This window comes from Paroedura picta, chromosome 17, assembly GCF_049243985.1.
Source record: "Paroedura picta isolate Pp20150507F chromosome 17, Ppicta_v3.0, whole genome shotgun sequence".
NCBI classification, from domain to species: Eukaryota; Metazoa; Chordata; class Lepidosauria; order Squamata; family Gekkonidae; genus Paroedura; species Paroedura picta.
Genome location: NC_135385.1, coordinates 579,048 through 648,959, shown reverse-complemented (window position 1 = coordinate 648,959; position 69,912 = coordinate 579,048). Strand labels below are relative to the sequence as shown.

The 69,912-nt window shown below is 47.8% G+C and overlaps 1 protein-coding gene across 4 annotated transcripts; it reads left to right on the top strand.

The window, feature by feature from the left end:
- The first annotated feature begins 44,970 nt into the window (after positions 1-44,970).
- LOC143827238 (uncharacterized) lies at positions 44,971-67,558 on the top strand. 4 transcript variants are annotated; one of them, XR_013227225.1, is made up of 5 exons: positions 44,971-45,143; positions 51,260-51,397; positions 51,703-51,729; positions 64,161-64,615; positions 67,498-67,558. XR_013227225.1 is itself a non-coding variant. In XM_077316639.1 (4 exons), the coding sequence occupies exons 1-4, from the start codon at positions 44,971-44,973 to the stop codon at positions 64,384-64,386; spliced, it is 564 nt and encodes a 187-aa protein (XP_077172754.1). In that variant the 3' UTR covers positions 64,387-65,024. The 4 variants fall into 4 exon arrangements, 3 of the variants coding, with proteins under 3 accessions (XP_077172754.1, XP_077172757.1, XP_077172756.1); XM_077316639.1 differs by lacking the exon at positions 67,498-67,558 and having other exon boundaries at positions 64,161-65,024; XM_077316642.1 differs by lacking the exons at positions 64,161-64,615; positions 67,498-67,558 and adding an exon at positions 56,109-60,368.
- Positions 67,559-69,912: the final 2,354 nt, after the last annotated feature.

The following is a 69,912-nucleotide window of genomic DNA, read 5'->3' as shown; positions in this document are numbered from 1 at the left end:
TTTTTCTCAATTAAACACAGATGAGGTCTTTGTGATGTCATGTCAGTAGGCATCCTGAGTCCCTGGCCCTTTTCTGACTCCTAGACTGTTTAAGGATCGCTTCAAAAGACAGTAAGAGGGTTTTTTTCTCAATTAAACACAGATGAGGTCTTTGTGATGTCATGTCAGTAGGCATCCTGTGTCTCTGGCCCTTTTCTGACTCCTAGACTGTTTAAGGATCGCTTCAAAAGACAGTAAGAGGTTTTTTTTCTCAATTAAACACAGATGAGGTCTTTGTGATGTCATGTCAGTAGGCCTCCAGTGTCTCTGGCCCTTTTCTGACTCCTAGGCTGTTTAAAGATCGCCCCAAAAGGCAGTAAGAGGTTTTTTTCTTCTCAATTAAACACAGGGGAGGTCTTTGTGATATCATGTCAGTAGGCATCCAGTGTCTCTGGCCCTTTTCTAACTTTTAGACTGTTTAAAGATGGCCCCAAAAGGCAGTAAGAAGTTTTTTTCTTCTCAATTAAACACAGGGGAGGTCTTTGTGATATCATGTCAGTAGGTATCCTGTGTCTCTGGCCCTTTTCTAACTTTTAGTCTGTTTAAAGATCGCCCCAAAAGGCAGTAAAAGGTTTTTTTCTTCTCAATTAAACACAAATGAGGTCTTTGTGATGTCATGTCAGTAAGCATCCAGTGTCTCTGGCCCTTTTCTGACTCCTAGACTGTTTAAGGATCGCTTCAAAAGACAGTAAGAGGTTTTTTTTCTCAATTAAACACAGATGAGGTCTTTGTGATGTCATGTCAGTAGGCATCCTGAGTCCCTGGCCCTTTTCTGACTCCTAGACTGTTTAAGGATCGCTTCAAAAGACAGTAAGAGGTTTTTTTTTCTCAATTAAACACAGATGAGGTCTTTGTGATGTCATGTCAGTAGGCATCCAGTGTCTCTGGCCCTTTTCTGACTCCTAGACTGTTTAAGGATGGCTTCAAAAGACAGTAAGAGGTTTTTTTTCTCAATTAAACACAGATGAGGTCTTTGTGATGTCATGTCAGTAGGCCTCCAGTGTCTCTGGCCCTTTTCTGACTCCTAGACTGTTTAAGGATGGCTTCAAAAGACAGTAAGAGGTTTTTTTTCTCAATTAAACACAGATGAGGTCTTTGTGATGTCATGTCAGTAGGCATCCTGTGTCTCTGGCCCTTTTCTGTCTCCTAGACTGTTTAAGGATCGCTTCAAAAGACAGTAAGAGGTTTTTTTTCTCAATTAAACACAGATGAGGTCTTTGTGATGTCATGTCAGTAGGCCTCCAGTGTCTCTGGCCCTTTTCTGACTCCTAGACTGTTTAAGGATCGCTTCAAAAGACAGTAAGAGGTTTTTTTTCTCAATTAAACACAGATGAGGTCTTTGTGATGTCATGTCAGTAGGCTTCCAGTGTCTCTGGCCCTTTTCTGACTCCTAGACTGTTTAAGGATCGCTTCAAAAGACATTAAGAGGTTTTTTTCTTCTCAATTAAACACAGGTGAGGTGTTTGTGATGTCAGGTCAGTAGGTATCCAGTGTCTCTGACCCTTTTCTGACTTTTAGTCTGTTTAAAGATCGCCCCAAAAGGCAGTAAGAGGTTTTTTTTTCTCAATTAAACACAGATGAGGTCTTTGTGATGTCATGACAGTAGGCCTCCAGTGTCTCTGGCCCTTTTCTGACTCCTAGACTGTTTAAGGATCGCTTCAAAAGACTGTAAGAGGTTTTTTTTTCTCAATTAAACACAGATGAGGTCTTTGTGATGTCATGTCAGTAGGCATCCAGTGTCTCTGGCCCTTTTCTGACTCCTAGACTGTTTAAGGATGGCTTCAAAAGACAGTAAGAGGTTTTTTTTCTCAATTAAACACAGATGAGGTCTTTGTGATGTCATGTCAGTAGGCATCCTGTGTCTCTGGCCCTTTTCTGTCTCCTAGACTGTTTAAGGATCGCTTCAAAAGACAGTAAGAGGTTTTTTTTCTCAATTAAACACAGATGAGGTCTTTGTGATGTCATGTCAGTAGGCCTCCAGTGTCTCTGGCCCTTTTCTGACTCCTAGACTGTTTAAGGATCGCTTCAAAAGACAGTAAGAGGTTTTTTTTCTCAATTAAACACAGATGAGGTCTTTGTGATGTCATGTCAGTAGGCTTCCAGTGTCTCTGGCCCTTTTCTGACTCCTAGACTGTTTAAGGATCGCTTCAAAAGACATTAAGAGGTTTTTTTCTTCTCAATTAAACACAGGTGAGGTGTTTGTGATGTCAGGTCAGTAGGTATCCAGTGTCTCTGACCCTTTTCTGACTTTTAGTCTGTTTAAAGATCGCCCCAAAAGGCAGTAAGAGGTTTTTTTTTCTCAATTAAACACAGATGAGGTCTTTGTGATGTCATGACAGTAGGCCTCCAGTGTCTCTGGCCGTTTTCTGACTCCTAGACTGTTTAAGGATCGCTTCAAAAGACTGTAAGAGGTTTTTTTTTCTCAATTAAACACAGATGAGGTCTTTGTGATGTCATGTCAGTAGGCATCCAGTGTCTCTGGCCCTTTTCTGACTCCTAGACTGTTTAAGGATGGCTTCAAAAGACAGTAAGAGGTTTTTTTTCTCAATTAAACACAGATGAGGTCTTTGTGATGTCATGTCAGTAGGCATCCTGTGTCTCTGGCCCTTTTCTGTCTCCTAGACTGTTTAAGGATCGCTTCAAAAGACAGTAAGAGGTTTTTTTTCTCAATTAAACACAGATGAGGTCTTTGTGATGTCATGTCAGTAAGCATCCAGTGTCTCTGGCCCTTTTCTGACTCCTAGACTGTTTAAGGATCGCTTCAAAAGACAGTAAGAGGGTTTTTTTCTCAATTAAACACAGATGAGGTCTTTGTGATGTCATGTCAGTTAGCATCCAGTGTCTCTGGCCCTTTTCTGACTCCTAGACTGTTTAAGGATCGCTTCAAAAGACAGTAAGAGGGTTTTTTTCTCAATTAAACACAGATGAGGTCTTTGTGATGTCATGTCAGTTAGCATCCAGTGTCTCTGGCCCTTTTCTGACTCCTAGACTGTTTAAGGATCGCTTCAAAAGACAGTAAGAGGGTTTTTTTCTCAATTAAACACAGATGAGGTCTTTGTGATGTCATGTCAGTTAGCATCCAGTGTCTCTGGCCCTTTTCTGACTCCTAGACTGTTTAAGGATCGCTTCAAAAGACAGTAAGAGGTTTTTTTTCTCAATTAAACACAGATGAAGTCTTTGTGATGTCATGTCAGTAGGCCTCCAGTGTCTCTGGCCCTTTTCTGACTCCTAGACTGTTTAAAGATCGCCCCAAAAGGCAGTAAGATGTTTTTTTTTCTCAATTAAACACAGATGAGGTCTTTGTGATGTCATGTCAGTAGGCATCCAGTGTCTCTGGCCCTTTTCTGACTCCTAGACTGTTTATGGATCACTTCAAAAGACAGTAAGAGGTTTTTTTTTCTCAATTAAACACAGATGAGGTCTTTGTGATGTCATGTCAGTAGGCATCCTGAGTCCCTGGCCCTTTTCTGACTCCTAGACTGTTTAAGGATCGCTTCAAAAGACAGTAAGAGGGTTTTTTCTCAATTAAACACTTTGTGATGTCATGTCAGTAGGCATCCTGTGTCTCTGGCCATTTTCTGACTCCTACATTGTTTAAGGATGGCTTCAAAAGACAGTAAGAGGTTTTTTTCTCAATTAAACACAGATGAGGTCTTTGTGATGTCATGTCAGTAGGCATCCAGTGTCTCTGGCCATTTTCTGACTCCTACATTGTTTAAGGATGGCTTCAAAAGACAGTAAGAGGTTTTTATCCCCAATTAAACACAGATGAGGTCTTTGTGATGTCATGTCAGTAGGCCTCCTGTGTCCCTGGCCCTTTTCTGACTCCTAGACTGTTTAAGGATCGCTTCAAAATACAGTAAGAGGTTTTTTTTCTCAATTAAACACAGATGAGGTCTTTGTGATGTCATGTCAGTAGGCCTCCAGTGTCTCTGGCCCTTTTCTGACTCCTAGACTGTTTAAGGATGGCTTCAAAAGACAGTAAGAGGTTTTTTTTCTCAATTAAACACAGATGAGGTCTTTGTGATGTCATGTCAGTAGGCATCCTGTGTCTCTGGCCCTTTTCTGTCTCCTAGACTGTTTAAGGATCGCTTCAAAAGACAGTAAGAGGTTTTTTTTCTCAATTAAACACAGATGAGGTCTTTGTGATGTCATGTCAGTAGGCCTCCAGTGTCTCTGGCCCTTTTTTGACTCCTAGACTGTTTAAGGATCGCTTCAAAAGACAGTAAGAGGGTTTTTTTCTCAATTAAACACAGATGAGGTCTTTGTGATGTCATGTCAGTAAGCATCCAGTGTCTCTGGCCCTTTTCTGACTCCTAGACTGTTTAAGGATCGCTTCAAAAGACAGTAAGAGGTTTTTTTTCTCAATTAAACACAGATGAGGTCTTTGTGATGTCATGTCAGTAGGCCTCCAGTGTCTCTGGCCCTTTTCTGACTCCTAGACTGTTTAAAGATCGCCCCAAAAGGCAGTAAGATGTTTTTTTTTCTCAATTAAACACAGATGAGGTCTTTGTGATGTCATGTCAGTAGGCATCCAGTGTCTCTGGCCCTTTTCTGACTCCTAGACTGTTTATGGATCACTTCAAAAGACAGTAAGAGGTTTTTTTTCTCAATTAAACACAGATGAGGTCTTTGTGATGTCATGTCAGTAGGCATCCTGAGTCCCTGGCCCTTTTCTGACTCCTAGACTGTTTAAGGATCGCTTCAAAAGACAGTAAGAGGGTTTTTTTCTCAATTAAACACTTTGTGATGTCATGTCAGTAGGCCTCCAGTATCTCTGGCCCTTTTCTGACTCCTAGGCTGTTTAAAGATCGCCCCAAAAGGCAGTAAGAGGTTTTTTTCTTCTCAATTAAACACAGGGGAGGTCTTTGTGATATCATGTCAGTAGGCCTCCAGTGTCTCTGGCCCTTTTCTAACTTTTAGACTGTTTAAAGATGGCCCCAAAAGGCAGTAAGAAGTTTTTTTCTTCTCTATTAAACACAGGGGAGGTCTTTGTGATGTCATGTCAGTAAGCATCCAGTGTCTCTGGCCCTTTTCTGACTCCTAGACTGTTTAAGGATCGCTTCAAAAGACAGTAAGAGGTTTTTTTTCTCAATTAAACACAGATGAGGTCTTTGTGATGTCATGTCAGTAGGCATCCTGAGTCCCTGGCCCTTTTCTGACTCCTAGACTGTTTAAGGATCGCTTCAAAAGACAGTAAGAGGTTTTTTTTTTTCTCAATTAAACACAGATGAGGTCTTTGTGATGTCATGTCAGTAGGCATCCAGTGTCTCTGGCCCTTTTCTGACTCCTAGACTGTTTAAGGATCGCTTCAAAAGACAGTAAGAGGTTTTTTTTCTCAATTAAACACAGATGAGGTCTTTGTGATGTCATGTCAGTAGGCATCCAGTGTCTCTGGCCCTTTTCTGACTCCTAGACTGTTTAAGGATCGCTTCAAAAGACAGTAAGAGGTTTTTTTTCTCAATTAAACACAGATGAGGTCTTTGTGATGTCATGTCAGTAGGCATCCAGTGTCTCTGGCCCTTTTCTGACTCCTAGACTGTTTAAGGATCGCTTCAAAAGACAGTAAGAGGTTTTTTTTCTCAATTAAACACAGATGAGGTCTTTGTTATGTCATGTCAGTAGGCCTCCAGTGTCTCTTGCCCTTTTCTGACTCCTAGACTGTTTAAGGATCGCTTCAAAAGACAGTAAGAGGTTTTTTTTCTCAATTAAACACAGATGAGGTCTTTGTGATGTCATGTCAGTAGGCCTCCAGTGTCTCTGGCCCTTTTCTGACTCCTAGACTGTTTAAGGATCGCTTCAAAAGACATTAAGAGGTTTTTTTCTTCTCAATTAAACACAGGTGAGGTGTTTGTGATGTCAGGTCAGTAGGTATCCAGTGTCTCTGACCCTTTTCTGACTTTTAGTCTCTTTAAAGATCGCCCCAAAAGGCAGTAAGAGGTTTTTTTTTCTCAATTAAACACAGATGAGGTCTTTGTGATGTCATGTCAGTAGGCCTCCAGTGTCTCTGGCCCTTTTCTGACTCCTAGACTGTTTAAGGATCGCTTCAAAAGACTGTAAGAGGTTTTTTTTTCTCAATTAAACACAGATGAGGTCTTTGTGATGTCATGTCAGTAGGCATCCAGTGTCTCTGGCCCTTTTCTGTCTCCTAGACTGTTTAAGGATCGCTTCAAAAGACAGTAAGAGGTTTTTTTTCTCAATTAAACACAGATGAGGTCTTTGTGATGTCATGTCAGTAGGCCTCCAGTGTCTCTGGCCCTTTTCTGACTCCTAGACTGTTTAAGGATGGCTTCAAAAGACAGTAAGAGGTTTTTTTTCTCAATTAAACACAGATGAGGTCTTTGTGATGTCATGTCAGTAGGCATCCAGTGTCTCTGGCCCTTTTCTGTCTCCTAGACTGTTTAAGGATCGCTTCAAAAGACAGTAAGAGGTTTTTTTTCTCAATTAAACACAGATGAGGTCTTTGTGATGTCATGTCAGTAGGCCTCCAGTGTCTCTGGCCCTTTTCTGACTCCTAGACTGTTTAAGGATCGCTTCAAAAGACATTAAGAGGTTTTTTTCTTCTCAATTAAACACAGGTGAGGTGTTTGTGATGTCAGGTCAGTAGGTATCCAGTGTCTCTGACCCTTTTCTGACTTTTAGTCTCTTTAAAGATCGCCCCAAAAGGCAGTAAGAGGTGTTTTTTTCTCAATTAAACACAGATGAGGTCTTTGTGATGTCATGTCAGTAGGCCTCCAGTGTCTCTGGCCCTTTTCTGACTCCTAGACTGTTTAAGGATCGCTTCAAAAGACTGTAAGAGGTTTTTTTTTCTCAATTAAACACAGATGAGGTCTTTGTGATGTCATGTCAGTAGGCATCCAGTGTCTCTGGCCCTTTTCTGTCTCCTAGACTGTTTAAGGATCGCTTCAAAAGACAGTAAGAGGTTTTTTTTTCTCAATTAAACACAGATGAGGTCTTTGTGATGTCATGTCAGTAGGCCTCCAGTGTCTCTGGCCCTTTTCTGACTCCTAGACTGTTTAAGGATGGCTTCAAAAGACAGTAAGAGGTTTTTTTTCTCAATTAAACACAGATGAGGTCTTTGTGATGTCATGTCAGTAGGCATCCAGTGTCTCTGGCCCTTTTCTGTCTCCTAGACTGTTTAAGGATCGCTTCAAAAGACAGTAAGAGGTTTTTTTTCTCAATTAAACACAGATGAGGTCTTTGTGATGTCATGTCAGTAGGCCTCCAGTGTCTCTGGCCCTTTTCTGACTCCTAGACTGTTTAAGGATCGCTTCAAAAGACAGTAAGAGGGTTTTTTTCTCAATTAAACACAGATGAGGTCTTTGTGATGTCATGTCAGTAAGCATCCAGTGTCTCTGGCCCTTTTCTGACTCCTAGACTGTTTAAGGATCACTTCAAAAGACAGTAAGAGGTTTTTTTTCTCAATTAAACACAGATGAGGTCTTTGTGATGTCATGTCAGTAGGCATCCAGTGTCTCTGGCCCTTTTCTGACTCCTAGGCTGTTTAAAGATCGCCCCAAAAGGCAGTAAGAGGTTTTATTCTTCTCAATTAAACACAGGTGAGGTGTTTTTGATGTCAGGTCAGTAGGTATCCAGTGTCTCTGACCCTTTTCTGACTTTTAGTCTGTTTAAAGATCGCCCCAAAAGGCAGTAAGAGGTTTTTTTTCTCAATTAAACACAGATGAGGTCTTTGTGATGTCATGTCAGTAGGCCTCCAGTGTCTCTGGCCCTTTTCTGACTCCTAGATTGTTTAAGGATCGCTTCAAAAGACTGTAAGAGGTTTTTTTTTCTCAATTAAACACAGATGAGGTCTTTGTGATGTCATGTCAGTAGGCATCCAGTGTCTCTGGCCCTTTTCTGACTCCTAGACTGTTTAAGGATGGCTTCAAAAGACAGTAAGAGGTTTCTTTTCTCAATTAAACACAGATGAGGTCTTTGTGATGTCATGTCAGTAGGCATCCTGTGTCTCTGGCCCTTTTCTGTCTCCTAGACTGTTTAAGGATCGCTTCAAAAGACAGTAAGAGGTTTTTTTTCTCAATTAAACACAGATGAGGTCTTTGTGATGTCATGTCAGTAGGCCTCCAGTGTCTCTGGCCCTTTTCTGACTCCTAGACTGTTTAAGGATCGCTTCAAAAGACAGTAAGAGGGTTTTTTTCTCAATTAAACACAGATGAGGTCTTTGTGATGTCATGTCAGTAAGCATCCAGTGTCTCTGGCCCTTTTCTGACTCCTAGACTGTTTAAGGATGGCTTCAAAAGACAGTAAGAGGTTTTTTTTCTCAATTAAACAAAGGTGAGGTCTTTGTGATATCATGTCAGTAGGTATCCAGTGTCTCTGGCCCTTTTCTAACTTTTAGTCTGTTTAAAGATCGCCCCAAAAGGCAGTAAAAGGTTTTTTTCTTCTCAATTAAACACAAATGAGGTCTTTGTGATGTCATGTCAGTAAGCATCCAGTGTCTCTGGCCCTTTTCTGACTCCTAGACTGTTTAAGGATCGCTTCAAAAGACAGTAAGAGGTTTTTTTTCTCAATTAAACACAGATGAGGTCTTTGTGATGTCATGTCAGTAGGCATCCTGAGTCCCTGGCCCTTTTCTGACTCCTAGTTTAAGGATCGCTTCAAAAGACAGTAAGAGGGTTTTTTTCTCAATTAAACACAGATGAGGTCTTTGTGATGTCATGTCAGTAGGCCTCCAGTGTCTCTGGCCCTTTTCTGACTCCTAGACTGTTTAAGGATCGCTTCAAAAGACAGTAGGAGGTTTTTTTTCTCAATTAAACACAGATGAGGTCTTTGTGATGTCATGTCAGTAGGCATCCAGTGTCTCTGGCCCTTTTCTGACTCCTAGACTGTTTAAGGATCGCTTCAAAAGACAGTAAGAGGTTTTTTTTTCTCAATTAAACACAGATGAGGTCTTTGTGATGTCATGACAGTATGTCTCCAATGTCTCTGGCCCTTTTCTGACTCCTAGACTGTTTAAGGATCGCTTCAAAAGACAGTAAGAGGTTTTTTTTTCTCAATTAAACACAGATGAGGTCTTTGTGATGTCATGTCAGTAGGCATCCAGTGTCTCTGGCCCTTTTCTGACTCCTAGACTGTTTAAGGATGGCTTCAAAAGACAGTAAGAGGTTTTTTTTCTCAATTAAACACAGATGAGGTCTTTGTGATGTCATGTCAGTAGGCATCCTGTGTCTCTGGCCCTTTTCTGTCTCCTAGACTGTTTAAGGATCGCTTCAAAAGACAGTAAGAGGTTTTCTTTCTCAATTAAACACAGATGAGGTCTTTGTGATGTCATGTCAGTAGGCCTCCAGTGTCTCTTGCCCTTTTCTGACTCCTAGACTGTTTAAGGATCGCTTCAAAAGACAGTAAGAGGTTTTTTTTCTCAATTAAACACAGATGAGGTCTTTGTGATGTCATGTCATTAGGCATCCTGTGTCTCTGGCCCTTTTCTGACTCCTAGACTGTTTAAGGATCGCTTCAAAAGACAGTAGGAGGGTTTTTTTCTCAATTAAACACAGATGAGGTCTTTGTGATGTCATGTCATTAGGCATCCTGTGTCTCTGGCCCTTTTCTGACTCCTAGACTGTTTAAGGATCGCTTCAAAAGACAGTAAGAGGTTTTTTTTTTCTCAATTAAACACAGATGAGGTCTTTGTGATGTGATGTCAGTAGGCCTCCAGTGTCTCTGGCCCTTTTCTGACTCCTAGACTGTTTAAGGATCGCTTCAAAAGACAGTAAGAGGTTTTTTTTTCTCAATTAAACACAGATGAGGTCTTTGTGATGTCATGTCAGTAGGCATCCTGAGTCCCTGGCCCTTTTCTGACTCCTAGTTTAAGGATCGCTTCAAAAGACAGTAAGAGGGTTTTTTTCTCAATTAAACACAGATGAGGTCTTTGTGATGTCATGTCAGTAGGCCTCCAGTGTCTCTGGCCCTTTTCTGACTCCTAGACTGTTTAAGGATCGCTTCAAAAGACAGTAGGAGGTTTTTTTTCTCAATTAAACACAGATGAGGTCTTTGTGATGTCATGTCAGTAGGCATCCAGTGTCTCTGGCCCTTTTCTGACTCCTAGACTGTTTAAGGATCGCTTCAAAAGACAGTAAGAGGTTTTTTTTTCTCAATTAAACACAGATGAGGTCTTTGTGATGTCATGACAGTAGGCCTCCAGTGTCTCTGGCCCTTTTCTGACTCCTAGACTGTTTAAGGATCGCTTCAAAAGACTTTAAGAGGTTTTTTTTCTCAATTAAACACAGATGAGGTCTTTGTGATGTCATGTCAGTAGGCATCCAGTGTCTCTGGCCCTTTTCTGACTCCTAGACTGTTTAAGGATGGCTTCAAAAGACAGTAAGAGGTTTTTTTTCTCAATTAAACACAGATGAGGTCTTTGTGATGTCATGTCAGTAGGCATCCTGTGTCTCTGGCCCTTTTCTGTCTCCTAGACTGTTTAAGGATCGCTTCAAAAGACAGTAAGAGGTTTTTTTTCTCAATTAAACACAGATGAGGTCTTTGTGATGTCATGTCAGTAGGCCTCCAGTGTCTCTGGCCCTTTTTTGACTCCTAGACTGTTTAAGGATCGCTTCAAAAGACAGTAAGAGGGTTTTTTTCTCAATTAAACACAGATGAGGTCTTTGTGATGTCATGTCAGTAAGCATCCAGTGTCTCTGGCCCTTTTCTGACTCCTAGACTGTTTAAGGATCGCTTCAAAAGACAGTAAGAGGTTTTTTTTCTCAATTAAACACAGATGAGGTCTTTGTGATGTCATGTCAGTAGGCCTCCAGTGTCTCTGGCCCTTTTCTGACTCCTAGACTGTTTAAAGATCGCCCCAAAAGGCAGTAAGATGTTTTTTTTTCTCAATTAAACACAGATGAGGTCTTTGTGATGTCATGTCAGTAGGCATCCAGTGTCTCTGGCCCTTTTCTGACTCCTAGACTGTTTATGGATCACTTCAAAAGACAGTAAGAGGTTTTTTTTCTCAATTAAACACAGATGAGGTCTTTGTGATGTCATGTCAGTAGGCATCCTGAGTCCCTGGCCCTTTTCTGACTCCTAGACTGTTTAAGGATCGCTTCAAAAGACAGTAAGAGGGTTTTTTTCTCAATTAAACACTTTGTGATGTCATGTCAGTAGGCCTCCAGTATCTCTGGCCCTTTTCTGACTCCTAGGCTGTTTAAAGATCGCCCCAAAAGGCAGTAAGAGGTTTTTTTCTTCTCAATTAAACACAGGGGAGGTCTTTGTGATATCATGTCAGTAGGCCTCCAGTGTCTCTGGCCCTTTTCTAACTTTTAGACTGTTTAAAGATGGCCCCAAAAGGCAGTAAGAAGTTTTTTTCTTCTCTATTAAACACAGGGGAGGTCTTTGTGATGTCATGTCAGTAAGCATCCAGTGTCTCTGGCCCTTTTCTGACTCCTAGACTGTTTAAGGATCGCTTCAAAAGACAGTAAGAGGTTTTTTTTCTCAATTAAACACAGATGAGGTCTTTGTGATGTCATGTCAGTAGGCATCCTGAGTCCCTGGCCCTTTTCTGACTCCTAGACTGTTTAAGGATCGCTTCAAAAGACAGTAAGAGGTTTTTTTTTTTCTCAATTAAACACAGATGAGGTCTTTGTGATGTCATGTCAGTAGGCATCCAGTGTCTCTGGCCCTTTTCTGACTCCTAGACTGTTTAAGGATCGCTTCAAAAGACAGTAAGAGGTTTTTTTTCTCAATTAAACACAGATGAGGTCTTTGTGATGTCATGTCAGTAGGCATCCAGTGTCTCTGGCCCTTTTCTGACTCCTAGACTGTTTAAGGATCGCTTCAAAAGACAGTAAGAGGTTTTTTTTCTCAATTAAACACAGATGAGGTCTTTGTGATGTCATGTCAGTAGGCATCCAGTGTCTCTGGCCCTTTTCTGACTCCTAGACTGTTTAAGGATCGCTTCAAAAGACAGTAAGAGGTTTTTTTTCTCAATTAAACACAGATGAGGTCTTTGTTATGTCATGTCAGTAGGCCTCCAGTGTCTCTTGCCCTTTTCTGACTCCTAGACTGTTTAAGGATCGCTTCAAAAGACAGTAAGAGGTTTTTTTTCTCAATTAAACACAGATGAGGTCTTTGTGATGTCATGTCAGTAGGCCTCCAGTGTCTCTGGCCCTTTTCTGACTCCTAGACTGTTTAAGGATCGCTTCAAAAGACATTAAGAGGTTTTTTTCTTCTCAATTAAACACAGGTGAGGTGTTTGTGATGTCAGGTCAGTAGGTATCCAGTGTCTCTGACCCTTTTCTGACTTTTAGTCTCTTTAAAGATCGCCCCAAAAGGCAGTAAGAGGTTTTTTTTTCTCAATTAAACACAGATGAGGTCTTTGTGATGTCATGTCAGTAGGCCTCCAGTGTCTCTGGCCCTTTTCTGACTCCTAGACTGTTTAAGGATCGCTTCAAAAGACTGTAAGAGGTTTTTTTTTCTCAATTAAACACAGATGAGGTCTTTGTGATGTCATGTCAGTAGGCATCCAGTGTCTCTGGCCCTTTTCTGTCTCCTAGACTGTTTAAGGATCGCTTCAAAAGACAGTAAGAGGTTTTTTTTCTCAATTAAACACAGATGAGGTCTTTGTGATGTCATGTCAGTAGGCCTCCAGTGTCTCTGGCCCTTTTCTGACTCCTAGACTGTTTAAGGATGGCTTCAAAAGACAGTAAGAGGTTTTTTTTCTCAATTAAACACAGATGAGGTCTTTGTGATGTCATGTCAGTAGGCATCCAGTGTCTCTGGCCCTTTTCTGTCTCCTAGACTGTTTAAGGATCGCTTCAAAAGACAGTAAGAGGTTTTTTTTCTCAATTAAACACAGATGAGGTCTTTGTGATGTCATGTCAGTAGGCCTCCAGTGTCTCTGGCCCTTTTCTGACTCCTAGACTGTTTAAGGATCGCTTCAAAAGACAGTAAGAGGTTTTTTTTCTCAATTAAACACAGATGAGGTCTTTGTGATGTCATGTCAGTAGGCCTCCAGTGTCTCTGGCCCTTTTCTGACTCCTAGACTGTTTAAGGATCGCTTCAAAAGACATTAAGAGGTTTTTTTCTTCTCAATTAAACACAGGTGAGGTGTTTGTGATGTCAGGTCAGTAGGTATCCAGTGTCTCTGACCCTTTTCTGACTTTTAGTCTCTTTAAAGATCGCCCCAAAAGGCAGTAAGAGGTGTTTTTTTCTCAATTAAACACAGATGAGGTCTTTGTGATGTCATGTCAGTAGGCCTCCAGTGTCTCTGGCCCTTTTCTGACTCCTAGACTGTTTAAGGATCGCTTCAAAAGACTGTAAGAGGTTTTTTTTTCTCAATTAAACACAGATGAGGTCTTTGTGATGTCATGTCAGTAGGCATCCAGTGTCTCTGGCCCTTTTCTGTCTCCTAGACTGTTTAAGGATCGCTTCAAAAGACAGTAAGAGGTTTTTTTTTCTCAATTAAACACAGATGAGGTCTTTGTGATGTCATGTCAGTAGGCCTCCAGTGTCTCTGGCCCTTTTCTGACTCCTAGACTGTTTAAGGATGGCTTCAAAAGACAGTAAGAGGTTTTTTTTCTCAATTAAACACAGATGAGGTCTTTGTGATGTCATGTCAGTAGGCATCCAGTGTCTCTGGCCCTTTTCTGTCTCCTAGACTGTTTAAGGATCGCTTCAAAAGACAGTAAGAGGTTTTTTTTCTCAATTAAACACAGATGAGGTCTTTGTGATGTCATGTCAGTAGGCCTCCAGTGTCTCTGGCCCTTTTCTGACTCCTAGACTGTTTAAGGATCGCTTCAAAAGACAGTAAGAGGGTTTTTTTCTCAATTAAACACAGATGAGGTCTTTGTGATGTCATGTCAGTAAGCATCCAGTGTCTCTGGCCCTTTTCTGACTCCTAGACTGTTTAAGGATCACTTCAAAAGACAGTAAGAGGTTTTTTTTCTCAATTAAACACAGATGAGGTCTTTGTGATGTCATGTCAGTAGGCATCCAGTGTCTCTGGCCCTTTTCTGACTCCTAGGCTGTTTAAAGATCGCCCCAAAAGGCAGTAAGAGGTTTTATTCTTCTCAATTAAACACAGGTGAGGTGTTTTTGATGTCAGGTCAGTAGGTATCCAGTGTCTCTGACCCTTTTCTGACTTTTAGTCTGTTTAAAGATCGCCCCAAAAGGCAGTAAGAGGTTTTTTTTCTCAATTAAACACAGATGAGGTCTTTGTGATGTCATGTCAGTAGGCCTCCAGTGTCTCTGGCCCTTTTCTGACTCCTAGATTGTTTAAGGATCGCTTCAAAAGACTGTAAGAGGTTTTTTTTTCTCAATTAAACACAGATGAGGTCTTTGTGATGTCATGTCAGTAGGCATCCAGTGTCTCTGGCCCTTTTCTGACTCCTAGACTGTTTAAGGATGGCTTCAAAAGACAGTAAGAGGTTTCTTTTCTCAATTAAACACAGATGAGGTCTTTGTGATGTCATGTCAGTAGGCATCCTGTGTCTCTGGCCCTTTTCTGTCTCCTAGACTGTTTAAGGATCGCTTCAAAAGACAGTAAGAGGTTTTTTTTCTCAATTAAACACAGATGAGGTCTTTGTGATGTCATGTCAGTAGGCCTCCAGTGTCTCTGGCCCTTTTCTGACTCCTAGACTGTTTAAGGATCGCTTCAAAAGACAGTAAGAGGGTTTTTTTCTCAATTAAACACAGATGAGGTCTTTGTGATGTCATGTCAGTAAGCATCCAGTGTCTCTGGCCCTTTTCTGACTCCTAGACTGTTTAAGGATGGCTTCAAAAGACAGTAAGAGGTTTTTTTTCTCAATTAAACAAAGGTGAGGTCTTTGTGATATCATGTCAGTAGGTATCCAGTGTCTCTGGCCCTTTTCTAACTTTTAGTCTGTTTAAAGATCGCCCCAAAAGGCAGTAAAAGGTTTTTTTCTTCTCAATTAAACACAAATGAGGTCTTTGTGATGTCATGTCAGTAAGCATCCTGTGTCTCTGGCCCTTTTCTGACTCCTAGACTGTTTAAGGATCGCTTCAAAAGACAGTAAGAGGTTTTTTTTCTCAATTAAACACAGATGAGGTCTTTGTGATGTCATGTCAGTAGGCCTCCAGTGTCTCTGGCCCTTTTCTGACCCCTAGGCTGTTTAAAGATCGCCCCAAAAGGCAGTAAGAGGTTTTTTTCTTCTCAATTAAACAAAGGTGAGGTCTTTGTGATATCATGTCAGTAGGTATCCAGTGTCTCTGGCCCTTTTCTAACTTTTAGTCTGTTTAAAGATCGCCCCAAAAGGCAGTAAAAGGTTTTTTTCTTCTCAATTAAACACAAATGAGGTCTTTGTGATGTCATGTCAGTAAGCATCCAGTGTCTCTGGCCCTTTTCTGACTCCTAGACTGTTTAAGGATCGCTTCAAAAGACAGTAAGAGGTTTTTTTTCTCAATTAAACACAGATGAGGTCTTTGTGATGTCATGTCAGTAGGCCTCCAGTGTCTCTGGCCCTTTTCTGACTCCTAGACTGTTTAAGGATCGCTTCAAAAGACAGTAAGAGGTTTTTTTTCTCAATTAAACACAGATGAGGTCTTTGTGATGTCATGTCAGTAGGCCTCCAGTGTCTCTTGCCCTTTTCTGACTCCTAGACTGTTTAAGGATCGCTTCAAAAGACAGTAAGAGGTTTTTTTTCTCAATTAAACACAGATGAGGTCTTTGTGATGTCATGTCAGTAGGCCTCCAGTGTCTCTGGCCCTTTTCTGACTCCTAGACTGTTTAAGGATCGCTTCAAAAGACATTAAGAGGTTTTTTTCTTCTCAATTAAACACAGGTGAGGTGTTTGTGATGTCAGGTCAGTAGGTATCCAGTGTCTCTGACCCTTTTCTGACTTTTAGTCTGTTTAAAGATCGCCCCAAAAGGCAGTAAGAGGTTTTTTTTTCTTAATTAAACACAGATGAGGTCTTTGTGATGTCATGTCAGTAGGCCTCCAGTGTCTCTGGCCCTTTTCTGACTCCTAGACTGTTTAAGGATCGCTTCAAAAGACTGTAAGAGGTTTTTTTTTCTCAATTAAACACAGATGAGGTCTTTGTGATGTCATGTCAGTAGGCATCCAGTGTCTCTGGCCCTTTTATGACTCCTAGACTGTTTAAGGATGGCTTCAAAAGACAGTAAGAGGTTTTTTTTCTCAATTAAACACAGATGAGGTCTTTGTGATGTCATGTCAGTAGGCCTCCAGTGTCTCTGGCCCTTTTCTGACTCCTAGACTGTTTAAGGATCGCTTCAAAAGACAGTAAGAGGGTTTTTTTCTCAATTAAACACAGATGAGGTCTTTGTGATGTCATGTCAGTAAGCATCCAGTGTCTCTGGCCCTTTTCTGACTCCTAGACTGTTTAAGGATGGCTTCAAAAGACAGTAAGAGGTTTTTTTTCTCAATTAAACAAAGGTGAGGTCTTTGTGATATCATGTCAGTAGGTATCCAGTGTCTCTGGCCCTTTTCTAACTTTTAGTCTGTTTAAAGATCGCCCCAAAAGGCAGTAAAAGGTTTTTTTCTTCTCAATTAAACACAAATGAGGTCTTTGTGATGTCATGTCAGTAAGCATCCAGTGTCTCTGGCCCTTTTCTGACTCCTAGACTGTTTAAGGATCGCTTCAAAAGACAGTAAGAGGTTTTTTTTCTCAATTAAACACAGATGAGGTCTTTGTGATGTCAGGTCAGTAGGCCTCCAGTGTCTCTGGCCCTTTTCTGACTCCTAGACTGTTTAAGGATCGCTTCAAAAGACAGTAGGAGGTTTTTTTTCTCAATTAAACACAGATGAGGTCTTTGTGATGTCATGTCAGTAGGCCTCCAGTGTCTCTGGCCCTTTTCTGACTCCTAGACTGTTTAAGGATCGCTTCAAAAGACAGTAGGAGGTTTTTTTTCTCAATTAAACACAGATGAGGTCTTTGTGATGTCAGGTCAGTAGGCCTCCAGTGTCTCTGGCCCTTTTCTGACTCCTAGACTGTTTAAGGATCGCTTCAAAAGACAGTAAGAGGTTTTTTTTTCTCAATTAAACACAGGTGAGGACTTTGTGATGTCAGGTCAGTAGGCCTCCAATGTCTCTGGCCCTTTTCTGACTCCTAGACTGTTTAAGCGTCGCCTCGAAAGACAGTAAGAGGTTTATTTCCTGTCAACGCAACTCAGGTGAGCTCTTTGTGATGTCATGTCAGTAGGTATCCAGAGTCTCTGGCCATATTATGAATTTTAGACTGTTTAAAGAACGCTGGCAAAGACAGTAAGAGTTTTTTTTCTTCTCAATTAAACACAGGTAATCTCCTTGTGATGTTATATCTGTAGACACCCTGTGTCTCTGGCCTTTTTATGACTTTTAGACTGTATAAAGATCGCCCCAAAAGGCAGTAAGAGGTTCTTTTCTTCTCAATTAAACACAGATGAGGTCTTTGTGATGTCATGTCAGGAGATCCCTAGTGTCTCTCTGGAGTTTGGTCCCGTTTCTGACTCCTAGACTGTTTAATGATCGCCCCCTAAAGCCTGTAAGAGGTTTTTTTCTTCTCAAATAAACACAGATGAGGTCTTTGTGATGTCATGTCAGTAGGCATTCAGTGTCTCTGGCCCTTTTCTGACTCCTAGACTGTTTAAGGATCGCTTCAAAAGACATTAAGAGGTTTTTTTCTTCTCAATTAAACACAGGTGAGGTGTTTGTGATGTCAGGTCAGTAGGTATCCAGTGTCTCTGACCCTTTTCTGACTTTTAGTCTGTTTAAAGATCGCCCCAAAAGGCAGTAAGAGGTTTTTTTCTTCTCAATTAAACACAGGGGAGGTCTTTGTGATATCATGTCAGTAGGCATCCAGTGTCTCTGGCCCTTTTCTAACTTTTAGACTATTTAAAGATGGCCCCAAAAGGCAGTAAGAAGTTTTTTTCTTCTCAATTAAACACAGGGGAGGTCTTTGTGATGTCATGTCAGTAAGCATCCAGTGTCTCTGGCCCTTTTCTGACTCCTAGACTGTTTAAGGATCGCTTCAAAAGACAGTAAGAGGTTTTTTTTCTCAATTAAACACAGATGAGGTCTTTGTGATGTCATGTCAGTAGGCATCCTGAGTCCCTGGCCCTTTTCTGACTCCTAGACTGTTTAAGGATCGCTTCAAAAGACAGTAAGAGGTTTTTTTTTTCTCAATTAAACACAGATGAGGTCTTTGTGATGTCATGTCAGTAGGCATCCAGTGTCTCTGGCCCTTTTCTGACTCCTAGACTGTTTAAGGATGGCTTCAAAAGACAGTAAGAGGTTTTTTTTCTCAATTAAACACAGATGAGGTCTTTGTGATGTCATGTCAGTAGGCATCCTGTGTCTCTGGCCCTTTTCTGTCTCCTAGACTGTTTAAGGATCGCTTCAAAAGACAGTAAGAGGTTTTCTTTCTCAATTAAACACAGATGAGGTCTTTGTGATGTCATGTCAGTAGGCCTCCAGTGTCTCTTGCCCTTTTCTGACTCCTAGACTGTTTAAGGATCGCTTCAAAAGACAGTAAGAGGTTTTTTTTCTCAATTAAACACAGATGAGGTCTTTGTGATGTCATGTCAGTAGGCCTCCAGTGTCTCTGGCCCTTTTCTGACTCCTAGACTGTTTAAGGATCGCTTCAAAAGACATTAAGAGGTTTTTTTCTTCTCAATTAAACACAGGTGAGGTGTTTGTGATGTCAGGTCAGTAGGTATCCAGTGTCTCTGACCCTTTTCTGACTTTTAGTCTGTTTAAAGATCGCCCCAAAAGGCAGTAAGAGGTTTTTTTTTCTCAATTAAACACAGATGAGGTCTTTGTGATGTCATGTCAGTAGGCCTCCAGTGTCTCTGGCCCTTTTCTGACTCCTAGACTGTTTAAGGATCGCTTCAAAAGACTGTAAGAGGTTTTTTTTTCTCAATTAAACACAGATGAGGTCTTTGTGATGTCATGTCAGTAGGCATCCAGTGTCTCTGGCCCTTTTCTGACTCCTAGACTGTTTAAGGATGGCTTCAAAAGACAGTAAGAGGTTTTTTTTCTCAATTAAACACAGATGAGGTCTTTGTGATGTCATGTCAGTAGGCATCCTGTGTCTCTGGCCCTTTTCTGTCTCCTAGACTGTTTAAGGATCGCTTCAAAAGACAGTAAGAGGTTTTTTTTCTCAATTAAACACAGATGAGGTCTTTGTGATGTCATGTCAGTAGGCCTCCAGTGTCTCTGGCCCTTTTCTGACTCCTAGACTGTTTAAGGATCGCTTCAAAAGACAGTAAGAGGGTTTTTTTCTCAATTAAACACAGATGAGGTCTTTGTGATGTCATGTCAGTAAGCATCCAGTGTCTCTGGCCCTTTTCTGACTCCTAGACTGTTTAAGGATCGCTTCAAAAGACAGTAAGAGGTTTTTTTTCTCAATTAAACACAGATGAGGTCTTTGTGATGTCATGTCAGTAGGCCTCCAGTGTCTCTGGCCCTTTTCTGACCCCTAGGCTGTTTAAAGATCGCCCCAAAAGGCAGTAAGAGGTTTTTTTCTTCTCAATTAAACAAAGGTGAGGTCTTTGTGATATCATGTCAGTAGGTATCCAGTGTCTCTGGCCCTTTTCTAACTTTTAGTCTGTTTAAAGATCGCCCCAAAAGGCAGTAAAAGGTTTTTTTCTTCTCAATTAAACACAAATGAGGTCTTTGTGATGTCATGTCAGTAAGCATCCAGTGTCTCTGACCCTTTTCTGACTTTTAGTCTGTTTAAAGATCGCCCCAAAAGGCAGTAAGAGGTTTTTTTTTCTCAATTAAACACAGATGAGGTCTTTGTGATGTCATGTCAGTAGGCCTCCAGTGTCTCTGGCCCTTTTCTGACTCCTAGACTGTTTAAGGATCGCTTCAAAAGACTGTAAGAGGTTTTTTTTTCTCAATTAAACACAGATGAGGTCTTTGTGATGTCATGTCAGTAGGCATCCAGTGTCTCTGGCCCTTTTCTGACTCCTAGACTGTTTAAGGATGGCTTCAAAAGACAGTAAGAGGTTTTTTTTCTCAATTAAACACAGATGAGGTCTTTGTGATGTCATGTCAGTAGGCATCCTGTGTCTCTGGCCCTTTTCTGTCTCCTAGACTGTTTAAGGATCGCTTCAAAAGACAGTAAGAGGTTTTTTTTCTCAATTAAACACAGATGAGGTCTTTGTGATGTCATGTCAGTAGGCCTCCAGTGTCTCTGGCCCTTTTCTGACTCCTAGACTGTTTAAGGATCGCTTCAAAAGACAGTAAGAGGGTTTTTTTCTCAATTAAACACAGATGAGGTCTTTGTGATGTCATGTCAGTAAGCATCCAGTGTCTCTGGCCCTTTTCTGACTCCTAGACTGTTTAAGGATCGCTTCAAAAGACAGTAAGAGGTTTTTTTTCTCAATTAAACACAGATGAGGTCTTTGTGATGTCATGTCAGTAGGCCTCCAGTGTCTCTGGCCCTTTTCTGACCCCTAGGCTGTTTAAAGATCGCCCCAAAAGGCAGTAAGAGGTTTTTTTCTTCTCAATTAAACAAAGGTGAGGTCTTTGTGATATCATGTCAGTAGGTATCCAGTGTCTCTGGCCCTTTTCTAACTTTTAGTCTGTTTAAAGATCGCCCCAAAAGGCAGTAAAAGGTTTTTTTCTTCTCAATTAAACACAAATGAGGTCTTTGTGATGTCATGTCAGTAAGCATCCAGTGTCTCTGGCCCTTTTCTGACTCCTAGACTGTTTAAGGATCGCTTCAAAAGACAGTAAGAGGTTTTTTTTCTCAATTAAACACAGATGAGGTCTTTGTGATGTCATGTCAGTAGGCATCCTGAGTTCCTGGCCCTTTTCTGACTCCTAGACTGTTTAAGGATCGCTTCAAAAGACAGTAAGAGGGTTTTTTTCTCAATTAAACACAGATGAGGTCTTTGTGATGTCATGTCAGTAGGCCTCCAGTGTCTCTGGCCCTTTTCTGACTCCTAGACTGTTTAAGGATCGCTTCAAAAGACAGTAGGAGGTTTTTTTTCTCAATTAAACACAGATGAGGTCTTTGTGATGTCATGTCAGTAGGTATCCAGAGTCTCTGGCCATATTATGAATTTTAGACTGTTTAAAGAACGCTGGCAAAGACAGTAAGAGTTTTTTTTCTTCTCAATTAAACACAGGTAATCTCCTTGTGATGTTATATCTGTAGACACCCTGTGTCTCTGGCCTTTTTATGACTTTTAGACTGTATAAAGATCGCCCCAAAAGGCAGTAAGAGGTTCTTTTCTTCTCAATTAAACACAGATGAGGTCTTTGTGATGTCATGTCAGGAGATCCCTAGTGTCTCTCTGGAGTTTGGTCCCGTTTCTGACTCCTAGACTGTTTAATGATCGCCCCCTAAAGCCTGTAAGAGGTTTTTTTCTTCTCAAATAAACACAGATGAGGTCTTTGTGATGTCATGTCAGTAGGTATCCAGTGTCTCTGGCCCTTTTCTGACTTTTAGTCTGTTTAAAGATCGCCCCAAAAGCCAGTAAGAGGTTTTTTTCCTGTCAAGGCAACTCAGGTGAGCTCTTTTTGATGTCATTTCAGAATGTCTCCAGTGTCTCTCTGTAGTTTGGCCCCTTTTCTGACTCCAAGACTGTTTAAGGATCGTCTCAAAAGCCAGTAAGTGGTTTTTTTCTTCTCAATTAAACACAGGTGAGGACTTTGTGATGTCATGTCAGTAGGTATCCAGTATCTTTGGTCCTTTTCTGACTTTTAGTCTGTTTAACGATCGCCTCAAAAGACAGTAAGAGGTTTTTTTCTTCTCAATTAAACACAGGTGAGCTCTTTGTGATGTCATCTCAGTATGTATCCAGTGTCCCTCTGTAGTTTGGCCCCTTTTCTGACTCCTAAACTGTTTAAGGATCGCCCCGTAAAGACAGTAAGAGGTTTTTTTCTTCTCAATTAAACATAGGTCAGGTCTTTGTGATGCCATGTCAGTAGGTATCTACTGTCTCTGGCCCTTTTATGAATTATAGACTTTTTAAAGATCGCCCCAAAAGACAGTAAGAGGCTTTTTTCCTGTCAAGGCAACTCAGGTGAGCTCTTTGTGATGTCATGTCAGTATTTCTCCAGTGTCTCTCTGTAGTTTGGCCGATTTTCTAACTCCTAGGCTGTTTAAGGATCGCCTCAAAAAACAGTAAGAGGTTTTTGTCTTCTCAATTAAACACAGGTGAGGTCTTTGTGATGTCATGTCAGCAGGTCTCTAGTGTCTCTCTGTAGTTTGGTCCCTTTTCTGACTCCTAGACTGTTTAAAGATCGCCCCAAAAGCCAGTAAGAGGTTTTTTTCCTGTCAAGGCAACTCAGGTCAGCTCTTTGTGATGTCATGTCAGTAGGTCTTCTGTGTCTTTCTGGAGTTTGGCCCCTTTTCTGAATCCTAGGCTGTTTAAGGATCACCTCAAAAGCCAGTAAGAGGTTTTTTTCTTCTCAATTAAACACAGGTGAGGTCTTTGTGATGCCATGTCAGTAGGTATCCACTGTCTCTGGCCCTTTTATGAATTATAGACTTTTTAAAGATCGCCCCAAAAGCCAGTAAGAGGTTTTTTTCCTGTCAAGGCAACTCAGGTGAGCTCTTTGTGATGTCATCTCAGTATGTCTCCAGTGTCTCTGTGTCTTTTGGCCCCTTTTCTGACCCCTAGACTGTTTAAGGATCGCCCCCAAAGCCAGTAAGAGGTTTTTTCTTCTCAACTAAACACAGGTGAGGTTTTTGTGATGTTATGTCAGTAGGTATCCAGTGTCTCTGGCCCTTTTCTGACTTTTAATCTGTTTAAAGATCACCCCAAAAGGCAGTAAGAGGTTTTTTTCATGTCAAGGCAACTCAGGTGAACTCTTTGTGATGTCATCTCAGTATTTCTCCAGTGTATCTCTGTAGTTTGGCCCCTTTTCTAACTCCTAGGCTGTTTAAGGATCGCCTCAAAAGACAGTAAGAGGTTTTTTTCTTCTCAATTAAACACAGGTGAGCTCTTTGTGATGTCATGTCAGTAGGTCTCTAGTGTCTCTCTGTATTTTGGTCCCTTTTCTGACTCCTAGACTGTTTAAAGATCGCCCCAAAAGCCAGTAAGAGGTTTTTTTCCTGTCAATGCAACTCAGGTGAGCTCTTTGTGATGTCATGTCAGGAGGTCTCCAATGTCTCTTTGGAGTTTGGCCCTTTTTCTGTCTTCTAGTCTGTTTCTGACTCCAAGCCCTCTGAGCAGAGAGCAGCTGGAGGACAGTTCCTTCGAGGAAGGGATGGGAAGGGGAAGCAGCAGAGGATTGCATATCTTAAGGCAAGACTGTTCAGAGGGAAAGAGGGAGGAGGAAGGTGGGGAGAAAAGGGGGAAAAACGGCGGCGTGAGGGGAGGAAAGGAGAAAAGGCCACTATAGAAACACCACCCCCGGCTTATATGTGAGTCAGTAAGTTTTCCAGCATTTTGGGGGGAGATTCGGTGTCTCAGGTTATATGCACGTCGGCTTATATGCGAGTATCTACGGTGCTTGCCTCCTCATCCCCGCCCCCAGGGCTTTTGGGTGGCTGGGTGCAAGCCCCACCCGTTCCTCCGTTCAAACCTGCCCTAGGTTCTGAGAGAGGCTGAAGGGGATTTGCCCCATTTGTACCAAAATCTAAGGACCTTTCAAGGGGGGCCCTCTGGTTTGTGTTGGTGGTGAGATGGTCTCTGAAGGCCAGTCCCCACATTCCTCTCGCCTCCTCCTCGAAGGGCTGGGTGATGATTCCTCTGGGAATCGTTAAGGTCCATTTTACGCAGCTGAAAATAGGCCTGAGATAAAGATGGTCAAATAAGCAGGTTTTGCCCCCACCCCCACCCCAAGATCCTTGCGGAAGGGGCCCTGTTGGTACCTTGCCTGGTTCTGATGCCCCGGTTTGTTAAGGGCACTTTTGGGCACTGCCTGATGGGCACTGCCTGATGGATACTGAATCTGAAGGCGTTAACAGTTTTCCCTTTAAAGATGGGGTTTTACTTTGAATGCCTTTATTGATTTTTATTTCTTAATTGAACTTCTGTGCCGCCCTCCCAGCAAGCTCGCTCAGGGAGATGGACACCAATATTCCATAGCATATAATAAGTTAAAACAATTAATTAAAATTAAAAGTTAAAAATGAAAAGCAATTAAGACAAAATGAGCAAGAATACCTGCAACCAGCCGTCCCTGTCATAGAGGGCATTTAGTTTTTCTGTAGCTAGAATACAGTCTGGGGTGTCTTACAACCCTATGAAGATAGGTTGAGGGACTTGGGAATGTTCAGCCTGGAGAAAAGGAGGTTGAGAGGGGACATGACAGCCCTCTTTAAGTATTTGAAAGGTTGTCACTTGGAGGAGGGCAGGAGGCTGTTTCTGTTGGCTGCAGAGGAGAGGACACGCAGTAATGGGTTTAAACTTCAAGTACAACGATATAGGCTAGATATCAGGGGAACAATGTTCACAGTCAGAGTAGTTCAGCTGTGGAATAGGCTGCCTAAGGAGGTGGTGAGCTCCTCCTCACTGGCAGTCTTCAAGCAAAGGTTGGATACACACTTTTCTTGGATGCTTTAGGATGCTTTGGGCTGATCCTGCGTTGAGCAGGGGGTTGGACTAGATGGCCTCTATGGCCCCTTCCAACTCTATGATTCTATGATTCTATGATACAAATACGGAAGGACCCCATGGGTGGTCATGATTTCACTGGTCCCAACCAAAAGCCTGGCGGAAGAGTTCCCGTTTTCAGGCCCCCGAGGAACTGTTTTGGCTCTGCCAGGGCCAGGATCTGTTCTGGGGGCTCCTTCCACCATTTTGAACAGCTCAGACCGTGGCTATGTCAGGCCTTGGCAGGGCTGCCTAGGGCGACGCAGGGAGGTACAGGATCCCTGCCAGCTTCCCCCCCCCCAAAAAGGCCCTTTGGGGAGCCACGGGGAGGGGGGGCTCAGCTGTCCTGCTCAGGGTGGGGAAGGGGGGCTAGTGCCCCCTGCATTCCTGGCTGCATCAGGCGTTGCCCCTAGTTTGTTAATATTAGTGACCAGGAACAAAGCATTCAGTGTTGTTTGATTTTTATTCATTTATTTCACCCTGTTTTGTTATTTCTGTTGCCTATTTTATTATTCTGTTACTTATTATTTTATCCTTTTAAATTCAAAATTCAAGTAACACATTTCTGTACCAGCTGCCATTTGATTTTGAAGTGGTTGTCGTCAATACGGTATTCAGCATTCAATTTATTGAACGGCCATAGCCCATTTCAATCCAAGGTAAAATGCACCCAATCAAGATTTGAAGATGAAACACAGGGAATCATAAGGAGGAAAGAGGTGTAAGCATTGTCTAATACATTCCGACATGGGCCAATACTGTGTTTAATCCAATGTGAAACATCTCCTCTTTGTGGTAAGAAGTAATCTTTGCTGAGGAAATTTAGCTGAATCTGAGGATTCCAGGGCAATTTCCGCACATCAGCAAAAATAGCGTTAGGCCAGCTGAATGGCAAAGTGCTAAATTTTATCATGCCTCCCAGCCCCTCCTCAACTGTCTCACACTTGTCTGCCTTCTTTTCACATGTCTTACCCTCCGCATCTGCAAATGGCGGAAGAGAGCAATGTGCCTTATATGCGTCACGCTTCCGCCTGTCAATTAATCCAGGCAACGAAACACCTTTCTCTATTTTTTAAAGGTCCTGCGATGCCTGCTAATTTTTTTAAAATCATACTTCTCCGTTGCAATGCCTGTGCAAAGAATCATAGATGCACAATGCTTTCTGAACGCCAACTCTTATGGGATCATGAGTCCTTTGATACTTTTAAAAATTAATCTTGTTTCTGATTGGGGGAGGATTTTGGAGAGGCATGCTTTGTGTTACAACTTCGGGGAAATCTTCTTTTATTTCTGGCATCACCTACACACTTGTCCACTTGTTAGTTGCTCCAGGTAGTTAGCCATTTTAAAAAATAAATTTCTGTCCCCAGGAACAAGGGAGAGGAAGGTGGGGTGAGGCTGGGGTGAAGCAGGCGGCTTTAGCATGATTGAGCCTCCGTGCCTTCCCTCTGCTGGTTGCCTGCTGGTGGCTCTCCGGTGATGATGATGATGATGTTATCCGTTCAGTCGTGTCCAACCTATAGGAAAGTTTTTGCCATACATTTCTGTCTCTTGACTGCTTCTTTTAGTTGCTTCATGGTCTTCCCTGTATCGGCTTTGATCGTGTCGAGCCAGCTGATCCTTTGGCGACCACGTTTCCTTTTGCCGCTGGCCATGCCGAGCATTAAGGATTTTTCTAAGGAGTCTGATCGCACGATGTGTCCAAAGTAAGTGAGCTTTAGCCGTAGTATCTTGCCTTCTGATGACAAAGTTGTTTTGCTCCTCTCTAAAACTATCTTCTTGGTAACTTTGGCTGTCCATCACTTTAGGTGATTCCCAAATTCGCACTTTAAAATAGAGGATGGAGTGAGCCGGTCTCTGCCCAGATGCTGGGTGTGGGTGACGTCACATGAAGGGGCCAGAATATCGGGACTTTTGTTCGCAAACATGACACTCCATTCAATGGGTGTGGAAATGTCCTAGTTAGTCTATTTAATTGGCGTTAGGATTTTCTCAGTTTCCCCCTATGCCTTTAGATGGCACTACTGGCCAAAGCATTTCAGGTGAGTCGCTGTATTAGTCTGTAGCAGCTGCACAACATCTGGGTGCTGTGGCTTTGAACATGAAAGCTTATGGGTGGCTCTTTATTGTGCTGCTGCACTTGAATGTTGTTCTTATGGACATAATTGTTACCCAGGTTGCCTGAATAAGACTGGGTGTAGGATATGGGGGCAGCAGGGCTCAGCCCTCAAAATCGGACACCCGCCAAACAGTGTTAGTCTTGGAGGTTCTCCAGGACTTGCATCCAGCTTTTTTCCTGCAGGCCGGTAGGACTGCGCTCTGAAACCATCTGGTGTAACTAATGGACCAAGAGAATTATGGGTTGTTTTCACTGATGGGATCCTAATATTTGTATTTTCACCTTGTCCTGGGCTGGTAACCCTGCCTTAGAGAAAGAAAGGTTTATGGTTGAGGCCGGGGCCGATAATATAGATCTAGGCCCCCCCCCCAGGGACTCGGGATTCGGACCCGAAGTAAACATCATCAGGACCTCCTCTCCACCCGCTAGTAGTGGGAGGGGGGGAAGCTGAGTTGCCGTTCTCTGCCATGCCGGTAATATTGGTAATGCTATTATTGTTTTAATGGGGTTTTAATGGGGATTCTGGGACGCTGTGACCCACTGTGACCCGCCACGAGCCGTAAGGGAGTGGTGGGAAATAAATCTAATAACAACAGCAACAACAGCAACAACAACAACAACAATAATAATAATAATAATAATAATAATAAAAAGGTCCTGCCAGTGTGACTTCTAATCTGGCAAGCCGGGTTTGATTCACTGCTCCTCCATGTGCAGTCAGCTGAGTGATCTTGGGCTAGTCACAGTTCTCTTAGAGTTGATCTTGAGGAGCAGTTCTCTCAGAGTTCTCTCAGCCCCACCTCACAGAATGTCTGTTGTGGGGAGAGGAAGGGAAGGCAATTGTAAGCTTCTTTGAGACTTCAGTGAAAAGTGGAGTATAAAAAACGACTCTTAGCTTTGTGGGTGAGGGAGTATTATGAAGGACCCCCCTCCTGCTCAGGTGTGCCCTGCCTGCTCCTGGCTGCATTTGCCTTGGCTGCTGTGTCAGGAGCCTTGCTTTGGAGAGAGGGTGGTCACTCTCCCTCCAGGCTATGCCCCTAAGTGGCCAAAACCTTGGTTAGGGGACAGATTTGCTGATGGGACATAGGCCTGCCTACACCTGGCCACGGGGGTTTGCAGAACCAGCCACCAACCAGCTTTCCCCTTTTCTTTGTTCTTTTTTTTTAAGTTTGGGGAGACCCAGGTTCAAATCCCCACGTAGCCGTATTGTGATGTGGGCAGTCACCTCTCCCCCGCAGACTGGCACACCTGAGCCAAGTCTAGGGTTGTGCGATTCAGCCGCCAAAGCAGCCAGCACCGGGGGGGGGGGGCGAGGCGCAGGATCCGGCATGCAGGTTGACACACACACACACACAGGCGCACTGCAAGCGGGTTGGGGAAGCCTAGCTCCAAGTCCTGCTTGAGAGCAAGAAGTGGGTTTTAGTGGCTCTCCCATGATGCTTGGCGGGGATCTTCTCTCTGGGGCCAGGGTCTGTGCTGGAGTGTCAGCACACCTGGGCCTTGATCGAATGTGCTGCCTGCGACGGCCCTTCCTTTCCCGGGAGGACGCCTGAGGGCAAGATACTACAGGGCAAGGACAGGCACGTCTGCCCCTTCTCTGCCCTGCCTGCCCAGCCCCTTCCTGTCCCCCGGCTGGGCTCTCTTTGAAACAGGGCCTCGGTCTGGAGACGGTCCATGCCCAAAAGGAAGGTGTGATTTCATTCGTGAGTGAGCGAGATCTGTCGGGAAGTGATTTCTGCTCAACATGGAAGCCTGGAAAAGGCCGGTTGGGGTCCTTTCCAGAGTCAGCAGCTGGACAGCCCCCGACTTCTGTTCTGCCGACACCAGAGCAAACCCCCCCCCCCCCACGAGGGACGGATTCTCCACCAGAGGAAAGATCCAGAGCGCATCTGAATTCTGGCTCAGAACGGGGCTTTCCCTTGGGAGCCCAGGGCCAACCCGCCACTTGATGCCAGAGCTCTGGCCAAGCAGACAGCAACGGAGGGAGGACTGGGAAGATGGTCCTCGATTCCCTTTCTAACATTGGGAAGACTGTGGGGGGGGGGGAGAGGAGGATAGAAAGGGGGCAAAAAGGGGGGGGAATGTCAGTGATAAGGAAAGCCCTGCTGGATCAGGCCACGCCTGTGTCTCCTACAGTGTCCTTCCCCCAGCAGTGGCTCTCCAGCCTGGAGGCTTCTGGGAGTCTGAGGCCACAGTCCTCCTTCTCACTTTGTCCCAGCCATCTTGAACACAAGACTGGTATTCATCCAGCCCTTCCCAAAGTACATGAGAGGGACCCCGCTGGATTGGACCCCGAAGGCCCATCTAGCTCAGCTACCTGGTTCGAAAAGAGACCAGCCGGTTCACAGTCTCAGTAGTTCAGCAGTGGAATAGGCTGCCTAAGGAGGTGGTGAGCTCCCCCTCACTGGTAGTCTTCAAGCAAAGGTTGGAGACACACTTTTCTTGGATGCTTTAGGATGCTTAGGGCTGATGCTGCGTTGAGCAGGGGGTTGGACTAGATGGCCTCTATGGCCCCTTCCAACGCTATGATTCTGGGATTCTAAGAGCAGGCAGGCAGGGCAGGGAAAGGGCAACCATGTAGGACCTTCCTCTGTCACAGCTTGCCCTCAGGGGAAGGAAGGAAGGAAGGAAGGAAGGGAAGGAAGGAAGGAAGGAAGGAAGGAAGGAAGGAAGGAAGGAAGGAAGGAAGGAAGGAAGGAAGGAAGGAAGGAAGGAAGGAAGGAAGGGCTGTCAGAGGCATCACAATGGTCCAAAGCCCAGGTGCCCAACCGCTGGGCTGGGAAGGATCTGAAGAGTTGGGGGCTGGAGACCATGGGGGGAAGGGTTTCCAAGGGAAGGGACCTCCGGATTCCCCCTGACTCTACCGCTGTTTTCCCCAGGGGAACTGTCCTCTGCCCTCCAGGGCCCAGTCGTCCTTCCCGGAGATCTCTCAGAGTGTCCCTTGCCTGGTTTAGGTCCCCCAGCTCCTCCCAGAACTCCCAGGTAGACTGCTTCTGAACATGGAAGTGCCATTCCTGTTGTGACGCAGGGCCTTTGTTTGAATGGCTCACATCTCAGAGATGACGCCCAGGGGGAGGAAGAGAGAAAACATTAACCAATCCCCATTTCCCCCTGCTGGTTTTAGAGGACTTCAAAGAGGACAGCTGGAGCACAGTAAAATTTCCATGCGTTGTATGTTGGGCCGATCCCCAGAGGCACAGTGAGGTGAACGGGCCAGAGGGATGGAGGGAAGACTGCAAGGAACAGGCCCTCCGGGGCTTGCTGAGAACTGAGAACTGAGCCAAAACAGAGGTGGCCGAGGACAATGTGGAAGACCACCCAGGAACACGGCGTTCCTTTTCCGAGGAAGTGGAGGTCCTCGGAACAAATGTCACAGGGAATCCTTGCGGAAGAGCAGGGGCAGATCATCCCAAGCGCAGGACGGCCGAAAGAGCAAACTGGCTGCCAGGAGGAGCCCCCATAGACCTCTGCCCCATGCGCTGTCAGAGTGCGCAATCCTGTAGTCTCCTCTCCTCTGGCTGGCAGCAGCTTGCTGGGGTCTGGGTCCGAGGGTCTTTTGGGGGAGGTCACCTGAACGGAAGCTTCTGTGCCCCACCAGTGAATGAGGGGACCTCCCCGAAATCCATTGTGCTTTTTAGAGTCATGTGCCTGGCCTGACTCTTAGCTTTAGCTGAGCATCATGTCAATTGGCTGTAGCTGTCCCCTTTTTCCTTTCTTTCCTTGAGGCGGAGATTGAGCTGGGGGTTTTTGGCATGCAAGTCACACCCGACTGGCCACCAAAGACCCACTGCAGTCAGGCCAGTTCCTGCCATTGGTTCTCCTGGGTCACTGAAAGAGAAACGTTTCTCCCAAGAACAGAGATCCTTGAAAGCAGAGAGGCCGGGGACGGAATCGGGGACCTTCTGCATAGCCTCCTGGTGCTGAACCCAGCCCAGCCCTCAGACACCCCTCCTGTCAGTGGCCACAAGGAGGCCGAGAGGGTCAGGAATCCACCCCCCAGCTTCATTTCCTCCCTTTAGCCCTCCAGAAGCTCGGCCGTCCACCAAGTCCTCCAACCCCCAGGCCACGTGATGGCCAAGTCTCCCAGGGATCCCCCTGCACTGGAAAGAGACACAAGATCCAAAGGGATCCGAAACCCGCAGCAACCGCTTCCCCTCGCTCCCCGAAGATCCTGCTGCTCCAAGGAGCGTATTCATTAGCCCTCGAGGGAATCCCGCCCCTTTCCCAGCTGGCTGTGCAAATGCTGATTGGCTGGCCTGAGGAAACCTCAGTTCTCCAGAGCGTTGATTGGCTGGCCTGGACAGGGACCTCCTGGCCCCCTCCCACCTCCTGGCCCCTCCCACCTCCCCCCCTTTCCTGCAGAGAAGTCCCCGTCCCAGAATGCCTTGCTCCGGAGCCAGCCCTCCCCAGCCCCACCCCGGGTGGCCTGAGCCGCACCACCAGCAGCCCAGGGGTGCAGGGGGGGGGGACTGAGGGTACGGCTGCAGCGGGGCCTCCAACGCCTACGGGCCATCTTTGTAAATAGGTGTAAATAAGGTAAAGGTATCCCCTGGACAAGCACCGGGTCATGTCTGACCCTTGGGGTGACTGACACCCACCAGCGTTTTCATGGCAGACTCAATACGGGGTGGTTGGCCAGTGCCTTCCCCAGTCATGACCGTTTACCCCCCAGCAAGCAAGCTGGGTCCTCATTTTACCGACCTCGGAAGGAGGGAAGGCTGAGTCCACCTTGAGCCGGCTGCTGGGATCGAACCCCCAGGAAGTGGAAGGGGAGGAGTTGTCCGGTCTGTAGGGGCATGGGGTAGAATGTGTGTGTTGTGCGGGAGGTTGTGGTGGCAAATGAGGGCATGGGTGTGGAGATATGGGTGTCAAGATCCTGTGATGTGGACTGTTCGTTGAGTGTGGGAGAGGACCGACCTTTGGGGATGGTGGCCTAGTGGTGACAGATGAGCTTTCCAGAGTAAGGTGACCCGATTTCAAGACTGAGAAAGAGGGACAGCAATGACCAGGGGTTGCCAACCTCCAGGCTATGCCTGGAGGTCGGGGAAAACCTAAGGCCTGCACAGCTTGGAGACTCCAGGGGTTGCCAACCTCCAGCCAGGGCAAAGAGGCAAAGAATACAAACAGGGTTTTTTCCTTCTAAAATGCCTTTTGGCTGGGCTGTGGGGAGGGGGACATATGGTCACATTATTCCAGAGCCATATCTTCAGCTATGTGAAGGGAAAATCAGACTGGAGACTCTTCTTAGGGGGAGATTACATGGTAGCCAATTCCTCCCTGTTCTGCCTTCAACATAATTTCCCTTCTTGTGTGAATTAGGCCACAGACACTGAAATATCCCCCTGCCCTAATCCCCATGGGCTAGTCACAGTACATAGGTCTCTGCCCTGCTCCTTCTGTCTCCATTTTTTTAAAGAAGAAGAGTTTGTTCTTATATGCCATTTTTTAAAATTTGATTTCTATACCGCCCTTGCATATGGCTCAGGGCGGTTTACATACAACATCATAGGGGATACATGGAACGAGTCAACAGACAACATAGTCAATATACAACAATAACAACCCAACAGAGGTTCTAAACAACAACTTCAGCGATCCCAACAAGAACAACACAACAAGCTAAACTCCCTAGAGAGGTCAGGCTGCTTCAGGCTGTGGAGGGGATGTCAGAGGTGGGGGGGGGGGTCCGGTGGTCGGTCTCAGGCAAATGTCTGGTGGAGGAGCTCCCTTTTGCAGGCCCTGCGGGGCTGTGGGAGTTCAGGCAGGGCCCCGGTCTCTTCAGGGAGCTCGTTCCACCAGGTGGGGGCCAGGATGGAACAAGCTCTGGCCCTCGTTGAGGACCGACGTGCTTGTTTGGGGCCAAGGATCACCAGCCAGTTGGCAATGGCGGAGCGTAATGCTCTTTTGGGGGTGTAGGCGGAGAGACGGTCTCTCAGGTACACTGGGCCCAGACTGCATATGGCCTTGAAGGTAAGAACCAAAACCTTAAGCCTGATCCAGAATTCAATTGGAAGCCAGTTGAGTTGTTGAAGTTTTCTCTACCCACAGGAGTCTCAAAGTGGCTTACAGTCACCTTCCCTTTCCTCTCCCCACAACAGACACCCTGTGAGGGAGGGAGGTGAGCCGGAGAGAGCCCTGATATCACTGCTTGGTCAGAACAGCTTTATCAGCGCCGTGGCAAGCCCAAGGTCACCCAGCTGGCTGCATGTGGGGGAGTGCAGAATCGAACCCGGCTTGCCAGATTAGAAGTCCGCACTCCTAACCACTAAAGCAAACTGGCTCTCCTAGGCACTGTCAGAGGACCCACTTGGAGGGATGTGGAGATCCACGACCTCACGGCCATCTTCTGGGAGAAGAGGATCCAAGGCGCCTTTAAATCCTCCCACCGAAACAGGGAGGTATTTGAAGAGGTGGCCATGCGGAGGCGAGCCCTTGTCCTCCACAGCAATGACCTGGAGTGGCATCCAAGACCAAAGCTCTGTGTGCCAAATGCAATCGGTGTGTTTCCCAGAACAAGCCGTCTGGTGCTGCTCAAGTCACCTGCCCTTATTCTGAGGTGCAGCGTGCAAGGTATGGGGAAGGAGACGGCGACCAGAGGCCAAAACAGGTTGGAAGAAGCCTTGAGGTGGTGAGGCAGAAGGCCCTGTCACAAGCCCTGCAGTCACGGCTGCAGGATCCAGAGGAGGGACCCTCGTCTGACCATGCAAGTGTGGATGAGGAGGTCCTATATACAATTTATCATATGACCGGGACAAAAATTCCTAAGGTGAATCCTATTTTGCATTACCTTGAAGGCAAACAATAGGAAGGTGTCCTTTGAACTGGACGCAGGTTGCAATGCACCGAAAACACCACCCCTTGTGGAGCTGCCAGTACATTGTTCCACACATCAGAGATGTGCTCCCCCTCACCGAAGGGATTATGCGGCATAAAGTTGTCCATGTTCTGTGCACTCATCGAGGGTCCCTGTATTTTGGCTTGGGAGTTCGGTGGAAACTCAAGAGGGGAGAATGTTGTCATGTCTACAGGTAGCCTCTAGGGGGCCACATGGCTGCTTTGCAGGTCTCAGAGTTTTGGCCCCGCCAGGCCCCGGTAAGCGAAGTTTGGAGCAGAGCTAGACCTGATGAAAGGCCGACTGCAAAAGGCTCAGCCAGAGAGCTCAATAAAAGCTTTTGTGAGGCTGCAGCAGAGCTGAGGTGTCCCATGTTCACAACACTACGGGGCGGGGGGGAGAAGAAGACCCAAGTTCAAATGGATCCGAGTTGAGCCAGTTTGGCGTAGTGGTTAGGAGTGTGGACTTCTAATCTGGCATGCCGGGTTCGATTCTGCGCTCCCCCACATGCAGCCAGCTGGGTGACCTTGGGCTCAACACAGCACTGATAAAACTGTTCTGACTGAGCAGTGATATCCGGGCTCTCTCAGCCTCACCCACCCCACAGGGTGTCTGTTGTGGGGAGAGGAATGGGAAGGCGACTATAAGCCACTTTGAGCCTCCTTCGGGTAGGGAAAAGTGGCCTATAAGAACCAACTCTTCTTCTTCTTCAGTAATCTCAGGGCTCTCTCAGCCTCCCCTCCCTCACAGGGTGTCTGTTGTGGGGAGAGGAAGGGAAGGCGACTGGAAGCCGCTTTAAGACTCCTTTGGGTAGAGAAAAGCGGCATCTAAGAACCAACTCTTCTTCTTCTTCAGTAATCTCAGGGCTCTCTCAGCCTCCCCTCCCTCACAGGGTGTCTGTTGTGGGGAGAGGAAGGGAAGGCGACTGGAAGCCACTTTGAGCCTCCTTTGGGTAGAGAAAAGCGGCATCTAAGAACCAACTCTTCTTCTTCTTCTTCAGTAATCTCAGGGCTCTCTCAGCCTCCATCCCTCACAGGGTGTCTGTGGTGGGGAGAGGAAGGGAAGGCGACTGTAAGCCGCTTTGAGCCTCCTTCAGGTAGAGAGAAGCAGCATTTAAGAACTCTTCTTCTTCTTCTTCTTCTTCTTCTTCTTCTTCTTCTTCTTCTTCTTCTTCTTCAGTAATCTCAGGGCTCTCTCAGCCTCCCCTCCCTCACAGGGTGTCTGTTGTGGGGAGAGGAAGGGAAGGCGACTGTAAGCCACTTTGAGCCTCCTTCGGGTAGAAAAAAGCGGCATATAAGAACCAACTTTTCTTCTTCTTCAGTGATATCAGGGCTCTTTCACCCTCGCCCACCCCACAGGGTGTCTGTTGTGGGGAGAGGAAAGGGAAGGCGACTGTAAGCCGCTTTGAGACTCCTTCGGGTAGAGAAAAGCGGCATATAAGAACCAACTCTTCTTCTTCTTCTTTCCCATGCAGGCCGAGCTCCATGTGACATCCTCTCCCGGCGTCTGCAGATCCTGCCTGACTGATATTTGTGTTGTGCCTTCTGGAGAAGGAGAGCCCTCTGGCCCAGAGGCCCAAGTCTCCCCGCTGGAATCAAGGGCGGTGGGGGGAGACAGGGACAGGGACTCCTGTGGCCCCACACAGATCGGTGGGTGGTTCTGTGCTGGTGTTTGAAGGGGGGATGTTTGCTGTGTGTTTCCTCATTTGTCCAGAAGGACCTGACAACCCAGGAACAAGGTTTGCCATCTGCAATGCTGAGTTTGGTAGATCCTTTTTCACCATCCTGTTTTGGTGCTGAAAAACCACTTTTTTGTCCCCACAGAAGACATCCCTGGCTCCGTTCCAGACCAGCCACAGGCTCCAAGGAGGTTGATACCCCAGGGAGAAGCCAGCAGGGGAGCTACACAGAGAACCTCCTGCCTCTTCATCGGGGCTACGTTGCTGTTCTCCTGTGATCTCCGTAGAGGGAAATTCCTTGGCAGAGAGTTTGCAAAGGTTTTTTGGGGGTAGGGGGGATGTTTTTGCAACACAGCAATTTGACTTTGTCTGCTGTTTTTTGACTTCACAGAAGAGCAGTCTGCGGAGGAGGAGGAGGAGGTTCCAGCACAGCAGAGGGCGCTGAGGAACAGGTCCAGAGAGGGGCCCTGTCAGCGGAGGAGAGACTGGCACATGAGCGCAGGAGACAGAGGCGTCTCTCCTTGCTGACCAACGTTGGCCAAAGGCTCCTGGAGCGGGCAGAGGAGGACAAGAGGCAGTCACTCGCCTTCAGGTTGGCCACGTTACGCTGGGACCGTGAACACGCCCAGATGGAAATGGAGACCACCAGGGAGGAGGGAAGGTCTCCATGTCCTGTATGAGGGAAAGTAATGAACTACTCAGGGGACTCTGGACACAATCAGTAGGCTTGGAGACCTGGTGGAGAGAGCAGTCGTGATCCTGGTGGCACGAGAGTCCCGGGGAAGTGCCAGTCCTCCCTATTTTCCCATCCTGCAGAGCCCACCACCACCAAAGCCCACCCCCCTCATTCCTTCCACCAGTCAGGCAACAGGGACCAGGCAGAGACCGGTCCAAGGAAAGAGGAAGGTGAGGCTGCTCCCAGGCATTTGAGCCCCTCAAACACACCAGCTAAAACAGGCACATCCTACAGCTGTTTCGGCTTCTCTGCAAAAGTCTTGCCAGCGCCGTGAAACACTTTATTGTTGGAGGTCTATATTAAATGATGGTGCTTTCATTTATTAATAAGGACAGTGCAATTATTAATTTATTGGTAATCTATTATTTATTGGGTTTATAGATGTAAACTAGTCAATAAGCCCGCTGAACTCGAAATACAGCGGGCGCTAGCGGGGCTCGGGACCAATTGCGAAGCCCTCCGATTGTCAGTTCAGGGGAAAGGGCCTATCGGCACCCTTCCTCATCCCGGACAGAGCCCGCCCTCGGGGCCCTTACTGCTTTATTTAAGCCGCTCCACTGGGAGCGGTTAAAGATAATGAAGCATGGCCTTGTTGCCGAGCACCATCACCTGATGATGATCCTGCTAGTTTGCTCACAAGCTGGGCCAGATTGAGCATCATAGAATCATAGAGTTGGAAGATCAGCCTAAAGCATCCATCCATGAAAAATACCTGCCCAGCTGCTACTGGAAGACCGCCTCCTTAGGCAGCCCATTCCGTGGCTGAGCTAATCTTACTGTGAATTTCCCTGTTTTAGCCAATATTGTTCTCCACATAGTTTAAGGCCATTACTGTGGGTAAACTTTGCTGCCAACAGGAGCCTTTCCCTGCCCTTCCCTAAGTGACCACCTTTCAGATCCTTCAAGAGAGCCATCCTGTCCCCTCTCAGCTTCCTCTTCTCCAGGCTGAACATTCCCAAGTCCCTCAGCCTTGCCTCAGAAGACTTGGTCCCAAGGCCCCGGATCATCCTCAACGCTCTCCTCTGAACCCTCTCTATTTTGTCCATGGACTTTGTGTTTTCTCCTCTTGGTCTAGCTCTCCCCTTTGGCTGAAGTCTAAGGTTGATTTCTGAGGGATGGCTGTGTCCACCTGACCCCAGAGCATGGGTGGAAGACCAAAGAAGCCCACCTTGCTGAAGCTACTCTGGCTTCTTTGGTGCCTTGGCCTGGGAGAGGCCAGTCCCTCTCAGCTGAAGCTATCTTGCAGGATTGTTCTGAGGATACAAGGTGGAAAGGAAGGCAAAATGCATGCTATTGAATATGGCACCAGATGGTATTAAAATGTAGGGAGAGTTAAGTATATGGCAACAGCTGCTAGAATCGTGTGCAACAAGGTGGAAAAAAGAATCACAGAAGCATAGAGTTGGAAGGGGCCATAGAGGCCATCTAGTCCAACCCCCTGCTCAACGCAGGATCAGCCCAAAGCATCCTAAAGCATCCAAGAAAAGTGTGTCTCCAACCTTTGCTTGAAGACTGCCAGTGAGGGGGAGCTCACCACCTCCTTAGGCAGCCTATTCCACTGCTGAACTACTCTGACTGTGAACATATTTTTCCTGATATCTAGCCTATATTTGTAGTTTAAACCCATTACAATCAGGAATCTTCACCTGCTCTTATGGACTGGCCAAACAAATTGATAGGATATGGAACAGAGGCAAAACTCCTATATCTGTGGTACAGCAAATCACTATCAGGCTTCAGAAGGAAATTGAGTCCAATAGTAAATTGTATCGATTAGAAAAACGGAGGTACAAAGAAATAGAAAAAGAGTTGATTTTTATACCCCACTTTTCACTACCTGCAGGAGTCTCAAAGTGGCTTACAGCTGCCTTCCCTCCCTCTACCCACAGCAGGCACCCTGTGAGGGAGGTGGGGCTGAGAGAGCTCTGACTGAACTGTTATGGGACAACCGCTGTGGCAAGCCGAAGGTCACCCTGTCGGCTGCATGTGGAGGAGCGGGGAATCAAACTCAGCTCTCCGGATTAGAAGCCAACACTTTTAACCACTACATGAAACTGGTGGGGGGAAAATGTAAACTTTAGAAAAAGTGCAGCACGTGGAGTGTGACAGGATGATGTAAACGAACAAGATACGTATTTTAAAATGTCGATTTTTTTACAACAGTCGTTCTGTAATAGGATTCAAGAATCTTTCTGACGAAAGAAAAATGATTCTTTTAAAGAGAAAGGAAGAAAGCGAGAGCTGCAGGTCCCTCCCTGATCTCCTTTCCTTGCAGGAAGGCTGGAATAGAAATGTCTCTGCTCCCTCGATGGTCTCGGGGCTTCCCACACAGAGATAACCAAACCCACTTACAGAGCTGCTGTCAGAATTACAGCAAACGGATGGCTACAGAGTGTTGTGGCAGAAATGCTGCTGTTTTCACGGTTTATCTGCCAAGCGGCTTCTTAATGCCATCCTCCTCTCCAGCTGACAGATGTCATTTAAAAGGAGTGAGAGAAATCAACATGGAGCGTGTGCACTGATCTTGCAAAGAGCTTTTTTAAAAACCCCAAAAAACACACAGTTTGATTCTTTTTCAGATCAAAATGCAGGCTCAATTTCTTTCTTTCTTTCTTTCTTTCTTTCTTTCTTTCTTTCTTTCTTTCTTTCTTTCTTTCTTTCTTTCTTTCTTTCTTTCTTTCTTTCTTTCTTTCTTTCTTTCTTTCTTTCTTCCTTCCTTCCTTCCTTCCTTCCTTCCTTCCTTCCTTCCTTCCTTTCTTTCTTTCTTTCTTTCTTTCTTTCTTTCTTTCTTTCTTTCTTTCTTTCTTTCTTTCTTTCTTTCTTTCTTTAGAAACTCTCCCCAGGAACGAACCACTTTAAATTCCCGGGGGACAAGGGACACCCTAGTGCACACCTGTAAGTGTACTGCGGATTCGGGAATCTGTTTAAATGCCAGCTGGGCCGAGAAAGGAAAACCATGCGCCACCCGTAGCACGATGAGCACAGAAATGAAGACATTTCTGGGCCAATGCATGCTGTTCCAGAGGCAGGAGTCAATCAATATGAAAATCAGCTTGCATAGGGAGGTTGTGCTGATTTAGGGTTGAAGGGAAAACACGCTGCCCGTGATCAGGGATATCCTTTCCTCTATTATCTATCGTTCATGGTGGAATCCAGCCCTTGAAAACAGGTCCTGGCGTTGAGCAGAGATGCCCTCCATGCCGACTGGCTTCAGTTTAGCGGCTCCAGCATTTTTCCCTCCCCTTCATTGTGCTCACGAGGGCGACAGGGAAGTTTGACAAAAATGATTGAAAGTTAGAGTTCTGGAGGCAGCTTTGCCCAAACTGTTGGATTCCACGTGGCAGTTCTTCTTTTTCTTCACTGATATCGGGCGGATCTTCAGGCTCCCTCCCTAAAGGTTGGGTTTTGTGGAAGCAGAATGACATCCCCCCCGTCATGGTTTTCCTAATTGGACCCTTTGAGGATTAGATCTGGATCAGAACCCCCCCCCCCCCGTGGGTTTTGAAAGGGTGGGATGAGTCTGGCCAGAGGCTGGGGCTCTGGAAGGGATGGGGAGAGCTCAAAAAGCCCACCAAGGCAAGATAATTTTTCATGTCCCATTAAGGGGAGTGTTTTATGAAACCCTGGAGTTTCTTGATGGCCCTCGAAGGGTTCCCCAAATGGGTGGGTGTTAATTCATGTTTAATATATTTTAAAAATCTGTTACTCTTTGGTTGATATGACTACATAGGGTCATGTTGTCCCAGCCACCCCTCCCAAAATGGCCAGTGATGGCCTGGAGAGGATGGGAGGGAGACGGGCCCCAGGGGTGTGTGTGCACATTTATGCTTCCCAATCATATTCTGCACAATCCTGCCAACAATCGTGCCACAATCGTGGTAAGAAGATTGAGAAAGGCTGATTTAAGCAAAGACATAGGGGGCTTCCTACAACAACCGGGGTGCCCATGAGCCCTGTTCCCTTGGCACTGCTGTAAGGAGGCTCCCTGGAGAGCGAAAGAGAATATTCATACAAGAAATCCCTCGTTAATGGCTCATCGGTGAATCAATGCATTGGAAGGGGTTCCTCCCCCAACGTATCGGTTTGTTTAATGAAGATATTTCTCCCCTCCTGTCTAATAGATGAGGGAAGGGACAGTGCTAATGATAACTGCTCCCAGCCTGTGGAAGGAGGGCCTGTTGCTTGGGAGACTCTTCCCATGTGCTCAGCTATACTGTTCCACACACACACTTCTAAAAAAGCAAAAGAATGCAGTCTCTGGAAGGCTCTTTCGGGACACTCCCCATGGGAGCCATGGGGCTTGTGGTTCAGCTCAGTGAAGATGGCAGCTCTGGTCTACATCCGATTCAATCTTAGTGCAGTTGGAGAGCTGTCAGGCAAGGGAACTATGGATACAAACCAGTGGCTTCATTTCCAAAGCATGCCCATATTTCATCTTTTCTTCCCTTTGTCATCTGCTTCATCTTTCTTCCACTCTTGGCATCAGAAGTGCCTATCACAGAATCACAGAGTCGGAAAGGGCCATACCGACCTTCTAGTCCAACCCCCTGCCCAATGAAGGATCAGCCTAAAGCATCGAGGACAAGTATCTGCTCAGCCACTGCTTAATGACCGCCAGTGAGGGGGAGCTCACCGCCTCCTCAGGCAGCCTGTTCCACTGCTCAACTACTCTGACTGTGAGCATCTTTCCCCGATATCGAGCCTATATCGGTCTTTATGATCGTTTAAGCCCATTACTACGGGTCCTCTCCTCTGCTGCTAACTGGGACTGGGGGAGCTCTCCACCTCCTTAGGCAGCCCATATGACCTCCCCAGAATGAAATCTGATTACAAAAAAACTAAACACTTTGTGACGTGTTTCCAAGCTGTCTCCGGCTCTTCTCCGCAATCAGCAATGAAGCTCAATGAAATGTTCTCTAGTAAAAGGAAATGGGTCTTCTAGTCAACTAATTAGGAGTTTAGCACCACCAGCAAGGGGAACTTTCTTCTCACAGCCAGTTCCTCCTGAGGAATTGTGTGCGATACACCAGCCCAGAAGTGGCCAACTTATATATCCTCCTAGTGCTCCTCTGCTTCCAAGACAGAGCCAGAATAAGCTGGATCCCGCAATTGTGCAGAGCTCTTAGGGCACAGGTGAGGTTACAGGACCTATATTGGCTGTCCCTCTGCAGAGGCAGTGAGGAGACTTTCCCTAGCCTTCCATGATGTGCAACACCTTTCCAGATTGGAAGAGCAGCCTCCTACTTTCAAGGAATCCTAGAGTTGGAAGGGTCCATAGAGGCCATCTAGTCCAACCCATGCAGGATCAGCCCAAAGCATCCACGAGAAGTATCTGTTCAGGTATTGCTTGAAGACCATCAGTAAGGGGCAGCTCACCACTTCCTTAGCGGCCAATCTGCTGCGCTATGACTGGAAATCCCCCTCCCCACCAATATCTACTACGTCCGATCCTCTGCTGCCAACAGAAACTGCTCCTTGCCCTCCTCTATGTGAGAACCTTTCAAGTACTTGGAGAGCCATCCTGTCCTTCCTTCTTCTCCAGGCTTGGTCCCCAGATCATCCTCATGGCTCTCCTCTTGAACCCTCTCCATTTTATCCGTGACCTTTTTAAGTGAAGTCTCTCAAACTGCACACAGGACTCCAGGTACGGTCTGAGCTATACGTTCTATAGCAGACCAACACTGCTAATTTGAATCTATCGTTATATAGCAGGACTATGACATCTTGTGATTCTGATGTGAGGCCTCTGTCGGTACATCCCAAGACTGCATTAGCCTTCTTTAGCGCCATGTCACACTTTCTGCTCCAGGGTAAATCTCCATATCAGCCTCTAGACCAGGGGTAGTCAAACTGCGGCCCTCCAGATGTCCATGGACTACAATTCCCAGGAGCCCCTGCCAGCATTTGCTGGCAGGGGTTCCTGGGAATTGTAGTCCATGGACATCTGGAGGGCCGCAGTTTGACTGCCCCTGCTCTAGACAGAGAGGTGGACAGTGGCTCAGTGGCAGAGAACCTGCAGTGCAGGCAGAGGGAACAACTGCAGGCCTGGAGAGGCCCTGCCGGCAACAGCTGGGAATTTTAGTGCAGCTTTCACACAGTGTGGTCAGCAACTCAAGGCTGTGCAGGGGCTGGCATGAATTTTGGCAAGATTTGCCTCCCCATTCGCCACTCCTAATTGTGTTTCTCATCAGGGAGCAACCAGAGGCAAGCCCGTGAGGAGGTAGAAGAAGAAGAAGAAGAAGAAGAAGAAGAAGAAGAGTTGGTTCTTCTATGCCGCTTTTCTCTACCCGAAGGAGTCTCAAAGGGGCTTCCAGTCGCCTTCCCTTCCTCTCCCCACCACAGACACCCTGTGGGGTGGGTAAGGCTGAGAGAGCGCTGATATCACTGCTCGGTCAGAACAGCTTTATCAGTGCTGTGGTGAGCCCAATTTCACCCAGCTAGCTGCATGTGGGGGAGTGGAGAATCGAACCCAGCATGCCAGATTAGAAGTCCGCACTCCTAACCACGACACCAAACTGGCTCTCACTTGTGCCCACCCTTGCAGCCTCTTCCCCATCCCCGTTTCTGGCCTGGAACCTGTTTTTCTTTTTTTTTTAAGTGTGCCGTGGATGTTGCTGCGCATACACAAACCTGCGTCCTTGTGAACGTGTGAAAAAAGAATCCATGTTCTGTCCAGCCAGGCAGCCTTTAGCTAGAGAACTGAGATGTAGGAGATATTCTCCCCTGTTGCTCTAAAAGAGAGGATGCTGGGAATTGTAGTAAGGTAGCTCTTTTCTTTGTTCCAAATGTGAGGGGAAGATAAGCCCAAATTCCTGGCTAACAGCCAAGGTGGGAAAACGCCCCTCCCTTTTCACCGGACTGAACTTTAAAGAATTACTTTTCCTTTAGGAGAACTCCTGCAACTTTGAGATTCCTAATAAAGTTATCTATAAGGAGCTTAGTTTGTGTTGGACACTCTCTGTCAAATGCCATCCAGCTCAGGCTGTGGGACAGGACAATACACGTACATTCAAGTTGCCTTCAAAGAGCACATTTATATGTTTGGGTGTTGCACCGGAACCAGCCTGTTTCTGCCTTGCAGGGCCAGTTTTCTCTGTCCACGCCCATGACAAATTCACAAATTTCCTGACCAATCTGGTTCTCTGTTGTCCTTATCCCACTACTGCCACCAAATGTGCCGAAAGCAGCCTGCTTCTGACTTGCAGACCCAGTCCCATCCTTGCCCACCCCCCTGATCCGGCTGGTTGTCAACTTCAGGCACGTGGCAAAGCGAACTCTCTGGATAACCACTGCCACCACCTGGCTAAAGTACAGGTTCACGGCCGGAGAGTCAGGACCCTCGCTGCTGTCAGGATCTCCGACTTGTAAATAAGAATTCCACTTGTTTAAGGCAGAATCTTTATTCAAGCTGTGTCACATGAAGCTCAAAGACAGTTCTGGCTAAGCCAGGCCAAGTAATACATTATAAGATCCACATGCCACCCCCCCCCCCATCGGTAGCTGTTGGTAACAAGGGCATCAAGGTTGGATACACACTTCTCTTGGATGCTTTAGGGTGCTTAGGGCTGATCCTGCCCTGAGCAGGGGGTTGGACTAGATGGCCTCTATGGCCCCTTCCAACTCTAGGATTCTATGATTTCTATAAGGCCAAGACATAACAAGAAGCCACCTAGGTGCAGAGTCCGGGAACTCAGCCAGGAAGCAGATAGATAACGGCCAGCCTGGCAGACTGACCTTGGAGCAACAGGCAGTGGCTGGAATCTAGAAAGTTACAGCAGACAAGCAAAATGGTTACGGTATGGCTAACATGAGCCAAGCAGGACCCATGTGGACAGGATTCTGACAGCTGCCTCTTCCTTACCTGAGGCCTTGCCTGTCTGGGGTCTCCCACAGCCCCAGCTCCTGAGCACTGTGGGGGGTGAGATACTGCCAGGGTTCAACCCTTTGCACTTCCGCAGTCAGTGAAGCACCACATGGATCGGGGGCACCATTGCAGCATGTTGCTGTGTGACTTTTGGCCCAAAAGGGATATTTACAAGCATCCCTGGATCCCAGCCCACCTCCCTCCCCGATGTCTTCGCCCAGGCAAACCACCTGGCTGTAGAGCTCTGCATCCATGGCCAAGCAGACTTCGAGGACGATCTCTCCCACGGTTGGGATGCCCAGTCCAGACGGCTCGGAGACCGGTCTGCAGGGGATGGTGTCTGCCAGGTCCCACAGGGCCACGGCCATCTCTCTCGACGGGAGAATTCCCGGAGGGGCTGAAAGAGGCTGTGGGACGCCCACTGCTGAAAAAAAAAACATCCTTAGACCCGCGAGAGCCCCAAAACTACAGACCCGTCTCGCATTTAGCGTTTCTGGGGAAGATGATGGGAGGGAAGGCGGGCTACAGTTTCAAAAACCTGTCTCAGCAGCAGGCAAAGGTACAAGAAAACATACACACACACACTATTATTGTGGTTGTTATAATAAAATGGAAGGGGAGGTGGGCTAAAACAAGCAAAAAAAAGGCTCTGCCACAACAGCAGAGAAGGGTGCAAGGAAACACAACCCCCCCCCCGCACATCATCATCAGTATTATTATTAATATTATTATTAAAACTAAAATCCTCACAGATATTCCCTCTGGAAAGCAGGGCCGTGAAAAGTGGCCCTGAACAAGGTGGGGCGGGAGAGATTATTTGTGTCTTGACCACTTGCTTGTTTCATTGTCAATTTGGGGTTTTTTTTTAATGTTTTGTAATGCCTAGGAAATGCGGCGGGACATAAATCGAAGCCATAAATCAATAAATAAAACGCGGGAAGGAAGGTGGGCTAAAACAAGCACAAAAGACCAAAAAGGTGCAACACGCACTGATTCTTAATCATCCCTTATTATACAATGGGAGTAAAAGTTGCAAAGCCACAATAATAATAATAATAATTATTATTATTATTATTAATGATAATTAATTATTATAAAATAATAATTATTATTTTATAATAATTAATTATCATTAATTATTATTATTAATAATTAATTATTATTATTAGCAGCCATCTAATTTGCGAAGGGCCAAAAGGTGCCTCTTTCCCCCCCCCTCACACACCTCGCCTCGCGATGAGGGGGGCGTGGCCGCCCGCGCGGCCCAGCCACGCCCCCTCCTCGCCGCCGCCGTTAACCGCCGCGCGCCGCCCAACCGTCGTTCTGCCGACGGAGCTGCTTGGAGGTGGCGTCGCAGGACTCGCCGGGGAGAGAGAGAGCGAGCAGGGATTGGTGTGCGCCTGCGCCAGGTGAGGCCCCCGCCAGCCCGCCTCTCGCTCCTCCTTCGCCTCCCGCCCACTGCGCTTCCCGCCCAGGCTGGAGGGGGAGGAGCCAAAGGGCAGCCCGCCCCTCTCTCTCTCGCCCTGTTTTGGGGGGTTTGGCGCCTTGCAGCTCGCCCTTCCCTGGGGGCTCCAGGCGGGTAGCCCCAAGCAGGCATGCAAGCAGCCTTGGCAAGCCTGGGAGGAAGAAATTTGGGCTCCAGGGGTAACCTCCAGGCTGCCTGGGCTTCCTGCAGGGAGTGAGCTTCCCTGTGCAGGGGCACTCCTCCTGAGGGGGAGATGGCCAGCGGGACGGTGAAGCAGCGGTAAAAGGAGTCGATGGCGCCGTGAGAATCGCCAGCAAGAAATGGGCCATGTGCTGATGGGGTTGAGCCCGGTCCAGAGTCTTTGCTGGGTTTATGAGAGTGTCGGTCCTTTGGTTTGGGAAATATAGAGGAGGGGATAAAAACAGGGAGATTGGTGACTTGGGGGCTGATGCATTCCCGGTTGTCGATTGCAGGGGAGCTGTTGCAAGCCCCGTCTGTCTCTGCTCGAGCGAGAAACCATGTTGACTTAGGTTCTCCTGTCTGATTCTCTGCCTAACCAGAGAATTGCATCCTGATATTCCTTTCTAAATTACAGGACAGACCTATTATTCACAGTAAAATGATGAGGGGGTTGTGAGGAATGCGGATGTAAATGCTGGATGTGGCGTGATAAGAAACCAATCTTCCTGTTGAGTCCTGGGTTTTTCCGTTGTGTTGAGCGTTGCAATAGCTTGCCACTCAGCAATTTCCTTTTCCAGTTGGAAGCATGGGAAGAAGCCTTTGATGATGATGTTGGGTTGTGTAGTTTGGTTGTGTTGTTTGGGTATATGTGAGAGCAAAGTGGGCGTCTGGGTTTGTTGCAAGCTCTGGGACCAGTGTCCGTGTTCAAATTAGATTGTTTTTGTCCTTAAAGGGGCTGTTGGACTCCAACTTTGTTTGCTGCAGACCACACGGCTACCCGCCTGAATCTTCTTAACTATAAAATATAATACAGTCCAAAGCTATAGCCGTATACACTTCACTGGGTATTCAAAAAGAGGAATATTCGAAAAGGGATTTGTCATCAAGATCACTTGTTTGTAGCAATAACAGAACAGAGATTGCGTCCAGTGGCACCTTTAAGACCGAGAGATTTAAATTCTGGGTAAAAGCTTTCATGGGCATGCGCACCTCGTCTTGTCATGATCATCAAATGGACGGGGAGAAAGCATATGCTGCCTTTGTACCTCGCTCTTCCCAGCCTTGTAGGTTTGCTGGGAGCATAAAACAGTGGGGAAAGAACCTTTGAGCCTCAGCAGCTCTCAGCCTCCTGCTTACCTTGCAGGATTGTTGTGTAAATCAAATGGCACAGAGAGAAACGTGCCACTCACTGGCTCCCTTTGAGCCACGTTGCTCTCTTTTAGCCGTGTCTACCTTGCAGGGTTGCTAGGAATATACCACAAAAGGGGGAGGAGAATTGTAAGCTTTACTTGTGAGGCTGGGCATGCTCCCTCAAGCTTGGAGGAAGAGTGGCTGCAGAAATATGGTCAATTAATAAATGTGTAGCTTTGCTCCAGCCTAGCTTCCCCCTTTTTATTGTCACTGCAGCCCCACAAAGACAGATTAGACTGAGAGATAGATTCCCTACTGAGGGCTGGTGCGACTAGTGATTAGTATGTTGGACCAGGGTTCAAACCCCTGCTCTGCTCTGGAAGCCTGCTGGGTGACTGTGGACTTGTCCCAGACCTGCAGATGAGCCCACCTTATAAGGCTGTTGTTGGGGGATCGACTGGAGATAGGGACAGTGCTGCTTTTGGGTCTCAATTAGGGAGTAAAGTAGGGCATAAATGCAAAAGAAGCGCAGTGGTTTAGGGCCAAGAGGAACTGCCTGGCAGATGAAACATGCACGCACACAAAAGCTGAAACCCCAGATGAAAGTTTGCCGTCCTTGGAGGAGCCCCTGGACTCCAACTTCCTGCTGTTGCTTGGCTTGCTCCCCACCTGAATCCGTTTTCTTACCTGCCCGCTTCTCGGCCGAAGCACGCCCCCTTCCAAATTGCTGTGTGAGATCACAACTGGAAGCTGAGCAGTGTGTATAGCGTGGATTGTGTCCCGCCATTCAGGGCGTGTGAACAGAGCGTACCAACGGCCAGTAAAAACATCAGAAAAGCACCCCGTAGCCTCCTGGCTGGATGTGCTCCCCTTTCAGCCTGGGAGTGAATAGGCGCTTCAGAAAGCATTATTTACAGAGGCATCTATCTCCTTGCCCAGGAATGTGTCACAGGCAGCCCCAGAAGGATAATCCAAGCTCATCAGGGTTTAATGAAGCTGCAGTTGGAACAGAGGCAGCTGCTGGTGCCGGCTGCCTCCTTGGCTGATGAATGCCCCGGCCACAAAGGAGCGACAAACAGCTCTCTGTGCCCACTCGGCTTCTGCCTTCTTGCGCCACAGGGGCCTGGGGTTTGCAACTGGCAGCTGGTCAACAAAGACCCATGCCCTTCCACTGGGCAGGAGTGCTTCTCGAATAAAGAGCCCCTTCTGGTAAAAACTGGCACCGTGGCCCAATGTTAACCTGGTGATGCAGGTGATTTCTTCTTTTAAGTCAAGAAGAAGGGATTTACAGGCTGTACGAGGAGCCTATGGGGACGTTTCCGATGCAGAGTTCTGTGGTTGAAATCGTAACGCAGTTTGCAACAGTGGGGAGAAACCTGTAAGGATGAGTCAGTGCGGTGTATTCGGTGTCCCATGCGCCAGTGGACATGCAGCTCCGGAATGGGCATCTTGCGTGGCCTCTGGAATCTGTGCTCCAGCACAGAGCTGTGAGCCATGTTGCAGATTGGGCCAAATAAATTATTGGTGCCTATAAAGAAGTGGGAAGTGCAGACCTGAGAAGGCTGTGAGGTGCCTTCAGGAACAAAGAGAGCTCACCTGAGAAGGTTTTGACCATGCAGCTGTGGAGCTAGAGGGCAGCAATGTTGCATTACTGTCCCAGCGAGACAAGATTGGCCAATTTATTATGCTCCTCTCTCAGACTTGCCTCTGAACCTCAGTTAAGGCTCAAAGGAGAGCAAAGTCAACATTTAGACTCAAAGAGCTGCCTAAGAACCCGCTTCAGAAGCTGAAAAATATTTATAATTGTATTTATTAGATACCACCGGTTGACGTGAAACAGGAACGATGCAGGGAACTCTGTAATAATGACAGTAACATAGTAGCAGCCTTCTAGAATGGTGGGCTATTGTGCTAGAGATGGGGACTGCAGCAAAGAAATTAAAAGACGCCTGCTCCTAGGGAGGAAAGCTATGGCAAATCTAGACAGCATCCTAAAAAGCAGAGACATCACCCTGCCAACAAAAGTGCGTTTAGTCAAGGCTATGGTCTTCCCAGTTGCAATGTATGGCTGCGAAAGTTGGACCATAAGGAAGGCCGAGCGTCAAAGAATTGAGGCTTTTGAACTCTGGTGCTGGAGAAGACTCTTGCGAGTCCCTTGGACTGCAAGGCGAACAAACCGGTCAGTCCTAGAGGAGATCAGCCCTGACTGATCCTTAGAAGGCCAGATCCTGAAGATGAAACTCAAATACTTTGGCCACCTCATGAGAAGGAAGGACTCCCTGGAGAAGAGCCTGATGCTGGGAGTGATCGAGGGCAAAAGAAGAAGAGGATGACAGAGAATGAGGTGGCTGGATGGAGTCACTGAAGCAGTCGGTGCAAACTTAAATGGACTCCGGGGAATGGGAGAGGACAGGAAGGCCTGGAGGATCATTGTCCAGGGGGTCGCGATGGGTCGGACACGACTTCGCACATAACAACAACAACAAATTGTGCTAGAGCTCCGATTCCAGAGGCCGCGCATGATGCCCATTTCGGGGTTGCATGTCCGCTGGCGCAAGGGACCGCATTGACTCATCCTTGCAGATCGAATTCTTCCCCCAGCCTTCCCGTTACGGCCGCTCCCGGGCAGGTAGAGGTGCTCACGTGTGACTCGGAGGTCTGTTTTGCCACGGGCCCTGTTCCCGGCTCAGTGCATTTACCAGACAGCCCACAAACAGAGGTTTGGTGGAGACTGTCGTTTGCGTTGCCGGGCAGGCAGCCTCCCAAGCAGCTGTCAAAAACGGCACGGATCCTGCTGCACCTAAGGAGGAACGGCTGGCCCGAGCCCTACTGGCCTGTGGTGCCCATAAGATCGGTTGAGGGACTTGGGAATGTTCAGCCTGGAGAAAAGGAGGTTGAGAGGGGACATGATAGCCCTCTTTAAGTATTTGAAAGGTGGTCACTTGGAGGAGGGCAGGAGGCTGTTTCTGCTGGCTGCAGAGGAGAGGACATGCAGTAATGGGTTTAAACTTCAAGTACAACGATATAGGCTAGATATCAGGAAAAAGTTTTTCACAGTCAGAGTAGTTCAGCAGTGGAATAGGCTGCCTAAGGAGGTGGTGAGCGCCCCCTCACTGGCAGTCCTCAAGCAAAGGTTGGATACACACTTTTCTTGGATGCTTTAGGATGCTTAGGGCTGATCCTGCGTTGAGCAGGGGGTTGGACTAGATGGCCTCTATGGCCCCTTCCAACTCTATGATTCTATCATACAAATACGGAAGGACCCCATGGGTGGTCATGATTTCACTGGCCCCAACCAAAAGCCTGGCGGAAGAGTTCCCTTTGCAGGCCCCGAGGAACTGTTTTGGCTCTGCCAGGGCCAGGATCTGTTCTGGGGGCTCCTTCCACCATTTTGAACAGCTCGGACCGTGGCCATGTCAGGGCAGGGCTGCCTAGGGCGACGCAGGGAGGTACAGGATCCCTGCCAGCTCCCCCCCCAAAAAAGGCCCTTTGGGGAGCCACGGGGAGGGGGGGGTCAGCTGTCCTGCCCAGGGCGAGGAAGGGGGGCTAGTGCCCCCTGCATTCCTGGCTGCAACAGGCTTTGCCCCTAGTTTGTTAATATTAGTGACCAGGAACAAAGCATTCAGTGTTGTTTGATTTTTATTCATTTATTTTACCCTGTTTTGTTATTTCTGTTGCCTATTTTATTATTCTGTTACTTATTATTTTATCCTTTTAAATTCAAAATTCAAGTAACACATTTCTGTACGAGCTGCCATTTGATTTTGAAGTGGTCGTCGTCAATACAGTATTCAGCATTCAATTTATTGAATGGCCATAGCCCATTTCAATCCAATGTAAAATGCACCCAATCAAGATTTGAAGATAAAACACAGGGAATCATAAGGAGGAAAGAGGTGTAAGCATTGTCTAATACATTCTGACATGGGCCAATACAGTGTTTAATCTGATGTGAAACATCTCCTCCTAGTGGTAAAAAGTAATCTGTTTACTTTGCTGAGGAAATTTAGCTGAGGATTCCAGGGCAATTTCCGCACATCGGCAAAAATAGCGTTAGGCCAGCTGAATGGCAAAGCGCTAAATTTTATCACGCCTCCCAGCCCCCCCTCAACTGTCTCACACTTGTCTGCCTTCTTTTCACATGTCTTACCCTCCGCATCTGGAAATGGCGGAAGAGAGCAATGTGCCTTATATGTGTCACGCTTCCGCCTGTCAATTAATCCAGGCAACGAAAGAACTTTCTCTATTTTTTAAAGGTCCTGTGATGCCTGCTAATTTTTTTTAAATCATACTTCTCCGTTGCAATGCCTGTGCAAAGAATCATAGATGCACAATGCTTTCTGAACACCAACCCTTATGGGATCATGAGTCCTTTGATACTTTTAAAAATTAATCTTGTTTCTGATTTGGGGGGGGGATTTTGGAGAGGCATGCTTTGTGTTACAACTTCGGGGAAATATTCTTTTATTTCTCGTATCACCTACACACTTGTCCACCTGTTAATTGCTCCAGGTAGTTAGCTATTTTAAAAAATAAATTTCTGTCCCCAGGAACAAGGGAGAGGAAGGTGGGGATGAGGCTGGGGTGAAGCAGGTGGCTTTAGCATGTTTGAGCCTCCGTGCCTTCCCTCTGCTGGTTGCCTGCTGGTGGCTCTCCGGTGATGATGATGATGATGTTATCCGTTCAGTCGTGTCCGACCTATAGGAAAGTTTTTGCCATACATTTCTGTCTCTTGACTGCTTCTTTTAGTTGCTTCATGGTCTTCCCTGTATCGGCTTTGATTGTGTCGAGCCAGCCGATCCTTTGGCGACCACGTTTCCTTTTGCCGCTGACCATGCCGAGCATTAAGGATTTTTCTAAGGAGTCTGATCCCACGATGTGTCCAAAGTAAGTGAGCTTTAGCCGTGATATCTTGCCTTCTGATGACAAAGTTGTTTTGCTCCTCTCTAAAACTATCTTGTGGGTAACTTTGGCTGTCCAACAGTTTTTGTGATTCCCAAACTCGCACTTTAAAACAGAGGATGGAGTGAGCCGGTCTCTGCCCAGATGCTGGATGTGGGTGACGTCACATGGAGGGGCCGGAATATCGCAGCTTCTGTTGGCAAACATTCAATGGGTGTGGAAATGTCCTAGTTAGTCTATTTAATACTCTAGCATTTGGATTTTCTCATATTTTTCTTCTATGCCTTTAGGTGGCACTACTGGCCAAAGCATTTAAGGTGAGTCGCTGTATTAGTCTGTAGCAGCTGCACAACATTTGGGTGCTGTGGCTTTGCACATGAAAGCTTATGGGTGGCTCTGTAAGGTGCTGCTGCACTTGAATGTTGTTCTTATTGTTCAAGGTTCTGGTTCTAACCTTCAAGGCTTTACGCGAGTTGGGACCCACATACCTGAGGGACCACCTATCGCCCTATGCCCCTCGCAGGGCCTTGCGCTCTGCGGGTGAAAACCTGTTGGTCGTTCCCGGCCCTAGGGAAGCACGCCTGGCCTCGACCAGGGCCAGGGCCTTTTCGGTCCTGGCCCCGACCTGGTGGAATGAGCTCCCGGGAGAGCTGCGGGCCCTGCGGGATCTTTCAACATTCCGCAGGGCCTGCAAGACGGAGCTCTTCCACCAGGTTTATGGTTGAGGCCGGGGCTGATAATAGATCTATGCCTCCCCCGGGGACTCGGGTTCTGGACCCGAAGCAAAACATCATCAGGACCTCCTCTCCACCCGCTAGTAGTGGGAGGGAGGGGGGGGGAGTTGAGCTGCCATTCTTGCCATGCCGGCAATATTGGCAATGTTATTATTGTTTTATGGGGTTTCAATGGGGAATTGCGATATTGTTACCCGCCACGAGCCGCAAGGGAGTGGCGGGCTATAAATCTAATAATAATAATAATAATAATAATAATAATAATAATAATAATAATAATAATAATAATAATAATAATGTTTGGCATAATTGTTACCCAGGTTGCCTGAATAAGACTGGATGTAGGATATGGGGGCAGCAGGGCTCCACCCCATTTCCCTCCCTCCTGGTATGCCTAGTGGGGTGAGTGCTCCTCCTTGGGCTGTGCAGGAGCATCTGGGAAGTGCTCAGGCTGTCAGATTCACAACTGTGGTTTGTCTTTGTAGCCATTTAACAAGTTCCTAAGAGGAGCTGGGCTGGTGTGTGTTGGTTTGGAGTCAATATGAGAGGCAGAGGAGATCTTCCATGGAGACTTTCTGTGAGGAGACAACACAGAGAGCAGGGGAGAGAGAAGGGAAAGCTCAACCCAATTAGCAGTCAGAAGGCCTCAGTGGTGAGACTGGAGAATACATGTCCTGAGGCTTGTAGCACAAACTTTGAAGCATGCACAGCTAGATTCAAAAGTATCTTAGGGACAAACATGATTCTTGGGTATAAAGCTTCGGGAGTTATAGCCCTCTTAATTGGTATCTGACTCTCAAAATCGGACACCCGCCAAACAGTGTTAGTCTTGGAGGTTCTCCAGGACATGCTTCCAGCTTTTTTCCTGCAGGCCGGTAGGACTGCGCTCTGAAACCATCTGGTGTAACTAATGGACCAAGAGAATTATGGGTTGTTTTCACGGATGGGATCCTAATATTGGTATTTTCACCTTGTCCTGGGCTGGTAACCCTGCCTTAGAGAAAGAAAGGTTTATGGTTGAGGCCGGGGCCAATAATATAGATCTAGGCCCCCCCCCGGGGACTCGGGATTCGGACCCGAAGTAAACATCATCAGGACCTCCTCTCCACCCGCTAGTAGTGGGAGGGGGGAAGCTGAGTTGCCGTTCTCTGCCATGCCGGTAATATTGGTAATGCTATTATTGTTTTAATGGGGTTTTAATGGGGATTCTGTGACCCGCCACAAGCCGCAAGGGAGTGGCGGGAAATAAATCTAATAATAATAATAATAATAATAATAATAATAATAATAATAATAATAATAATAATAATAATAATAATAAAAAGGTCCTGCCAGTGTGACTTCTAATCTGGCAAGCTGGGTTTGATTCACTGCTCCTCCACGTGCAGCCAGCTGAGTGACCTTGGGCTAGTCACAGTTCTCTTAGAGTTGATCTTGAAGAGCAGTTCTCTCAGAGTTCTCTCAGCCCCACCTCACAGGGTGTCTGTTGTGGGGAGAGGAAGGGAAGGCAATTGTAAGCTTCGTTGCGACTTCAGTGAAAAGTGGAGTATAAAAAACGACTCTTAGCTTTGTGGGTGAGGGAGTATTATGAAGGACCCCCCTTCTGCTCAGGTGTGCCCGGCCTGCTCCTGGCTGCATTTGCCTTGGCCGCTGTGTCAGGAGCCTTGCTTTGGAGAGAGGGTGGTCACTCGCCCTCCAGGCTATGCCCCTAAGCGGCCAAAACTTTGATTAGGGGACAGATTTGCTGATGGGACATAGGCCTGCCTACACCTGGCAGAACCAGCCACCAACCCGGTTTCCCCTTTTCTTTGTTCTTTTTTTTAAGTTTGGGGAGACCCAGGTTCAAATCCCCACGTAGCCGTATTGTGATGTGGGCAGTCACCTCTCCCCCGCAGACTGGCACACCTGAGCCAAGTCTAGGGTTGTGCGATTCAGCCACCAAAGCAGCCAGCACCGGGGGGGGGGGGCAAGGCGCAGGATCTGGCATGCAGGTTGACACACACACACACACACACACACAGGCGCACTGCAAGCGGGTTGGGGAAGCCTAGCTCCAAGTCTTGCTTGAGAGCAAGAAGTGGGTTTTGGTGGCTCTCCCATGATGCTTGGCGAGGATCTTCTCTCTGGGGCCAGGGTCTGTGCTGGAGTGTCAGCACACCTGGGCCTTGATCGAATGTGCTGCCTGCGACGGCCCTTCCTTCCCGGGAGGACGCCTGAGGGCAAGATACTACAGGGGAAGGACAAGCCTTCTCTGCCCCTTCTCTGCCCTGCCTGCCCAGCCCCTTCCTGTCCCCGGCTGGGCTCTCTTTGAAACAGGGCCTCGGTCTGGAGACGGTCCATGCCCAAAAGGAAGGTGTGATTTCATTCGTGAGTGAGCGAGATCTGTCGGGAAGTGATTTCTGCTCAACATGGAAGCCTGGGAAAGGCCGGTTGGGGTCCTTTCCAGAGTCAGCGGCTGGACAGCCCCCGCCTTCTCTTCTGCCGTCAGAGCAAACCCCCCCCCACGAGGGACGGATTCTCCACCAGAGGAAAACTCCAGAACGCATCTGAATTCTGGCTCAGAACGGGGATTTCCCTTGGGAGCCCAGGGCCAACCCGTCACTTTTTTTTTTTTTTAATCAATTTTTAATTGGTATTTGTTCTTATAAAAAGCATTTACAGAAAAACAAAAAACAAAAACAAAAAAAACAAAAAAAAAAGCGACCAGCTGATAAGTATCATCAATACACGTATATCATACTTAATGTAGTCTAATATTATCTCAAGAGATATATAGTCAGTTCCCATTACATATTGGTCCTAATCTAATAGTTACTGCTGTCTTTCTTAAGAAAGTCCAAATAATCACTCCACTGCTCATCATATTCTTCCGGAGATCTCTTCTTAACCATGTTGGTGAGTCTTGCCATTTTTGCTAAGTCCGCTAATTTGTCAAGCCATGTAGAAATAGTTGGAGTCTCAGTCGCCTTCCAGTGCTTCGCCCACACCAACCGTGCCGCCGTAGTTGCATGGAAGAAGAAGATTCTAGAGGAAGTTGGTAAAGCACTTGGGTGGAAGCTTAGCAACATAGATTCAGGCTTCATTGGGTATGCCAACCCGTCACTTGATGCCAGAGCTCTGGCCAAACAGACAGCAACGGAGGGAGGGCTGGGAAGATGGTCCTCGATTCCCTTTCTAACATTGGGAAGACTGGAGGGGGGGGGAGAGGATAGAAAGGGGAATGTCAGTGATAAGGAAAGCCCTGCTGGATCAGGCCACCCCTGTGTCTCCTACAGTGTCCTTCCCCCAGCAGTGGCTCTCCAGCCTGGAGGCTTCTGGGAGTCTGAGGCCATAGTCCTCCCAGCCATCTTGAACACAAGACTGGTATTCATCCAGCCCTTCCCAAAGTACATGAGAGGGACCCCGCTGGATTGGACCCCGAAGGCCCTTCTAGCTCAGCTACCTGGTTCAAAAAGAGACCAGCCGGTTCACAGTCAGAGTAGTTCAGCAGTGGAATAGGCTGCCTAAGGAGGTGGTGAGCTCCCCCTCACTGGCTGTCTTCAAGCAAAGGTTGGAGACACACTTTTCTTGGATGCTTTAGGATGCTTTGGGCTGATCCTGCATTGAGCAGGGGGTTGGACTGGATGGCCTCTGTGGCCCCTTCCAACTCTATGATTCTGGGATTCTAAGGGAGCAGGCAGGCAGGGCAGGGAAAGGGCAACCATGTAGGACCTTCCTCTGTCCCAGCTTGCCCTTAGGGGAAGGAAGGAAGGAAGGAAGGAAGGAAGGAAGGAAGGAAGGAAGGAAGGAAGGAAGGAAGGAAGGACGGACTGTCAAAGGCATCACAATGGTCCAAAGCCCAGGTGCCCAACCGCTGGGCTGGGAAAGACCTGGAGAGTTGGGGGGCCGGAGACCATGAGGGGAGGGGGTTCAAAGGGAAGGGACCTCCAGATTTCTCCTGACTCTACCGTTGTTTTCCCCAGGGGAACTGTCCTCTGCCCTCCAGGGCCCAGTCGTCCTTCCCGGAGATCTCCCAGGGTGTCCCCTGCCTCGTTTAGGTCCCCCAGCTCCTCCCAGAACACCCAGGTAGACTGCTTCTGAACATGGAAGTGCCATTCCTGTTGTGACGCAGGGCCTTTGTTTGAATGGCTCACATCTCAGAGATGACGCCCAGGGGGAGGAAGAGAGAAAACATTAACCAATCCCCATTCCTCCCTGACGGTTTTAGAGGACTTCAAAGAGGACAGCTGGAGCACAGTAAAATTTCCTTGCATTGTATGTTGGGCCGATCACCAGAGGCACAGTGAGGTGAACGGGCCAGAGGGATGGAGGGAAGACTCCAAGGAAAAGGCCCTCTGGGGGGCAGCCAGACCTTGCCCGGCTCCAGAGAGGGCTGGCTGAGAACTGAGACAAAACAGAAGTGGCTGAGGACAATGTGGAGGAACACCCAGGAACTTTTCTTAGGAAGTGGAGGTCCTAGGAACAAATGTCACGGTGAATCCTTGCGGAAGAGCAGGGGCAGATCGTCCCAAGCACAGGACGGCCGAAAGGGCAAACTGGCTGCCGGGAGGAGCCCCCATAGACCTCTGCCCCATGCGCTGTCGGAGTGCGCAATCCTGTAGTCTCCTCTCCTCTGAGTGGCAGCAGCTTGCTGGGGTCTGGGTTCGAGGGTCTTTTGGGGGAGGTCACCTGAACGGAAGCTTCTGTGCCCCACCAGTGAATGAGGGGACCTTCCCGAAATATATTATGCTATATTTAGAGTCACGTGCCTGGCTTGACTCTTAGCTTTAGCTGAGCATCATGTCCATTCACTGTAGCTGTTCACTTCTTCCTTCACTGCTTCACTGTGTCAAACGTACAGGAAACTCACAACAAACTTCTTAATAAAGAGTTTTATTGGATAGTTCTATACGCAAGAGACTGAGAAGTCAAATCTGACCAGAGGCCAGATTTGCCCCAGCTTATCAATACATTTCTCCCGCCCAAAACTTGACAGTTCCCAAGGGAGGGGGGCAGGAGAGAAAAGGAGAGAAAAGACATATGTGTAACATAAACAGGCTTTCACTCTCATAACCTTGAGGAGGTGACAACAATGCCTTGAGCCCACAACAAGATAAGGTTAACATAACATCACTACTCACTTTTATGGCTAAGAAAACTACAAGGCCTGGAGCAAGCAGGCGCCAGGTCCAATAAAGCAATATAACTGACATGGAGGAACTCAGGCTAATTTATGACAGAGATTCTACAATCCTGACACACTGGATTTCTTGCGGCGGAGATTTGGTGGCACCCGACCGGCCACCAAATATCCGCTGCGAAACCAGATTAGCCTCTGGGATGGCCTTCTGCACAGTCAGACCAGTTTCTGCCATTGGTTCTCCTGGGTCACGGAAAGAGAAACGTTTCTCCCAAGAACAGAGATCCTTGAAAGCCGAGAGGCCAGGGACGGAATCGGGGACCTTCTGCATAGCCTCCTGGTGCTGAACCCAGCCCAGCCCTCAGACACCCCTCCTGTCAGTGGCCGCAAGGAGGCCGAAAGGGTCGGGAATCCACCCTTTAGCCCTCCAGAAGCTTGGCCGTCCACCAAGTCCTCCAATCCCCAGGCCACGTGAGGACCAAGTCTCCCAGGGATCCCCCTGCACTGGGAAGAGACACAAGATCCAAAGGGATCCGAAACCCGCAGCAACCGCTTCCCCTCGCTCCCCGAAGATGCTGCTCCTCCAAGGAGCGTGTTCATTGGCCCTCGAGGGAATCCCGCCCCTTTCCCAGCTGGCTGTGCAAATGCTGATTGGCTGGCCTGAGGAAACCTCAGTTCTCCCGAGCGTTGATTGGCTGGCCTGGACAGGGACCTCCTGGCCCCTCCCACCTTCGGAGAGGCCTGGCTGGAGCCCACAAGATGCCCCCTTTCCTGCAGAGAAGTCCCCGTCCCAGAATGCCTTGCTCCGGAACCCCGTGACCCAGGAGAACCTGGCCAGCGCCCAGTTGCCCCCCGTAGCCAGCCCTCCCCAGCCCCACCCCGGGTGGCCAGAGCCCCACCACCAGCAGCCCAGGGGTGCAGGGGGGGGACCGAGGGTACGGCTGCAGCGGGGCCTCCAACGCCTACGGGCCACCTTTGTAAATAGGTGTGAAGAGTTTTCTCTAAATGCCAGGGGCTAAGCCCATTGTGTCCAGGAACGAAACCGGCACTACAGCTTGGCGGTGGGAAGAGGAAGGGGAGGGGTCGTCCAGTCTGTAGGGCCATGGGGTTGAATGTGTGTGTTGTGTGGGAGGTTGTGGTGGTGTGGTGGCCAATGAGGGCACGGGTGTGCAGAGATGGGTGTCCAGATCCTGTGGTGTGGAATGTGAGTTGAGTGTGGGAGAGGACCAACCTTTGGGGATGGTGGCCTAGTGGTGACAGATGAGCTTTCCAGAGTAAGGTGACCCGATTTCAAGACTGAGAAAGAGGGACAGCACTGACCAGGGGTTGCCAACCTCCAGGCTATGCCTGGAGGTCGGGGAAAACCTAAGGCCTGCACAGCTTGAAAAAATGGGCAAATGAGAACAAGATGCAATTTAATAAAGATAAGTGTAAAGTTCTGCATCTGGGTCAGAAAAATGAAAAGCATGCCTACTGGATGGGGGATACGCTTCTAGGTAGCACTGTGTGTGAACGAGACCTTGGGGTACTTGTGGATTGTAAACTAAACATGAGCAGGCAGTGTGATGCAGCGGTAAAAAAGGCAAATGCCATTTTGGGCTGTATCAACAGGGGCATCACATCAAAATCACAGGATGTCATAGTCCCATTGTATACGGCACTGGTCAGACCACACCTGGAGTCCTGTGTGCAGTTCTGGAGGCCTCACTTCAAGGAGGACGTAGATAAAATTGAAAGGGTACAGAGGAGAGCGACGAAGATGATCTGGGGCCAAGGGACCAAGCCCTATGAAGATAGGTTGAGGGACTTGGGAATGTTCAGCCTGGAGAAAAGGAGGTTGAGAGGGGACATGATAGCCCTCTTTAAGTATTTAAAAGGTTGTCACTTGGAGGAGGGCAGGATGCTGTTTCCATTGGCTGCAGAGGAGAGGACACCCAGTAATGGGTTTAAACTACAAGTACAACAATAATGAGCCTCTTGTGGCGCAGAGTGGCAAGGCAGCGACATGCTATCTGAAACTCTGTCCATGAGGCTGGGAGTTCGATCCCAGTAGCCGGCTCAAGGTTGACTCAGCCTTCCATCCTTCCGAGGTTGGTAAAATGAGTACCCAGCTTGCTGGGGGGTAAACGGTAATGACTGGGGAAGGCACTGGCAAACCACCCGGCATTGAGTCTGCCATGAATATGCTAGAAGCCATCACCCCAAGGGTCAGACATGACCCGGTGCTTGCACAGGGGATACCTTTACCTTTACAACAATATAGGCTAGATATCAGGGAAAAATTTTCACAGTCAGAGTAGTTCAGCAGTGGAATAGGCTGCCTAAGGAGGTGGTGAGCTCCCCCTCACTGGCAGTCTTCAAGCAAAGGTTGGAGACACACTTTTCTTGGATGCTTTAGGATACTTGGGGCTGATCCTGTGTTCAGCAGGGGGTTGGACTGGATGGCCTCTATGGCCCCTCCAACTCTGTGATTCTGGGATTCTAAGAGCAGGCAGGCAGGGCAGGATGGCCTCTGTGGCCCCTTCCAACTCTATGATTCTATGATTCTATGAGACTCCAGGGGTTGCCAACCTCCAGCCAGGGCAAAGAGGCAAAGAATACAAACAGGGTTTTTTCCTTCTAAAACGCCTTTCGGCTGGGCTGGGGGGAGGGGGACATATGGTCACATTATTCCAGAGCCGTATCTTCAGCTATGTGAAGGGAAAATCAGACTGGAGACTCTTCTTAGGGGGAGATTACATGGTAGCCAATTCCTCCCTGTTCTGCCTTCAACATCATTTCCCTTCTTGTGTGAATTAGGCCACAGACACCGAAATATCCCCCTGCCCTAATCCACATGGGCTAGTCACAGTACATAGGTGTCTGCCCTGCTCCTTCTATCTCCATTTTTTTAAAAGAAGAAGAGTTCGTTCTTACATGCCATTTTTAAAAATTTGATTTCTATACCGCCCTTGCATATGGCTCAGGGCGGTTTACATGCAACATCATAGGGGATACATGGAACGAGTCAACATACAACATAGTCAATATACAACAATAACAACCCAACAGAGGTTCTAAACAACAACTTCAGCGATCCCAACAAGAACAACATAACAAGCTAAACTCCCTAGAGAGGTCAGGCTGCTTCAGGCTGTGGAGGGGATGTCAGAGGTGGGGGGGGGGGTCCGGTGGTCGGTCTCAGGCAAATGCCTGGTGGAGGAGCTCCCTTTTGCAGGCCCTGCGGGGCTGTGGGAGTTCAGGCAGAGCCCCGGTCTCTCCAGGGAGCTCGTTCCACCAGGTGGGGGCCAGGATGGAACAAGCTCTGGCCCTCGTTGAGGACCGACGTGCTTGTTTGGGGCCAGGGATCACCAGCCAGCTGGCAGTGGGGGAGCGTAATGCTCTTTTGGGGGTGTAAGCGGAGAGACGGTCTCTCAGACACACTGGGCCCAGACTGCATATGGCCTTGAAGGTAAGAACCAAAACCTTAAGCCTGATCTGGAATTCAATTGGGAGCCAGCTGAGCTGTTGAAGTTTTCTCTACCCAAAAGAGTCTCAAAGCGGCTTCCAGTCGCCTTCCCTTCCTCTCCCCACCACAGACACCCTGTGAGGGAGGTGAGGCTGAGAGAGCCCTGAGATTACTGAAGAAGAAGAAGAAGAGTTGGTTCTTATATGCCACTTTTCTCTACCCAAAAGAGTCTCAAAGCGGCTTACAGTCGCCTTTCCTTTCCTCTCCCCACAACAGACACCCTGTGAGGGAGGTGAGGCTGAGAGAGCCCTGAGATTACTGAAGAAGAAGAAGAAGAGTTGGTTCTTATATGCCACTTTTCTCTACCCAAAAGAGTCTCAAAGCGGCTTACAGTCGCCTTTCCTTTCCTCTCCCCACAACAGACACCCTGTGAGGGAGGTGAGGCTGAGAGAGCCCTGAGATTACTGAAGAAGAAGAAGAAGAGTTGGTTCTTATATGCCACTTTTCTCTACCCGAAGGAGTCTCAAAGCGGCTTATATTCGCCTTCCCTTTCCTCTCCCCACAACAGACACCCTGTGAGGGAGGGGAGGCTGAGAGAGCCCTGATATTGCTGAAGAAGAAGAAGAGTTGGTTCTTAGATGCCGCTCTTCTCTACCTGAAGGAGGCTCAAAGCGGCTTACAGTCGCCTTCCCTTTCCTCTCCCCACAACAGACACCCTGTGAGGGAGGGGAGGCTGAGAGAGCCCTGATATCACTGCTTGGTCAGAACAGCTTCATCAGTGCTGTGACTAGCCCAAGGACACCCAGCTGGTTGCATGTGGGGAATGCAAAATCAAGCCCGGCTCGCCAGGTTGGAAATCCGCAGTCCTAACCACGACACCAAACTGGCTCTCTGTTGATAGAATGTTATGTGCCCATTATTTTGAATGCAACTCGTGACTACAGAAGCCCAATCAAAGCCTCTCCCTTTGACTGTTATCCAGTCAGGAGCCTAAGACTCCAGATTCCCTTCTTAGGCGGGAAGAAGGGATTTCTGCACCTCCGTTTTCTGACTGCAGCATCCACAGGAATTCTGCCTCATAGTCCTCTTCTGTCCTAGAAGAAGAAAAAGAAAAGGAGGAGGAGGAGTTGGTTCTTATGTGCCACTTTTCTCTACCCGAAGGAGACTCAAAGCGGCTTACAGTCGCCTTCCCTTCCTCTCCCCACAACAGACACCCTGTGAGGGAGGGGAGGCTGAGGGAGACCTGAGATTACTGAAAAAGAAGAAGAGTTGGTTCTTAGATGCCGCTTTTCTCTACCCGAAGGAGGCTCAAAGCGGCTTCCAGTCGCCTTCCCTTCCTCTCCCCACAACAGACACCCTGTGAGGGAGGGGAGGCTGAGAGAGCCCTGAGATTACTGAAGAAGAAGAAGAGTTGGTTCTTATATGCCGCTTTTCCCTACCCGAAGGACTCTCAAAGTGGCTTCCAGTCACCTTCCCTTTCCTCTCCCCACAACAGACACCCTGTGGGGTGAATGAGGCTGAGAGAGCCCTGATATTCCTGCCCGGTCAGAACAGCTTTATCAGTGCCGTGGCGAGCCCAAGGTCACCCAGCTGGTTGCATGTGGGGGAGCGCAGAATCTAACTCGGCTTGCCAGATTAGAAGTCCGCACTCCTAACCACTAAAGCAAACTGGCTCTCCTAGGCACTGTCAGAGGATCACTTGGAAGGATCCACGGCCTCATGGCCATCTTCTGGGAGGAGAGGATCCAAGGCGCCTTTAAATCCTCCCACCGAAACAGGGAGGTATTTGAAGAGGTGGCCATGCGGAGGCGAGCCCTTGTCCACCACAGCACTGGCCTGGAGTGCCGGTCCAGGACCAAAGCTCTGTGTGCCAAATGCAATCGGTGTGTTTCCCAGAACAAGCCGTCTGGTGCTGCTCAAGTCACCTGCCCTTATTTTGAGGTGCAGCGTGCAATGTATGGGGAAGGAGACGGCGACCAGAGGCCAAAACACGTTGGAAGAAGCCTTGAGGTGGGGAGGCAGAAGGCCCTGTCACACGCCACGCAGTCACGGCTGCAGGATCCAGAGGAGGGACCCTCGTCTGACCATGCAGGTGTGGATGAGGAGGTCCTATATACAATTTATCATATGACCGGGACAAAAATTCCTCAGGTGAATCCTATTTGCATTACTTTGAAGGCAAACAATAGGAAGGTGTCCTTTGAACTGGACGCAGGTTGCCGGGCACCGAAAACACCACCCCTTGTGGAGCCGCCAGTACATTGTTCCACACATCGGAGATGTGCTCCCCCTCATCCAAGGGATTATGCTGCATAAAGTTGTCCATGTTCTGTGCACTCATCTAGGGTCCCTGTATCTAGGGTCCCTGTAATCCTGCGTTGAGCAGGGGGTTGGACTAGATGGCCTGTATGGCCCCTTCCAACTCTAGGATTCTAGGATTCTATTTTGGCTTGGGAGTTCGGTGGAAACTCAAGAGGGGAGAATGCTGTAATGTCTACAGGTAGTCTCTAGGGGGCCACGTGGCTGCTTTGCAGGTCTCAGAGTTTTGGCCCTGCCAGGCTCCTGTAAGCGAAGTTTGGAGCAGAGCTAGACCTGATGAAAGGCGGACTGCAAAAGGCTCAGCCAGAGAGCTCAATAAAAGCTTTTGTGAGGCTGCAGCAGAGCTGAGGTGTCCCATGTTCACAACACTACAGGGCAGGGGGGAGAAGAAGACCCAAGTTCAAATGGATCTGAGTTGAGCCAGTTTGGTGTCGTGGTTAGGAGCGCGGACTTCTAATCTGGCATGCCGGGTTCGATTCTGTGCTCCCCCACATGCAGCCAGCTGGGTGACCTTGGGCTCGCCACAGCACTGAGAAAACTGTTCTGACCGGGCAGTGATATCAGGGCTCTCTCAGCCTCACCCACCCCACAGGGTGTCTGTTGTGGGGAGAGGAAAGGGAAGGCCACTGTAAGCCACTTTGAGACTCCTTCGGGTAGGGAAAAGCGGCATATAAGAACCAGCTCTTCTTCTTCTTCTTCTTCTTCTTCTTCTTCGTCTTCCTCTTCTTCTTCTTCTTCTTCTTCTTCTTCTTCTTCTTCTTCTTCTTCTTCCCCATGCAGGCCGAGCTCCATGCGACATCCTCTCCCGGCGTCTGCAGATCTTGCCTGACTGATATTTGTGTTGTGCCTTCTGTAGAAAGAGAGCCCTCTGGCCCAGAGGCCCAAGTCTCCCCGCTGGAGTCAAGGGCGGTGGGGGGAGACAGGGACAGGGACTCCTGTGGGCCCACACAGATCGGTGGGTGGTTCTCTGCTGGTGTTTGAAGGGGGGATGTTTGCTGTGTGTTTCCTCATTTGTCCAGAAGGACCTGACAACCCAGGAACAAGGTTTGCCATCTGCAATGCTGAGTTTGGTAGATCCTTTTTCACCATCCTGTTTTGGTGCTGAAAAACCAATTTTTGTCCCCACAGAAGACATCCCTGGCTCCGTTCCAGACCAGCCCTGGGCTCCAAGGAGGTTGATACCCCAGGGGGCCAAGGAGAAGCCAGCAGGGGAGCTACACAGAGAACCTCCTGCCTCTTCATCGGGGCTACGTTGCTGTTCTCCTGTGATCTCCGTAGAGGGAAATTCCTTGGCAGAGAGTTTGCAAAGGTTTTTTGGGGGGAGGGGGGATGTTTTTGCAACACAGCAATTTGACTTTGTCTGCTGTTTTTTGACTTCACAGAAGAGCAGTCTGCGGAGGAGGAGGAGGAGGTTCCAGCACAGCAGAGGGCGCTGAGGAACAGGTCCAGAGATGGGCCCTGTCAGCGGAGGAGAGACTGGCGCATGAGCACAGGAGACAGAGGCGTCTCTCCTTGCTGACCAATGTTGGCCAAAGGCTCCTGGAGCGGGCAGAGGAGGACAAGAGGCAGTCACTCGCCTTCAGGTTGGCCATGTTACGCTGGGACCGTGAACACACCCAGATGGAAATGGAGACCACCAGGGAGGAGGGAAGGTCTCCATGTCCTGTATGAGGGAAAGTAATGAACTACTCAGGGGACTCTGGACACAATCAGTAGGCTTGGAGACCTGGTGGAGAGAGCAGTCGTGATCCTGGAGGCACGAGAGTCCCGGGGAAGTGCCAGTCCTCCCTATTTTCCCATCCTGCAGAGCCCACCAGCACCAAAGCCCACCCCCCTCACTCCTTCCACCAGTAAGGCAACAGGGACCAGGCGGAGACCGGTCCAAGGAAAGAGGAAGGGGAGGCTGCTCCCAGGCATTTGAGCCCCTCAAAAACACCAGCTAAAACGGGCACATCCTACAGCTGTTTCAGCTTCTCTGCAAAAGTCTTGCCAGCGCCGTGAAACACTTTATTGTTGGAGGTCTATATTAAATGATGGTGCTTTCATTTATTAATAAGGACAGTGCAATTATTAATTTATTGGTAATCTATTATTTATTGGGTTTATAGATGTAAACTAGTCAATAAGCCCGCTGAACTCGAAATACAGCGGGCGCTAGCGGGGCTCGGGACCAATTGCGAAGCCCTCCGATTGTCAGTTCGGGGGAAGGGGCCTATCGGCACCCTTCCTCATCCCGGACAGAGCCCACCCTCGGGGCCCTGACTGCTTTATTTAAGCCGCTCCACTAGGAGCGGTTAAAGATAATGAAGCATGGCCTTGTTGCCGAGCACCATCACCTGATGATGATCCTGCTAGTTTGCTCACAAGCTGGGCCAGATTGAGAATCATAGAATCATAGAGTTGGAAGATCAGCCTAAAGCATCCATCCATGAAAAATACCTGCCCAGCCGCTACTGGAAGACCGCCTCCTTAGGCAGCCCATTCCGTGGCTGAGCTAATCTTACTGTGAATTTCCCTGTTTTAGCCAATATTGTTCTCCACATAGTTTAAAGCCATTACTGTGGGTAAAGTTTGCTGCCAACAGGAGCCTTTCCCTGCCCTCCCCTGTGACAACCTTTCCGATCCTTCAAGAGAGCCATCCTGTCCCCTCTCAGCCTCCTCTTCTCCAGGCTGAACATTCCCAAGTCCCTCAGCCTGTCCTCAGAAGACTTGGTCCCAAGGCCCCGGATCATCCTCAACGCTCTCCTCTGAACCCTCTCTATTTTGTCCATGGACTTTGTGTTTTCTCCTCTTGGTCCAGCTCTCCCCTTTGGCTGAAGTCTAAGGTTGATTTCTGAGGGATGGCTGTGTCCACCTGACCCCAGAGCATGGGTGGAAGACCAAATACGCCCACCTTGCTGAAGCTACTCTGGCTTCTTTGGGGCCTTGGCCTGGGAGAGGCCAGTCCCTCTCAGCTGAAGCTATTTTGCAGGATTGTTCTGAAGATACAAGGCAGAAAGGAAGGCAAAATGCATGCTATTGAATATGGCACCAGATGGTATTAAAATGTAGGGAGAGTTATGTATATGGCAACAGCTGCTAGAATCGTGTGCAACAAGGTGGAAAAAAGAATCCCAGAATCCTAGAGTTGGAAGGGGCCATAGAGGCCATCTAGTCCAACCCCCTGCTCAACGCAGGATCAGCCCTAAGCATCCGAAAGCATCCAAGAAAAGTGTGCATCCAACCTTTGCTTGAAGACTGCCAGTGAGGGGGAGCTCACCACCTCCTTAGGCAGCCTATTCCACTGCTGAACTACTCTGACTGTGAAAATGTTTTTCCTGATCTCTAGCCTATATCGTTGTACTTGTAGTTTAAACCCATTACAATCAAGAACCTTCACCTGCTCTTATGGACTGGCCAAACAAATTGATAGGATATGGAGCAGAGGCAAAACTCCTATATCTGTGGTACAGCAAATCACTATCAGGCTTCAGAAGGAAATTGAGTCCAATAGTAAATCGTATCGATTAGAAAAACGGAGGTACAAAGAAATAGAAAAAGAGTTGATTTTTATACCCCACTTTTCACTACCTGCAGGAGTCTCAAAGTGGCTTACAGCTGCCTTCCCTTCCTCTACCCACAGCAGGCACCCTGTGAGGGAGGTGGGGCTGAGAGAGCTCTGACTGAACTGTTATGGGACAACCGCTGTGGCAAGCCGAAGGTCACCCTGTCGGCTGCATGTGGAGGAGCGGGGAATCAAACTCAGCTCACCGGATTAGAAGCCAACACTCTTAACCACTACATGAAACTGGTGTGTGGGGGGGGAAATGTAAACTTTAGAAAAAGTGCAGCACGTGGAGTGTGACAGGATGATGTAAACGAACAAGATGCGTATTTTAAAATGTCGATTTTTTTACAACAGTCGTTCTGTAATAGGATTCAAGAATCTTTCTGACGAAAGAAAAATGATTCTTTTAAAGAGAAAGGAAGAAAGCGAGAGCTGCAGGTCCCTCCCTGATCTCCTTTCCTTGCAGGAAGGCTGGAATAGAAATGTCTCTGCTCCCTCGATGGTCTCGGGGCTTCCCACACAGAGATAACCAAACCCACTTACAGAGCTGCTGTCAGAATTACAGCAAACGGATGGCTACAGAGTGTTGTGGCAGAAATGCTGCTGTTTTCACGGTTTATCTGCCAAGCGGCTTCTTAATGCCATCCTCCTCTCCAGCTGACAGATATCATTTAAAAGGAGTGAGAGAAATCAACACAGAGTGTGTGCACTGATCTTGCAAAGAGCTTTTAAAAAAACCCCAAAAACACAGTCTGATTCTTTTTCAGATCAAAATGCAGGCTCAATTTCTTTCTTTCTTTCTTTCTTTCTTTCTTTCTTTCTTTCTTTCTTTCTTTCTTTCTTTCTTTCTTTCTTCCTTCCTTCCTTCCTTCCTTCCTTCCTTCCTTCCTTCCTTCCTTCCTTTCTTTCTTTCTTTAGAAACTCTCCCCAGGAACGAACCACTTTAAATTCCCGGGGGACAAGGGACACCCTAGTGCGCACGTGTAAGTACTGCGGATTCGGGAATCTGTTTAAATGTCAGCTGGGCCGAGAAAGGAAAACCATGCGCCACCCGTAGCACGATGAGCACAGAAATGAAGACACTTCCGGGAAAATGCATGGTGTTCCAGAGGCGGCTGGCAGGAGTCGATCAATACGAAAACCAGTTTGCATAGGGAGGTTGTGCTGATTTAGGGTTGGAGGGAAAACACGCTGCTCATGATCAGGGGTATCCTTTCCTCTATTATCTATCATTCATGGTGGAATCCAGCCCTTGAAAACAGGTCCTGGCGTTGAGCAGAGATGCCCTCCATGCCGACTGGCTTCAGCTTAGCGGCTCCAGCATTTTTCCCTCCCCTTCATTGTGCTCACGAGGGCGACAGGGAAGTTTGACAAAAACGATTGAAAGTTAGAGTTCTGGAGGCAGCTTTGCCCAAACTGTTGGATTCCACGTGGCAGTTCTTCTTTATCTTCACTGCTATCGGGCGGATCTTCAGGCTCCCTCCCTAAAGGTTGGGTTTTGTGGAAGCAGAATGGCATCCCCCCGTCATGGTTTTCCTAATTGGACCCTTTGAGGATTAGACCTGGATCAGAACCCCCCCCCCCCCCCCGTGGGTTTTGAAAGGGTGGGATGAGTCTGGCCAGAGGCTGGGGCTCTGGAAGGGATGGGGAGAGCTCAAAAAGCCCACCAAGGCAAGATAATTTTTCATGTCCCATTAAGGGGAGTGTTTTATGAAACCCTGGAGTTTCTTGATGGCCCTCGAAGGGTTCCCCAAATGGGTGGGTGTTAATTCATGTTTAATATATTTTAAAAATCTGTTACTCTTTGGTTGATATGACTACATAGGGTCATGTTGTCCCAGCCACCCCTCCCAAAATGGCCAGTGATGGCCTGGAGGGGATGGGAGGGAGACGGGCCCCAGGGGGGTGTGTGCACATTTATGCTTCCCAATCATATTCTGCACAATCCTGCCAACAATCGTGCCACAATCGTGGTAAGAAAATTGAGAAAGGCTGATTTAAGCAAAGACATAGGGGGCTTCCTACAACAACCGGGGTGCCCATGAGCCCCGTTCCCTTGGCACTGCTGAAAGGAGGCTACCTGGAGAGCTAAAGAGAATATTCATACAAGAAATCTCTCGTTAATGGCTCATCGGTGAATCAATGCATTGGAAGGGGTTCCTCCCCCAACATATCGGTTTGTTTAATGAAGATATTTCTCCCCTCCTGTCTAATAGATGAGGGAAGGGACAGTGCTAATGATAACTGCTCCCAGCCTGTGGAAGGAGGGCCTGTTGCTTGGGAGACTCTTCCCAGGTGCTCAGCTATACTGTTCCACACACACACTTCTAAAAAAGCAAAAGAATGCAGTCTCTGGAAGGCTCTTTTGGGCCTCTCCCCATGGGAGCCATGGGGCTTGTGGTTCAGCTCAGTGAAGATGGCAGCTCTGGTCTACATCCGATTCAATCTTAGTGCAGTTGGAGAGCTGTCAGGCAAGGGAACTATGGATACAAACCAGTGGCTTCATTTCCAAAGCATGCCCATATTTCATCTTTTCTTCCCTTTGTTACCTGCTTCATCTCTCTTCCACTCTTGGCATCAGAAGTGCCTAGCACAGAATCATAGAGTCGGAAAGGGCCATACCGACCTTCTAGTCCAACCCCCTGCCCAATGAAGGATCAGCCTAAAGCATCCAAGAAAAGTGTGCATCTAACCTTTGCTTGAAGACTGCCAGTGAGGGGGAGCTCACCGCCTCCTCGGGCAGCCTGTTCCACTGCTGAACTACTCGGACTGTGAGCATCTTTCCCCGATATCGAGCCTATATCGGTCTTTATGATCGTTTAAGCCCATTACTACGGTGGCAGTGACGAGACTTTCCCTAGCCTTCCATGATGTGCAACACCTTTCCTGATTGGAAGAGCAGCTTCCTACTTTCAAGGAATCCTAGAGTTGGAAGGGGCCATACAGGCCATCTGGTCCAACCCATGCAGGATCAGCCCAAAGCATCCATGAGAAGTATCTGTTCAGGTATTGCTTGAAGACCATCAGTAAGGGGCAGCTCACCACTTCCTTAGCGGCCAACCCAACTGCTGAGCTATGACTGGAAATCCCCCTCCCCACCAATATCTACGACGTCCGATCCTCTGCTGCCAACAGAAACTGCTCCTTGCCCTCCTCTATGTGAGAACCTTTCAAGTACTTGGAGAGCCATCATGTCCTTCGCTCTTCTCCAGGCTTGGTCCCCAGATCATCCTCATGGCTCTCCTCTTGAACCCTCTCCATTTTAGCCGTGACCTTTTTAGAGTGAAGTCTCTCAAACTGCACACAGGACTCCAGGTACGGTCTGACCTATAC

Coding starts and splice junctions, on each gene's coding strand:
- LOC143827238 (XM_077316639.1), top strand. CDS start 44,971: ATGAGGGGGGCGTGGCCGCCCGCGCGGCCCAGCCACGCCCCCTCCTCG. Junction 45,144..51,259: donor TTGGTGTGCGCCTGCGCCAG/GTGAGGCCCCCG, acceptor TGCTTCTTTTAG/TTGCTTCATGGTCTTCCCTG. Junction 51,398..51,702: donor GATCCCACGATGTGTCCAAA/GTAAGTGAGCTT, acceptor CTATGCCTTTAG/GTGGCACTACTGGCCAAAGC.